The sequence below is a fragment of the Cynocephalus volans genome, chromosome 17, assembly GCF_027409185.1.
Source record: "Cynocephalus volans isolate mCynVol1 chromosome 17, mCynVol1.pri, whole genome shotgun sequence".
NCBI lineage: Eukaryota > Metazoa > Chordata > Mammalia > Dermoptera > Cynocephalidae > Cynocephalus > Cynocephalus volans.
In genome coordinates this window covers 3101019-3170975 of record NC_084476.1, presented here as the reverse complement: position 1 = coordinate 3170975, position 69957 = coordinate 3101019, and the positions used below count along the sequence as shown (strand labels likewise).

The 69957-nt window shown below is 55.0% G+C and overlaps 1 protein-coding gene across 2 annotated transcripts; it reads left to right on the top strand.

Moving 5' to 3' along the window:
• Positions 1 to 13756: 13756 nt before the first annotated feature.
• OLFM1 (olfactomedin 1) lies at positions 13757 to 56688 on the top strand. 2 transcript variants are annotated; one of them, XM_063082141.1, is made up of 6 exons: positions 13757 to 13924; positions 29188 to 29337; positions 34294 to 34449; positions 36450 to 36669; positions 44768 to 44874; positions 55029 to 56688. In XM_063082141.1, the coding sequence occupies exons 1-6, from the start codon at positions 13859 to 13861 to the stop codon at positions 55701 to 55703; spliced, it is 1374 nt and encodes a 457-aa protein (XP_062938211.1). In that variant the 5' UTR covers positions 13757 to 13858; the 3' UTR covers positions 55704 to 56688. The 2 variants fall into 2 exon arrangements, with proteins under 2 accessions (XP_062938211.1, XP_062938210.1); XM_063082140.1 differs by lacking the exon at positions 13757 to 13924 and adding an exon at positions 26960 to 27198.
• Positions 56689 to 69957: the final 13269 nt, after the last annotated feature.

Genomic DNA, 69957 nt, shown 5'->3' with positions numbered 1-69957 from the left:
GTGATTACCCACTAATCCTCAGACGACTGAGAAATCAGGGAGTGTATATCATAATCCCTAGAATAACCCCTAAAACGATAACGAAAGACGTAGGACTAAAAATCGAGAGGTAAGTTATAATGGAATTCTAAACATTGGTTAAATAACCCAAAAGAAGATAGGGAAGTAGGAAAGGGAAATAAATAAGGGAAAGCAAAACAAATAATAAAACAATAGACCAGAATGATTTGTCTTTTTTAAAAAAGCAATACCCAATTATATACTGTCTACAAGAGAAGCACTTTAAATATAAAATGGATGAGAAAACATTTAAAATGGATGAGAAAACATTTATAGCATCCAAACAGTGAGACCGAGAAGTAGAGCAGTTTTATTAGTATCAGATAAAATAGGCTTCAAGACAAAAAGTCTTGCCAAGGTAAAGACAGACATTTTATAAAAGATAAAAGAGTCAATTCATCAGGAAGATCAAAACAATCATAAATGTATGTATCTAATAACAGGGCCTCAAAATACGTGAAAAAAAATATTGACAGAGCTAAAGGAAGACACAGGTAACTCCACAGTCTTGCAAAAGATTTTTACACCCGTCTCCCAGCAACCGATGGAAGAACTGGACGGAAAAAGTCAGCACAACGCAGAGGATGTGAACACTGCTGTCAATTAACACTAACATAATTGGTATGTATTAAACGCTACATCCAACAGCTACAAATAGACATTTTTTTTTAAAGTGCACATTGTCTGCTTAACCAAGAGAGACCATATTCCAAATCACAAAACAAACATAATAAATTTACAAGAATTGAAGTCATACAGAGTATATTCTCTGACCACAATGGACTTAATTAATGAAAATGCATGGGGTGCAGTTAAAGTAGTGCTTAGAGGGAAGTTGATAGCTTTAAAATGCTTGAGTAGAAAGGTCAAAAATTAATAACCTTAAGTTCTACCTCAAGAACTAAAAAATGAGCAAAGTCAACCCAGAGCAAGGAGAAGGAAGAAAATAATAAAGATTAGAAAAGAATTCAAACGAATAGAAAACCAACAAAATATAGAGAAAATTAACAGAACCAAAATCTGATTCTTGGAAAAGATTAGCCAATTGACAAAAGCCCAGGTAAACTAAGAAAAAACTGAAAGAGAACACAAATCGTCAATATCGGGAATAAAAGAATTGTTATTTCAGATCTTACAGACATCAAACAATATGCCAACAAATTCAACAGCAGCAGAAAGATAACAAGAGAATACAATGAATAACTTTATGCCAACTAATCTGACAACTTCGATAAAAAGGACAAATTCCTTGAAATATACAATTTACTAAAAATTATGCTATATAAAAAAATCTGAATATATCTATGGCTATTTTTTTAAATGATTTTTGATTTTTTAAATAAAAACAAACCTTCCCATTAAGAAAATTCCAGGCCCAGGTGGTTTCACTGGTGAACTCAATCAAACGTTCCAAGAAGAAACAACACCAAATTTAAACAAACCCTTTCAGAAAACGTAGGAGAAGAGAAAACCTCCCAACTTGTTTTATGAGGCCAGCATAGCCCTAATACCAAAACACACAAAGACGTCACAAGGCAAAAAACTCTGCAAAGGAATATCCTTCAGGACCATAAACACAAAAATCCTTAACAAAATATTAGCAACTCAGGATATCTAGCAACATATAAAAAGGATAATCTGTAATAACCAAGTGGGGTTTATCTCAGAACGCAAGGTGGGTTCAACATTTGAAAATCAATCAAGGTAATTCACTATATTAACAGAATAAAGGAGAAAAGCCACATGATCATTTCAATAAATACAGAAAATGCATTTGACAAGATTAACTATCCAATCATGATAAACTCCTAGAGAGCCAAGAATGGGTGGGTAGCAGTGTAAAATCTGTAGCTAACGTCACACTTAGTGGTGTCAAATGTTTTCCCCGCTCCTCTCCCAGCTTCTATTCAACACTTACTGGAGCTTCTAGTCATTGCAAGAGGAAGACAGAGAATAAAAACATGCAGATCTGCAAAGAAGTAAACCAGTCTCTATTTGTGGGTGAAATAACTGTATAAAAAATGCTAAGAAGTCTACAAAACAACTACTGGCACTGGCAAGTGAGTTTATCAAGGTTGCAGGATACAAGGATACAGGAATCAATTGCATTTTAACATAGGAGGGTTCTTCACAAAGTTTATGGGAAGATTTGTGTAATCTTTTAATTCCATTTTTCCGTGAGCTTTTTGAAGTACCCTCATGCTAGCAAACAATTAGAAGATGAAAGTTAAAAAATTTGTTACCATAGCACTAAAATCCATAGAAAGAATGAATTTAACAAAAAAAGCATGATTCCTCCTCATTGAAAACCATGAAACACTGATGAGAGAAATAAAAGGCGACCTAAGTCAAAGGAAAATAGACCCTGCATTTATATCAGAAGAGTCCAGCATCGTCAAGAGGCCAGTTCTCTCCAAATTGATCTATAGATTTAGTGCAAGTCAAGCCAAATTCCAGGAGCCATTTTTGAGATACCGGCGCCAGCCACGACGTGAACCATCGTCTATGAAACCCAACCCGTGCACTCCGACTTCAGTCGAAGTCCCTGCCCCTGCACGCCACAGCCACGCAAGTTCCAGCCGAGCATTCCAAGAGAAACACGGACTTAGAAAGGGCTTGGGACTAGGCAACGCCCGCTTCATTTCCAGGCGCTGGCATCACCAGGAAGGCCCTTCGCCATGTTTCCTCACTAGCAAGTTTTTCCAAACAGTCCCCATTTCTGTGCTAACTTTCTTTGGTTGTTGCTGACAAAATGCTAGCCAGAGACACCATGGAAATTGATGCGTCTCATTCCACTTTGCTTTTTTCCTAAGCCAATGACCGTCACTAGCGCATTCCATAGCTTTTGGTTTTCTTCAGCTGTTCTCAAGCTGCACCCTGGGGAACCGAGCAGGTGGACTTCAGACCACTGGGAGCGGCTGTCTCTGCAGACGTGTGTTGGGGGGCCGAGTGAGACCCCATCTAGAGGAGAGGGCTGCTGTGGGCCGGGGACATCCTAGCTCTGGATCCTGAGGATCCTGGACTTGAGGCAGCCTCTGCCACTTCCCAGCCCTATAACCATGAGGCAGCAATTCCCCTAATCTCTGCCTCAGTTTCCTGAGCACCCATCCCACGTGGCGAGGAAGGAGAAAATTACCCCTGCGAAGAGTGTCGCTCAGGAACTGGCACAAGTTCTTTGCTCATCAAGTGGCAGCTTGCTCAGGAGCTGTGTATGTCCCCTGATGGCTTCTGGCTACAAGCGTCGAATTCAGAAGCAGGTCTCCAGCCCTGGGAGGGGACAACAAGATGAAAGCTGAGCCTAATCATCGCCGGGCACCGTACTGTATAGGAAAGAGTGCGGGAAACCGACAGGACTGTTCTTTGCCACCACCTGGGGCAGGGACTCAGCGCTTCTGAGACTCGGCATCCTGGCTCGAAGGAGGTAGAAGTGGTGCAGCTTAAACACAGATGCAGTGAGATTACACTCTGTGCACACGCAAACATGAAAGCACGCACACAGTCCCCAGCCCCGGATCAGCGTTGGTAGACACAAGTTTCCTTCTCTCCTTCTAGCAGGAGGACACTCGGTGCTATGGTTTGAATGTGTCCCCCAGAACGCATGTGCTGGAACTTAATTGCCATTGGAACGATATTAAGAGGTGGGGCTTTTAAGAGGTGATTAGCCATGAGGGCTCTGCCCTCGCGAAGGTATTAGGCTGTTATCATGGGAGTGGGTTGGTTGTCGTGAGAGTGGGTTAGTTATCGTGGGAGTGGGTTAGTTATCGTGGGAGTGGGTTGGTTATCATGGGAGTGGGTTAGTTATTGTGAGAGTGGGTTTGGTTATCATGGGAGTGGGTTGGTTATCATGGGAGTGGGTTACTTATCATGGGAGTGGGTTGGTTGTCGTGAGAGTGGGTTAGTTATCGTGGGAGTGGGTTGGTTGTCGTGTGAGTGGGTTGGTTATCATGGGAGTGGGTTAGTTATTGTGAGAGTGGGTTTGGTTATCATGGGAGTGGGTTGGTTATCATGGGAGTGGGTTACTTATCATGGGAGTGGGTTAGTTATTGTGAGAGTGGGTTTGGTTATCATGTGAGTGGGTTGGTTATCATGGGAGTGGGTTAGTTAACATGTGAGTGGGTTGGTTATCATGGGAGTGGGTTAGTTAACATGTGAGTGGGTTGGTTATCATGGGAGTGGGTTAGTTATCATGGGAGTGAGTTGGTTATCATGGGAGTGGGTTGGTTATCATGGGAGTGGGTTAGTTATTGTGAGAGTGGGTTTGGTTATCATGGGAGTGGGTTACTTATCATGGGAGTGGGTTAGTTATTGTGAGAGTGGGTTTGGTTATCATGTGAGTGGGTTGGTTATCATGGGAGTGGGTTAGTTAACATGTGAGTGGGTTGGTTATCATGGGAGTGGGTTGGTTATCATGGGAGTGGGTTGGTTTTCATGGGAGTGGGTTAGTTATCATGGGAGTAGGTTGGTTATCATGGGAGTGGGTTAGTTATCATGGGAGTGGGTTGGTTTTCATGGGAGTGGGTTGGTTATCATGGGAGTGGGTTAGTTATCGTGGAAGTGGGTTAGTTATCATGGGAGTGGGTTGGTTATCATGGGAGTGGGTTACTTATCATGGGAGTGGGTTAGTTATCATGGGAGTGGGTTGGTTATCGTGGGAGTGGGTTGGTTATCGTGGGAGTGGGTTAGTTATCGTGGGAGTGGGTTGGTTATCATGGAAGTGGGTTAGTTATCATGGGAGTGGGTTAGTTATCATGGGAGTGGGTTGGTTATCATGGGAGTGGGTTGGTTATCGTGGGAGTGGGTTGGTTGTTGTGGAAGTGGGCTCCTGATGAAAGTGCACATTTGGCCCGATTTCCTCTCTCTGTCTCCCCTGCTCACTTGCCCTCCCACCATGGGATAACACAGCATGAAGACCCTCACAAGATGCTGCTGCCACCACACTCTCAGACTTCTCAACCTCCAGAACTGTAAGCCAATAAACTTCTTTTCTTTATAAATCACCTAGTCTATGGGAATCTCACCACCAGAACCTGCCAGGCCTTCTGGTTGAGGACCTGGGGTGGGCCCTCCAACAAGAAGTGGGGGGCACTGGGTTGGGATCCAGTCTCACTATGGCAACTTGACAGTGTGCCCTGGCCCAGGATTGGGCAGCAAGGGCCTCCCATTGGGGTCCACACTGGTTCTGAATAGCGGGAGACCAGGCCATTGCCTGGGACCCAGGGCCCCCTCCCAGCCTGCTGGACACCAGGCCAACCCAGGGGAGCCTAACAAGAATGTCCAAGTGACGTCAGCATCAATTGTTTGCAGGGCTGCTTCCTGTGCCATGACTTGCCCCACAACCCTGGACTTGGGGCTGGGCTCTGCAGAGGCCACCCTCTGCCCTTCAGTTCCCATGTCCACATCCTGCTTCTCCTTCCATCCACATCACCAGGCTCTGTAGGGCACCTTGTGCCCATGGGCATCCTTGCTAGGGAAGCCCATGTGGTCCTGTGGGCGCTGATCAGTGTTCCACCTCCACCTGTGGCTGTGCCCCTGGGCTGCGGGCGGCCCTGTCCAGCCTCCTACTTGGCATCTCTCCTAGAGTCTCCTCCAGGGCTCTCACACCTACGATGCCCCACACTGACTCTTGACCTTTCTCCCCTTAACCCGCTTCTGTCTCTGTCTTTCCTCATGCCCCGTTACCCACCTAGAGCCCCAAACCAAATGTATCTAGACCAGCCTTGATTCCCTCTCCCTTCAGCTCCCACCCAGCCAGCAGCACATCCTGTCCTGCTCTGTCTCTAAACAAGATACTCCACGCTGTTCAATTTCTCCATGGGCTCCGCCACCCCTAAGCCAAGCCATACCATCCCTCATGTGACCCCTGCCCAACAGCCCCAGGACAACAGCCTGCCCTCCCGTGGCCCCACTGTGATGCCCCCCCAGTCCATTCTCCACAGAGAGGCAGAGACAGAGTTTCCAAAATGCAGTCAGACCTTGTCATTTCCCTACTTAAATCCCCAGTGGCTGCCTTTTTATGAGGACAGAATCTAAAGCTCTTTCTGCAGCTGGTGAGGCCCTACCAGCTCTGCCCACTTTTCCCCAAAAGTCACCAATCTAGTCCCAACTTCCCAAGACCTCTTCATGGGATGCTCTCTCCTGCTTTGCAGGTCACCTTCCCAAAATGCCCCATCCAGTGTGACTCTCAGTCCCAGCGTCCTATTTATCGGCTTCTCAGCACTTAACCCCAGTCGATATTTACCTAGTTCTTTTATCTGCTTGCTTGTTTATTTTCTGTCTGTCCCCGCGCTAGTGTGAAATCAGCCTTCCAAAAGACATCCACGTTCTCATCCCTGGACCTGGACCTCATATGGAAAAAGCATTTTCACAGATGAGAGCAAGTTAAGGATCTTGAGAGCAACCTGGCTTAGCCACATGGACCCCAAATGCCATTGCAAGTGTCCATATAAGAGGAACGGAGAGAGATCTGACACACGCAGAAGGAAAGGTGACCCAAAGATGGGGCACAGAGAGCTTGAAGATGCTGCCTTGAAGACTGCAGGGATGTGGGCATGCACTGGAGAACACCTGCAGTCACCAGAGGCTGGGGAGGCAGGAAGTACGCTCCCCTGGAACCGCGGAGGGAGCAGGGCCCTGCGACAGCTTGATCTTGGACTCCTGGCCTCCAGTGCTCGGAGAGAATAAATCCCGGTTGTTTAAAACCTCCCAGTTTGTGGATCTTGTTACCGGGGGCGCAGGACACTAATGCGATCCCACAGGGCATGGACCTTTTTGCTTTACCTTGCCTTCAGGGAGCTCTAGCAGGGGAGAGAGAGAGACAGAAAACAAACAAGTAAATACATATCACATCAGATGGTAAGAAGAGCTGAGAAGAAAAATAAAGCAGAGTCAAGGGCCAGAGAAAGAGGGGCTGGGCAGAGGTGCCCTCTGCACAGGGTCTGGGAAGGCCCCTGGCAAGATGACATCTGAGCTGAGGCCTGAGTGAAGCCAGGGTGGGAGCCACACAGCGTCTGGGACAAGAGGTTCCCAGCTGGAGCAGTAGATAAGTAGGGTGCAGGGTAAGGGAGGCAGCAGGGAGACCATGAGATGCGATGGAGCAGGTGACCATGGTGGGGGCGGGTGCTGGACGATTTGGAAGATTGGCCCAATAGGTTGGCTGGTGGATTGGATGTGAGGCTTGAAAGAAACCAGGGAGCCAGGCATGACTCCTGGAATTTTGGCCTGAGCACAGGGAGGGCAGCGTTGCTGTGCACCAGAAGGGGAGGAAAGGGGCAGGACTGGCTGGGTTTGGGGTGGGTGTACACAGCTGCACTGCGGACATGCTGGGTACGGATTATCAGACAGTGCATTCGACCGTTCCTGTCGCTTATAACAGAAATACCAGAAACTGGGTACTTCGTAAAGGAACAATATTTACTGCTTACAGTTTCAGAGGCTGGGAAGTCCAAAGTCCAGGGAGCACATCTGGTGAGGGCCTTGGTAGTGGTGACTCTTCCCAGAGATGCAGGGTGTCACATGGTGGATGGCTTGAGCAGAGAGAGAAAGAGCTTCTCGCTTCCTCTCCTTTTAAAGCCCTCAGAACCACACCCATGACCACCTTTAAACCATTAATGGATTAATCCATTCACTACTGCACGGTCCTACAATTCAATCACCTCTTCAAGGCCCCACCTTACAATAACCATAATAGGATTTCCCACCCTCTTAACATTGTCACAGTGGGGGTTAAGTTTATAATACATCAAACTTTGGGGGACACAATTCCACCCCTGGCAGAGAGCAAGGGGAGCTTTCAGGCTGGAGGTTGGATCTGGGCCTGGAGTTCATGGAAGAGGTTGTGCCAGCCGAGATGTGAATGGGCAGCTAATGACGTGGACTGAGTGAGGGAGCACCTGGCAGAGGGACACGAGGACTGAGCTCAGCATCACCCCAGCTTTAGAGGGCGGGAGATGGTGAGGCCCAGCAAGGAGCCCGAGAAGGAGCTGTGGGCAGGGCTGAGGGCACGCCGAGAGTGTGGCGTGCAGGGTCCAGACGGAGTGAGAGCTCCAGGGAGGCGCCCATTGCAGCAGACGCTGCAGATCTGCTCAAGTAAGAGGAAGTCACATGTTTTGACTATTGGGTTTGGCAATGTGGATGTCACCAATGAGCTTGGCTAGAGCAATTGAGGGGCAGCTCTTGAGAGACCGGGAGGTGAGGATGTGGACACAGTGGTGAAGACACTGATCTCTGCCAAGGGAGCTGGGGGTGGTCAGGGCTGCAGGGCGTGAAGGGAAAGAGGTTTGCTTTGTGGGCTGGTGGGAAGGGTCATGCGGAGGAGGGAGAGCAGGTGTGGGGTGCTAAGCAGGGAGGGGGGCTCCAGGGCCCATGGGGATGATGGTCCGACAGTGAGCAGAGAGGACTTGCCATGGAGCAATGGGGCAGGGCCATGATCTTGTGACAGGACCCAAGCCCTGGGAGCGTGGCCTTCCCAGGGCAGGAAGAATCACGCTGCCTGCAGGGGTTGAGGTGTGGGGAGGAGTTGGGGAGAATGTGTGTGGGTACATCTAGGAGAGTGGGGCTGGAGCAGGGGAAGCAGGATTTCTGGGAGCACCAGAGCACCCTGGAGCTGGGAGGTGCCCGATTCCAAGTGGGACCAGCCTACATGGTGGCGTGATGTCTCCAGCCCTGCTCAGCTGGCTGGGAGCAGGGGAGGGTAGACAGGGAGTTGGGTTTACTGCAGTTGGGTGTAGCAAGGAGGGACTCCAAGGCCGCTTCATGGAATCCCTGCTGGAGACAGGAAATGAGGCGGTGGAGGGAGAGGGAAGAGGGGTGGGACCTCGGGGAGTGGGGGTCTCGGGGCTGCCGGCTCTGGAAGAGCATCTGCAAATGCACCAGCAACTCCCGTGAGCAGCATGTGCTCCGAGGATTAATGAGAACACCCATAAACCCATAGCGCACGCCCAGCCTGCCGTACGGCCAAGGATTCCAAATGGCCCAAGTGGTTCCGGAGCTGTGGGGTCTCACACGTGCCCAGGAGTGGAGCGGCCACCCTTTCCTTCCTCGACGGCTCCCAAATGCAAGAAGCAGGCCATGTGCACAAGTCCACAGGGCTGATGAGGAGAGGCAGCCTGAGTCCTTAGCGGGAGCCCATTGTCATCACCCAGGGGCCCAGTGTCCCCAGGAGGAGGCTGCCTGTCTCTGTCCTGCCCGGCCAGAGAGCAGCACTTGGTAAATAGTAGGTTCTTAATAAACATCTGTCATTTGAGATCCAGTTTAACAAGGACAGTGAGAGGAGAGAGGCCCCACTGGGGAGGCTGTGTGGGGCACTCAGCTCAGCAGGACCCGGAGAGGGTGAAGCCAGCATCCCGAAGGCTCGGAGCACAGGCGCCGGACCACTGGCCTGGGCTACAGGCCCCATTTACTAGGAAATTCAAAGACAGAAGGGAGAGTTTGTGCTGTTGCCTTGGCGACGCTCTGTCACATCTTAAGGAGGCTCGGCGGTAGAAGCAGGCTTGTCTTGCAGGAAGCATATCGACTGGCCGGTGTCCTGAGGCGCCGCAGCAGGAAGGCGGCTGCTTCTGCAGGTGCTGGCTGAACCTGGCGCCACCAGGAAGACAGCGGGAGGGGCGGGCTGTGTGCCTGGGACCTGCTGTGCCCGCCAAGAGCATGGAATGCCCGATGGCTCCATGCCCACTGGCCCTCCGCCCAGGACAGCTCGGGGCTTCAGGGCTGGCATAGAAGAGGTCGGTGGTTGCCCCAGACTGGCCGGAGCCCATGGTCCTGGGCCCTGCACCTGCCTCTACGTGGAGCCACTGCTCTAAGTCGCTTCATGGTTTTCCAGATGGGAAAGAGGCGGGATGGGAGGAAATATCAGTATCCAGATCAGTCCACAGCGAGGTGGGCGGTGTCGTAGACAGGGCCCCCGACCCCGGACCTCAGCCACCCCTGGGCGGTGGATCCAAAGAGGAACTTGTGAGAAGCCAGCTGGTGGGATGGGAGTGGACACCAGATCCCCCTAAATCTGGAACTAGGGCCAAACAGTGAGGGGTTTGGGTATCATAAATTCTGACAACGTAGAAATCATGTAAGCAATTCACGTGCAGGGAAGGGCCAGCGGAGGCCAGACGAGAGGAGGTGAAAATCGCCTGGCCTTTCAGAAAAGAATTGGCCAATGTGGTCAGACGCGGGCACGTGGGACAGAGGCCAACTCCAGACACTTAACAGCCTGCAGGGCTCTCCCTTCTCAGTCTTCGAGGCCCTCCAGGAGGTGATGGCTCACGTGCTGGAGGGAGACGAGCTCGAAGTCAGCACTCCCTTCCGTTTTACTTTGGTGTCCAACCTTCTTCAAATTCAAGGACAGCCCCCTATTTCTGAGTTGCAGAGCACGTGTGGGATGGTCCCATTCTGTTATATCGTGGTGGCTCTGCCATCCTGTTTGTCCCCAGCCACTGCTGCCAGCCGGGGCGACTCTGGCATTTTCTCCACCGCAGCTCCCTTGCTGCACTCAGCCGGGTGCAGGGGGCTGCCACCATCTGCCGTGTTGCATGGAGGCGATCGGGGACAGAGAGGCTGATTTGCCAGGCAGGGGTCACAGCCGCTCCTGAGGGGCAGGGTCCTGACTGGAACCCAAGCCATGTTGTTTCAGAGGCCACTGTCTCACACCTGTACATGTTACTTGATCTGACCACGTGCACGGAGCAATGTCTGCATTGTGACCACCAGTGGTCATTCTGGGCAGTGGGCGTTTGTTGTCGTGACGTTCTTCTTTTTATTTTATTTTTTTAAAAGCAATACAATAAAGAGTCTATTTTTAAAAAAACAACTTTATTAAGGTAGAATTCCCATACAATGCAATTCACCCATTTAATGTGTACAATTCTATGGTTTTTGGTATATTACATTATATTTTTTAACTGTGGTAAAATATACATGGAAAACGTAAAATTTACCATTTTAACTATTTTTAAGTGTACAATTCAGTGGCATTAATTACATTCACCATACTGTGCGACCCTCACCACCATCAAAACTTTTTCATCGCTCCAAACATAAACTTCTCCCCACTGGCAATCACTGCCCGCTCTGCCCCCCTCAGCCCCTGCCGGCCTCTATCCCCTTCCTGTCTGTGGATCTGACTGTTCTGGAGACCTCGGGTACGTGGAGTCCTACAGCATGTGTCCTTTTGTGAGTGGCTTATTTCACTTAGCGTAATGTCTTCCAGGTTCATCCACGCTGTAGCAGGTGTCAGAATCTTCTTTCTTTTCATGGCTGAGTGATGCTTCATGGTATGACTAGACCACACTTATCCATTATCAATGGACATCTGGGTTAGGCCACTTTTTGGCTATTGTGAACAATGCTGCTATGAGCACGGGTGTACAAATATCTGTTCCAGTCCCAGCTTTCAATGCCCTTGGGATATACCCAGAAGTGGAATTTCTGGGTCATACGGTTGTATAATTTTAAAAATAAAAACAATTCTTGCTAAAATTGGATCTTAGATCTCAGTCCCCTTGAGGAAATCAATGCAGTTTTCCTCCCCATAAAAACAAAACCCCAAAGACCAGGCTTCACAGCCCAGACCCGTGGCCCGGGTTGTGCCTCTTCCCGAGCCTGCTTCCTCTCCTGTCCGTGGCGGGCATTGACTGCCACACGGAAGACCCTGGGCTGAGCGCCTGGTGTGCTGAAGGTGCTCAGTGCGCTCTCAGAACCTTCCTTAGTGCTCTTATGATTTTATCAGATATTTTTACCTATGCCAGTATTTGATCTTCTCAGCAGTCCGTGAGGCACGCATCATTCATTCCCATTCCACAGAGGTGGAAACTGAGGCTAAGAGAGCCACTACCCTTAAGAGTCAGGACAAGATGCCAGCCCCTCATACTCCAATGGAGTGTCCTGTCCAACCCCTGCTGTCCCCCTCAGCGATCATGGCAAGGCCAAGGGGCTTACAAGCAGTTTTCTTTCATTAGACGAAAATGAGAGTACTTGGGTTAAATTTTAAAAAGGAGGGGGCAGAGAGAAAAAGAACTCCCCACAGCTCCACCCCGTGTTTTCTCCCGGTGCTGTCTCATCTCAGAATCTCAGGGCCATCCCACCTGCCTCTGTGCCACCAGAACTCACTCTGCTTAAACACCTCCGGGGTGAGTAGCACGCTCCCCACCAAAAAGCCAGCACGTCCTTGCTTGCCCTGGTTGGAGTTCTGCCCTCTGGGGCTCAGAGGACTCAGAGAGCGAATGCACCCCCCACCCCCGTATTCTCTTCTCATGGTGCCCCTTCACCAATGCCCAGAGGACGACTCCCCAGGTGCCAGGCAGCACAGTGGCAGGGCAGGAGGTGGCATCTAGTCCTTGCTCGGCAGCTCCCTGGGTGACCCGGGTAATTCTGCCCTCCCCACAAGATGTTTCCATCTGTGACATAGGGGGCTGGACCACAGCATGCTCACAGATCTGCCTTCTGTGGCGACCGGGTCTGGAGCCTCTCACTGTTAGGTATTTGCAGAGTTCATTTTCTAGTGACTAAAGACTAAATGATGGGAAACAGACAAGAGAGAGGCTTCTAAATACCTACCACAATCTTATCTTCTCAGAAAACAGAGATACTTGGGGACTCCTCCCCTAAAATAATTTGAATGGAACATGTGGCCCCCAGGCCAAGCTTCTTGGTGTCCAAGGCTTTGAGCACATGCAAAAGGAGGGTGGACAGTGAGGGGACCATCGAGGGAGGGAAGAGGGAGGCGCATCTCCATCTCTGCTGGAGGGTGGTCTCCAGGGCCAGGGGTTCTGGAAGCCCTCGTGGAAAAATGCTTCTGCTAGCCTCCTGGATCAGGCAAGGCATCAGGGGCAGACAGACCCAATGCACCATGGAGGGACCATTACAGGCGCGTGGGCACCCACCCCCACGAGGACACACACACACCATGAACACAAGGACAGGTCCCCACCCACATGCCGTGCCTGCGGACACTTCAGCGCCCTTGCTGACACCACCGGGACAGGGGAAAGGCCCATCTGCCTGCCGGATGCCCCGGTTCTAGCCCGGCCTTCCTGCCGTGACTCTTGCTCCCGGAACCATTCTCCCTGACGCCGATCCTCAGTTTACCCCCCTTGAAAGCGACCCGTAAGGACCTGTGAAGCCCTTCTCTTCTGTACTCCTGCAGACGTCAGTGCTTCCCTCCTAGTCCCTCCCCCCTGAGCTGCCCCCAGCTGCCACTCCCGCCTCCCCGCGGGTCCCCAGCGCTGGCCGCCCCTCCCACCCGGCCGCAGGCGCCCGGGGCGGGCTCGGGCTGCCCAGGATGGAGTTTTCCGTCCCCGTTCAATTTCCCCCGCCACGCTGATGTCACATCCTGTCCCGGCCTGCTTCCCCGCTGGCCGCCGCCACCCACCCTGCCCCCCGCGTCAGCGAGGCGCGCGGGTCCCTCTGCGCCACCCCCGCCCCCGCGCTTTCGCGAGCAAACTTTCGGCACCCGCCGCCTCCGGAGCGCGCGGCCGATCCGCAGGGCGCCCCCTGCCCGCCCCCGCCGGGCGCGCGTGGAGACGCCCGAGGCCGGGGAGAGCGCGGCGCCCCCCGCCCCGCCCCGCCCCGCCCCGCCCGGGAGGCAGCGCCCGAGCCGGGACGCGATAAATATGCAGAGCCGGGGCCCCGCGCAGCGCAGCTCCGCCCGCGCGCCGCCGGCTCCGGGTGCCGAAGCCTGAAGCCAGGCGCCGCCGCCCGCCGTCCGCCGCCCACCGCCGGGCCGGAGCCCGAGCCCGAGCCCGCCCCACGCAGCCGCCGGCCGGCCAGCACAGGGCCCTGCGTGCCGGGTGGTTGGAGGTGGCCGCGAGACATGCACCCGGCCCGGAAGCTCCTCAGCCTCCTCGTCCTCGTCCTCATGGGCACCGAACTCACTCAAGTACGTGCGGCGTCCAACGCCATTTTCCTCCTGCCGGGGTGGGGGGTGGGCGGCCCCGGGGGGCCCGCCAAGTCGGCAGCGGCTCCGCGCCCCGCGCCCCCCGCGCCCCCGGCCCCGGGGGTGGGGAGGGGACCAGGTGCCTGGTCAGACCTGGACAGAGGGAGGGGTGCAGGCTGCCCCGACCGACACCGGTGTCCCCCAGCCCTGGCCCACGGGGGCTGCACGGCTGCCCCCCTGTCTCCCCCGCACCCCGCTCCCTGCTGAGAAGTTCAAAGGGCGGCATGAGGGGTCCTTTGGCGGCTATTGTCATCGGCGGGGAGAGCTAGCGGGATTAGCCAAGCCCCGCCAGGCATCTTCAGAGATAGAGGGACCTAACTCCAGCCCCCAACACGCACCCCTCCAGCGGGTGGCCCGTCCCTCCCTCTGGGCATACCGCTGCCCTTGGGGGCACCCTACACAGATGGGGGGATTGTGCAGTGACACCTGGAAGTGCGGGCAGCGAGTGTGGGCTGGGGGCATTGTTGGCTTAATGTGGAGGACTTGGGGGGCCCTGGCCACATGCGCGGCATGAGGTGTGAGTGACAAGCCATGGTGTGCTGTGCGGGGACCGCTGGGCATTTCAAGCGGGCTTGTCATCCCTGGAACAATGTATCCACAGAGAGTGTGTCTCTGGTTGGTATTCTCCATTTTAAAAATGCATCTCGGAGCTGGCAGGTCTGGGAGGAGAAGGACTGTCTGTGAGCGCTGAGCTGGGAGGGTGGCTTTGGCACCGGGGTGCTGGGAAGAGCCTGCCAGCTTCAGGAGCCCGGCTGCTTGGGAGTGACATTAAAATGCCCTTTTGATGGTGCCACTGTGCCACAGTCTGAGCTGAGAGACTCTGGCCCTTTAGAGTTGCAAGTCTAGGAAGCAGATGGGCAGCCAGCACCCTGGCCCCACTGCAGCTGCCCTGGCCCTCTCTCCCTTCCTCCCTGCACCCCCCCTTCTCAGAATAAAAGAGGAAACAAAGGCAAGAAGGGAGGGTGAGAGAGTGAAAGGAAGACCACAAGAGAGAAGACTCTGGAACGAGCTTCCCTTGTTTTGCCTGGAAGCCTTTGCAGGCTGAGCCCAGGGAGTGCAGTCCAACCCCGACCCAACAGTGGGGTTTTGTCATCTCATTTACCCTCAGAGTTCCCTGCCCTGGGGTGGCCCAGACCTCAGCCAGTCCAGCAGAGAGGTTCTGCATGGCCTCCAGGAGAGAAGTTTTCTTGGGTCTGGGAAAGGCCTGGCGGGGTGGGGTGGGGTGGGTGCAGCTGTGCACTGTGGAAGGACAGATACATGAATGCACGTGTGTGCACACACACACACGAGCACACGTGCAGAAAAGAGCCAAGCAGGTTCCGATTAGCAGCAAGCTGCCCTGCAGGTCTATGCCTGTGCCTTACTGAGACATCTTGGCAAAGAGATGGCTGGTGCCAGGTGTCTCTGGAAGTGGCTACCTCAAGGGCCCTCCGGGCCTTAATGGCTTTCTTACTTCCAGGCACCCCTGAGCCTCCATTCCCAGACTATAAGTTCTCCTGTTCCTGTCTTTTTAAAGAGCCCCTGCTCTGGGGAGAAACTTTTGGTTCGACTTCAATTAGCAGCTTTGTCTTGGTGAGAGTGTTTGCCCATCCACACTAATGGTGCTGGCCATGGAACCAGAGGCCAGCGGGCTGCCTTCAGAACCCTGGTCAGCTCCCCAGGCCCGCAGCCTCCCCTGGGTCAGGAAGGGGAGGGATGTTGTTTTCTTTGTCTTGTCTGCCTGGGAGGCTCCGGTCTCTGAGGCTGAGCCTCTGGATCTCTCAGGGGAATGTGTCCCTCCGCTTAGCCAGGAGGCACCTCCCACCCTCGTGCTATGGTGCTATGGCCTTACCCTCCCTGGGCCGGCCTCTGAAGTCACGCATTTGGAATCATGCATTGGAGGCCTATCATCCTTAATTGTGATCGGATTTTAGAACAAAGCCTCACTAGCTAAAATCACTCCAACCATTTTGAGTCTATGAAGGAGTCAGAGAGTGGCTGGCTTGGTGGCCAGCTCCTGAGATCCTGGCTTCCCTGGTCCTGCCTGGGTGTGCCCCATCAGGGTTGGCCCAGGTGACTCACCTTTAGCAGTGACCTCTAAGGTAGAATCTGGGACTGGGTGTGGGTGTGGGCTGGGCTGGGGTGCTTTGAATCTGAGAGATGCTTGAGGACATCCATATCCAGAAATCTTGCTTTCTTGATCCCAAGATTCGGGTGCCTCGAGCAATGCTACTGACCTTTGTGAATGAGCGAAACACCTTTGGGCTTCAGGAAAGGGTGATTGGGCTGCCTGGTATCTGTCTCCCACTCCCACTCTAGGTAAATTGCTCCCCACAACCACACCCTTGCTTTTAGATCCTTTCAAGGGATGTGAACACAAGATTCCCGGGCCACTGTGTTTACAGATTCACATCCGTCCAAGTGGGAACAAGTCAGAAATGTATGGATTTTACCTGCACTTCATAAACACAGCTGGAAGGATCCGGGCAGACAGGCAGGGGAGCAGAGCACATGGCTGGGCCATCTGTTCTTCCAACAGCTCATTCAATCAAACGCCAACTATTGACTGATGGCCTAAGACGCATAAGGCTGTGGACACAGATGAACTTTGTCCTCAGACAGAAAGACTTTCACATGGTCTTCTGTGATTTTCAATATAAGGCGGGCATCTCGTGCTCCTCTAGCAGTAGGATAAAGTGGCATCCTGACGGGCTTCTCAGCAGGAGTGCAGAAGAAGATCTCTCGGTCCTGGGGGAGGTGGGACAGGGCTGGGACTCCCCGAGCTCCAGGCTCACCCCCAGCCTACTTCAGCCTTCCATTCAGATGGAAGTGTGTCCCCTGTATATGATGGTGTGAAAGGGGCTGGGAAGCTCTGTGGCAACGACCTTGAACCCAGGTGTCCTTACTCTTACCCAATTCCCACCAGGCACTGGCTGGGTAACCTTGAGAATGGCTCTTAATCTCTCTGAGCCTGAATTTTCACTTTTTTAAAGCAAGGGGGATTAAACCGGATGACCCTCCAGGATACCTCCCTGCGACAAACCCCGATGCTACTCTTTCCTTCTCTCACTCATCCTCTCCTTTAACGAGACTTTCTTGGATACCAGCTGGTTGGCTATAACTCCATCAAATCTGGGTTTACAAAGCTGAGTGAGTCCAAACCTTGTCATCTGGCATCGAGGGCTGGTCCCAGGCTCTGCCGTAGTCATTTGTCTACATGGCACCAAGTGCTCCGGGATCTGAGTGGAGGCGTGAGTTCTGTCTCGGGAGCTGGAGAGAGCTCTGTGGAAGCGGTGACAGTGGAGCTGGGGAGGTGACTCGTGAGCCCAGGGCAGGACAATGGGGAAAGAAGAGGCAGAAAGGGGCACTGCAGACGGAGGCTGCCGAAGCCATGACTCTTGTATCCAGTGCTCAGTCAATGCATGTGGAGGGTGTTTGATTTATTTTCAGACTGAAGTGGAGCTCTTCTCATTGGCCACGCACACCCCAGGCCAGGCACGCCCTGTCTTAAGGACATGGGTCCCGGAGGCCCCTGCTGGCTGTAAGTGGATGTAAAGCATCCTCGAGTGCCAACTGTATTGTGGTTGCTGTTCGCCTGCAGGCTTTACTGAATGGCTACTGTATGCTTGGTCCTGGAGTTTGGTGAGTTGTTTGCTGGTCTAGGTGCCTGTGTGGAGATGTGCACACGCCCTGGACTCCACTTGGGAGGCGTGGGTTGGTGCCATGTGTGGACAAGGCAGGTGGGAGAGGCAAGAGGAGGTGACTTGGCTCCCAGAATCGCAGCGAGGCCCATCACTCCCCGTCTGTCCTCTCATCCTCTCATTTAGCTTGTCCTCAACCCACGCCCCTGAGCACATGGAATGAGGTCCCACCGCCATCCTGTCCATCTGCCCGGCACCCCCATCCCCAGTTTCTGGCCTGCATCTGCCTTGGACATGCTGAGGGACAGAGCATCTATAGAATGGGGTGACGGGGGCAGAGGTCAGGTAAAAGTGGGGTCTTTTTCTAAACCACTTATTTCAAAAGGCATGGGATTTATTCAGCTTGCACTGAAGTTGGCCACTGCCTCGGGGGCTGGCCATGCCTCTGGACACACAGATGCTGGTGCGTGGGAGAGGAGCACTCCTATTTCCTGAGCCCGCCTCCCTGGGTAGGGGGCTCCCAGACACCGGGGGGCACTGAGCTATAAATACTCCACATGGGGCAGCTGCTTCATGCCCAGAGCAATTTCCTTCTCATTCCACTGACTTCAAGTTTCCCCAATCAAAAGCAAGGTAATTTTCTGCCTTGGGTTGTATTTATTACTAAAATTATCAGGCCCTGTAATCAGTATTAACATCACCTTGTAAAGTAATACAAAACTAATTACTAGATAAACCGAATGAGATACATGGCAAGCGTGAGCCTGGCTGCCGGGAAGAGGAGCCGACTTTCAGCTCTGAAAGATGCGCTGTGGATTCTGTTCATGAGGCCATGACCGCAGGCAGGGCCACCTCCAGCTGTCGCTGCTGCCTGATGGGCATTGCAGGTGGGACTGAGGTACAGGGAGGGGAAAACAGAACATGAACACACCTCTCTTTATTTTTTCAGATTTACACATACAAAAAACCCACCGGGAGTGTAAGGCACTAGAGATATAATCCATAATGAGGGTTAATTTTTTTCACTGTTACCATGTGTCAGACTCTATATGCCAAAAGCTTAATCCTAATAGTCCCAGCAATCCTAGGTTAAGTCACCTGCCTAGTGCCCCAGCGAGTGACGACTCTAGAGGCAGTCCCAGGTCTGCCTGACACCTGAGACACCTGCATTCAGATACTTGTTAAGACAGAGAAAAAGACAAAGTAGAGAAAACAACTGAATATCACTGAGCACCAGTAAAAAAGGAGGTGCCTGGTGCTGTCACACTGGGTCCTCCTGACCTCTACAGAGGCACACAGGAGAGCCAGTGAGCTGGTTTCTCTGACCATGTGGCCAAATACGCTGCCCACTGCTGACGTGGAAAACTGACTTCCAAAGTGGGCAAAGCAGAGCGGGCAAGTGTGTTGTAGTTTCCTTCCTACCACTGAGGCTCGGTGACTTCCCCACGTCCCTTACCCCCTTGGAGATAGAGGGCCCCTGACATCGCCTGCTTAGGTTCCTCACCTGAGGGGTTACATGGGGATCCCTGCCCCTCCTCAAATGTCCCAGCAGTTGCTTGATGACTTGAGATCCAAGAGGTAAGAAATAGGACACAGACCGACTACGCAAATGCAGCCTCTTGCTAGATCTCCAAACTGCCTGCACAACCGCGGTGCCAGTGACATCATGTGTCCTATTCACACAATCCCAGGGAGACAGTGCGGCCGCAGTGAGGGGAATGTGCCGCTGTGCATATGTGACACGTCCTCGTCTGTGGCTTGTCTGGGGCAGGTTTTTGCTCACACCATCCCCTTCTGCTGTTCCAGGGAAATCTCATAACCACTGTCCAGGTTACAGCTGGTGGCAGTGGCTTCTTTGGTCTCAAACAGTGCTGATAAGACATGGGCTAACCTACCTGCTTGTTCCACAAAGATGACAGGGCTCTGGCTTGTACATTCCTTATGCATAGTTAAAGGACATTTAGAATCTGACAAAAGAGTAAGTGGCTACAAAGAGTGGAGACTGGGAAGATGCCCCATCCCCAGCCATTGTCCACTTGCAGATTAGCAGATTAACAGTGCTGACCCTGGAGATTGTCACCAAAGCAATTCCATCCAGTAGTTTTTGCATACAAGTTGCCTTCGAGGTGTTAAACCCTGCAGCAGAGATCTCCCTGGTATGCAAAATGGCTCTCAGGAGCGGTTCTAAGAAACTAACTCCCACTTGCTTCAGGTGATGCTGTGGGCGTGAGGATCAAGGACACAGGGTTTTAGAAATAACTTTACCCAGTGCACCCCCAGGGCGTGGGCTGTATTTAGACAGCATAGCGAATGGGCGGGGGGCGAGGGGGGGCAGCCATTTGTCAACGATTCTACTTTCAGAACATGACTCCCTGGGCCCCTGCCTCCACCCGACACACGCACACACCCATGCTCCCACTACTGGGCGCCCAGCCTTGGAATCTTGTCTTCACGATGGAACCAGCTGAATGTGCTGAGAGTGGTAACAGGGGCAGGGCACTGGCTGAGCCGGGGTCCCACAAACAATGCAAGTGACTGTAAAACAGGAGACTTCTCCAGGGACAGCACCCGTCTTTGGTAGAGGCTAAGAAAGTTTCTGAGGCTAAGTCTAGGCTCCACAGGAAGGGGGCCTGGTCAGCAGAGGGCGTGTGCTCCGGCGGCCAGCAAGGGTAGAAGCCGTGTGTCCTCTGGGTGCAACGAACTCAGTCTCCAGCACTGAAGTCCTCGGCTCTCAGCGAATGTGCGTCCGAGGCTGTGTCTCCATCCCCTGCTGGAGCCTGGGGGTGACTCTAGGATGTTCTTATAATGACGCCACCTTTTAATTCATGTCTGGATCAATTACTTATTCCACGGAAACCACACTGTCCTTCTCAATTAGTTACGGTGAGTTCTCTCACCTGGAAAGGAGGAAACCATGTTTGTGGGGTCCCCGAAAACCACGAGTTCAGCCCTGAGGGTGATGTGTCTGCTGAGTTACCTAGATGTTCTTCAAAGTGTCAGCCCTAGTTGGACCCATTTCTGTCGGACAACTAAGAGAGCACAGAGCTGTGACCTCCCACGGTCTGGCTGCGGCCAGTCTGCGGGAACACTGGCGAGGGCAGCGTGGGACTTGCTGGAGAGGGACTGGGGGGTGCATATGGGGGTCCAGCGTGGGGAGGAGCTGGGGACAGTCAGCTCTCTAGATGGAAGGAGAACCTGGGGCGACTGACAGCTGGAGACGGGGCGGATCATGCCTCATTGGAAAAAACAGTCTCCCAGTGACAGCTGGAGGTCAGCCGAGTGCTTTACCTGGGAGGAAGGGACTCTGGTCATGGGGGGGTTGGAATAGCTTGAAACCGAGTGGACGGAGAGAGGACAAGACCTCAGAGGACGCTGAGGACCCTGGACTCGCCAGCTCTTGCTAGCTGTGCCAACAAACCCCAAAGGCAGCGCTGACCACAGCCGCGATGAGTTTCTCTTTCTCGTGCGTGGTATGGGCTGCCCCCGGCAGGTTGGTGCAGTTCTGTCCGCGGGAGGAGAACCCCTCTCTGGACACACTAACTCATGCTGGAGGCAGAGAGTGAGGGCATGGCCGAGACGTGGCTCAGCCGCGGCCCCGTCCCCTCTCCTTTCACTGGCCAATGTGGCAGGTCCCACAGTCAAGCCCAACGTCAGTGGGCATGCCCTCGGCCCATGGGAGGTGCTGCAAAGGCCGGGATGAAAACCCTCTTTCGGAAAGAGAGTGAGGTGCTGTGTCCCTGTCTGCCTGCTTGTAAACCCAGAGGCCATGGAGGAGGTGGACCGAAGGGGACACTTGGCTTGGACTGGACATGGTGGTCTTCTGTAGCTGCTGGGAGTGTTCAGGTGACCTGGGGCTCCCCCACAGCTGCCCTGCTCCAGGCCAGGCCCTTTCCTTGACCCAAAAATATTCCTTCTCCAGCAGAAAACATGGACAGAAAGGCAAGAAGGAACAGATGTAGCTCTGTGTGCGGCTGTCTGTCTGTCTGTCTCTCTCTGTCTCTGTCTCTCCTTCCATCTCTTTCTGCCATCCTCTCTTCTCTTTCTTTCTCTCTCTCTCTCTCTCTCTCCCAGTCCCCCACATTTTTTCTCTCCCCTCTCTCCTCTCAAACAATTTGCAAACAGCTTGAGGACAATATGCATATTTTAAACAGAAAAAGGGCATTCACACTTTGTCCCTTGGGGTGTCCCTTTGCCAAGGAGCATCGGGGAGTGGCCCGGAGACCTGCTTCTGGCAGAGCGTCCGCTCCTGGCTCTGGGACCTGAGCGAGTCTCACCCTGTGGACCTCCACATTACTGTGAGGCAGCCACAGTCGACGTGTCCTCCCAGCTCACCACCCAGCTGTCATGGGCCTTCACTGCTGCCTCTCTTACACCTCACATGCGTTTGTCCCTTGCAAGCACTACGGAACTTTAGGCGAGAGCGTCCTTTCACAGTGGCCCAGTGTTAGCCCCTGTTTTCAGAGCTGCGCTGTCCAGGGCCGTGCGGGTTGGTATTCTTGTTTCTATGTGTGTTGATGGAGGTGTGCAGAGTCCACCAAGGCCAAGACCTACAAAGGGGCTGACATGAGGACAGAGACCTGGCCGCTCTAACTCATCGTGACAGGTGACCCAGCACCGCAGGCCTGTGACAGGAATTGTAGAGGGAGAGCCACCCCAGGTCCTTCACACGGGCTTAGTGGGCAAGGGCCTTGGAATGCTCTGACAGGAATGTCTTCTGGCAGGCCTCCATGTGGAATAGTGCAGGGCTTCTGTGGCCTTGCAGATCATGCCACTTCTGGGACACATGAGATTTGATGGTGGCTGCGATGGCTGAGAGCAGGGATGCTACCATGGTTATGGGCTTGGCCAGGAAATAGGCAGTCTCACCACATGAACTTGGACAGGTCTTGTCATCTGTCCAAGCCTGAGGCTCTTCACCTGTACAGTGGAGTCAACAATAGCACTGCCCCCTGTGCTTCTATGAGGATTAAGTGATGTCATGCATTGCAAATCCCCAGTGCTGTCTGGGGCCCAGTGCCTGCTCGGTCATATTATTATGATTATTCAGAGTTGCAGATGTAAGCGAGCCCTTGCTTCAAGGGAAGTCAAGTGGAAAGTGAAATTTAAATTCCTCTCTAGGAACACTTGGTGTTGACTGACGCCATGGATCCTTTAATCCAAATTCTTTTATTCTTCAGCAATCCATAGTTTGCTTTCGGAAATGCTGTGTGGCCTTCTACATCTAATCACACTCACTTGAGGCTGCTCTGATGGTCCTTTCAAAAGCATTGAAAGCATTTGTCATTCCCCTGAATCATAGATCTCGGAAACTGGACAGGACTTCGGTTTCACATTAGAAGAGTTGGAGTGACTTAACTCCAACCTCCCAGCATGCTAGAACAGCTCAGCTGCACGTTAGAGCAGTTGGGGTGCAGGTTGGAGCAATACAGCTGCAGGTTAGAGCTCCACAGATGCAGATTACAGCAGCACAGGTAAAGGTTAGAGCAGCACAGCTGTGGGATGTAATAGCACAGCTATAAGTTAGAGCAGCTCAGGAGCAGGTTAGAGCAGCACAGGTGTGAATTACAAACAACAGCACAGGTGTAGGTTACAACAGCATAGGTGTGGGTTGGAATACCACAGGTATAGGTTGGAGCAGCTCGAGTGCAGGTTGAAGCAGTTCAGGTGCAGGTTAGAGCAGCTGGTATGCAGGTTGGAACAGCTCAGGTGCAGGTTGGAGGAGTTCGGGTGCAAGTTAGAGCAGCTGAGATGCAGGTTGGAGCCCCTCAGGTGCAACTTGGAACAGCTGAGGTGCAGGTTGGAGCCGCTCAGGTGCAGGTTAGAGCAGCTGGGATGCAGGCTGGAGCAGCTGGGATGCAGGCTGGAGCAGCTGGGGTGCAGGTTGGAACACCTGGGGTGCAGGTTGGAGCAACTGGGATGCAGGTTGGAGCAGCTCAGGTGCAGGTTGGAGAAGCTGGGGTGCAGATTGGAGAAGCTGGGGTGCAGTTTGGAGCAGCTCAGGTGCAGGGTGGAGAAGCTGGGGTGCAGGTTAGAGCAGTGTAGGTGCAGGCTCCCAGGTGGAAGTCTAGTGCCATATTCACTGCACACCCCTGTGCTATTCACACATCCCACACAGGGTGGGTGAGAGCTACACGTCTATTCAGTTCTTTATAAACATGGGCAAACAGGGAAGAGATGATGACTAGGATTTAAAGGTGTCAGGGATGGTGGGGGTCAGTTTTTCCTTCCATCACTCTCAAATCCTTTAGTCTCCTGGGATCAGCTTAGTTCCTAGGGATCTTCGGAATTTCAAGGCCCAGTTTATAATTGGCAAGTTCAATGTGAGTAACCCAAAACGGCATTTTTAAAAGAGTACTTGTCAGCCATGCCTTAGGGGAGCCATACACCCTCTGGCTCCCAACATGACAGTGAGCTCGGAGAGATATGATAATGGGTTTCAAATCTCTAGGCAGTGCCCTAATTGCCTGTCCCTAAGAAGGTGGGAAAGAGTCCCTGGGCCAGTGGGACTGAAGACAACTCATCAATTCCCGGGTCTTCCTGCCTCCAGCAGTTCTGTGGAGGAGCACTTGACTTCTTCATTGCAAACCACCTGGATTTCCTTTCCTCTGTTCAGTAGCCCAGCCAAGTTGGCTCTCTTCAAATTTAGAGTACCAATTGTAAATCCTTATGGGACATTACTAACATAAAAGCAAATCAGAAGTTCTTCAAAATCAGGACAGGACTGATTTTTTGTTTGTTTGTTAAATTCTTATTTTTTCTATCTGTCCATCTGGGATTGAAGCTTCCTAGAATGTAGCTCTGGTTATTGGGGGTTATTTTCATATCCAACAATACCTCCTCCATGTTTGTACATCTCTTGTCGATGGTCTTTAGCCAATAGCATCTCTAAAGAGAGGTGGCAGAGGTTCTGGGGTCATCAAACCTTATTTTGTATCTCAGTTCTGACACCCCTTAAGCACAGGCTGCTCAGCTGAGGTCCTCTTTGAGCCTGTTTTGTCTCTGTAAAGTATAATGACAATGATTATCACCTTTATTAGGTGCCAAGCTTGTTCCTGTACCAGCTCATTTTGTGCTCATAGAACTCCAGTTACTGCTATTATAAAAAAGCAAAGTTACTGCTATTATACCTATTTTACAGATGGGGAAACTGAGGCACAGATAAGTTAATTAACTGGGCCAAGGTCAAACAGCCAGTTGATGGCAGAGCCAGCACCTGAACCCAGACGATTCCAGAGTCTGTACGTGGCGTGAACATTCTGAGATGCCCCACTTCCAGCAAAAGCATCTACTGGTTAGGTTGCAGAGAAGTTTTAGTGCCCAGGAATGCATTATCGCCTTGGTGATGCTTATGTTCTGGGGTTTACAGCATGCTATACCCCACATCCTGCACTTAGTAGGTGTTAAATAAATATCTGTGGCTTCTGGGATGACCAGAGAGTTTTGTGGATTGGATCGGGTTAGGTTTGAAGTTGTTCCAATAAAATAAGTGGTCTTTGTCCTTCTGCAGTGGGAAGGGGCTGTGCATGATTTGGAAAGATGTGGCTTGTGGCCCTGAATCTGTGTTAACTATGCATGGCACTTGATGAATGCTGACTCCAACACGCCAGCCTGGTGTGACTTGGTGTGGTTTAGACCCCGCTGGTTCTGTGAGCAGAGCCTGCAGTACTGGCTTGCACTGGGAGATGGCGCCATCCCCCAACAGTTGGAATTTTCTGGTATCCAACCCAGATCCGCTGCCTGGGATCCCGTGCTGCTAATCAGAAAAACACATCAGAGGGACTCCTTCAGCCAGCAGGTCTCACACCCCACACTCAGGCCAGGATCATCTTGGCTGCAGCTGAAGTCCTCTCTACACACGGGGCCTGAGCACACAAAGAGAAAAGCTCCAGAAAGGCGTGTTCTTTGGCGGATGCCAGGGAGGCTGGCTCCTTCAGTTCCAGAATCCGTCTTTCAAATCCCTTTCCAGGAAGGGAGATTAATTTTCACCCAGGCAGAAAGGAGTGTAGTGAGTGATCTGGGGGATTCTTTTCCTCCCAAATGGCTGGGGAAGCTTAAGGGAAGGCCTGGACGAAGCGGCTTTCATCTCCGATTAGAAGCCCTCTGCAAATGCAAAAGCCCTATTAAGGTGTTTGACCCAGTCAGGCCTGCGCTTCTGATGAGACTTACACGTGTCCTGGTGCTGATGCTGCGGAGGGCAGGGAGGAGGTGGCAGCTGTGCCAACATGCCCTGCCCGCTGTGCTGGGCACCTGGACTCCAGCCCCATCCTTGACAGGGACATGGGGAGCCAGTGAAGGCCCCCACCCACCCACGCCCCTCAACCACACACCCCTACATCCCCCACATGGCACCCATGTCTGAGCCCCAGACCTACGCACAGCTTCTGCCTGTGTGCAGAGCCCCCTGCACCCCTGTGCAAGCACAGCCGGGCGCGCTAGCCCCCTCCTGCTCAGACCTGCCTCCAGAAACCCTCGGTGGCTGGGGCCAGGAGTTCCAGTTGGCCCTCCCTCCGAGGCCTTAGGACACCGCGGCTGCAGGGGTGGGAGGAGGGGAGGAGGCGGGGCTGGCAGGGGAGCCTTTCACTTTGCACCAACCACCCCGCACCCCCGACCCCCGCGCTGGCGATGGAGACCCTCCCCCGGAGCCAGCCACGAGCTCCCCCTCCTGGCTGGGTTTCAGGCGGCGGCGGCGGCCCCAGGCTGGCGGGGACCTTCGAACCATCCGCGAAGAAGGGTCCCAGCAGCCGCGGTGGAGCGGTCCCTCATCGTCAACCCTTGTTCCCAAAGCTGGCCCTGGGCGGGGGTGGGGTGCCTGAGAGGGGTGTCGGGGCCTCGCTGCGACCGGGCCGTGAGCGCGGGAGAGCGCGCGGGGCAGGAGGGAGCGACCGTGCGCCCTGCCAGGGCTGCCGCGCCGCCGCCAGACTTTTCATGATTTGGGGGCGGTGGCGTGTCTGTCCTCCCGGGTCACCCCTGATCCCAACTCCTGGGCGGACCGGGGTTTGCAGACCTCGCTGCCAGCAGCCAGGGGGCGGCGGGGAGCCGGAGCCGAGAGGAAAAATCCACCCATTTCCTGGGCGGATTGCGTCGGCCGCCGCCCGGCCGTGTCCCCGCCTCCCGGCCGCGGCCCCCGCGCGCAGCCCGCGCCGCGCTCAGAGCCGGGCGGCCCTCGCTGGCGGCGGAGCGCGGAGACGCGGCGGGGCGCGGGGCGAGCAGCGCGCGGCGGGCAGCGGCCACCGGGCCACCACCTTCCCTGGCGCCCGGGGGCGGCGCGGCGATGGCCGGGGCGCGCGGGGCGGCGGCGGCGGCGGCGGGCGGGCGGCGGCGGGCGGAGGGGGCGCGGGGACACAGCCGGGCGCCCCTGGCCGCCGCGGTGCCCGCCGCCTGAAGGCTGCCCGGGGCGCGGGAGCCGGCGCCAGCGCGGCGCGGGCGCAGCAGGCGACTCGAGGCGCGATGTCGGTGCCGCTGCTCAAGATCGGGGTTGTGCTGAGCACCATGGCCATGGTCACCAACTGGATGTCCCAGACGCTGCCCTCGCTGGTGGGCCTCAACACCACCAAGCTCTCGGCGGCCAGCGGCGGGACGCTCGACCGCAGCACCGGCGTAAGTGCGCCCGCCGCCCGCCTTCGCGCGGCCCCCTCACCCCCTCCTCCGTCCTCAGTCCCCAGCCCCTGGGGACCGAGTCGCCCGGAAGGCGGCGGGGTGCAGGGCAAGGGCAGGGGGTTCGAGCCGGCTTCTCCGCGCTACGGGGGTGACCCTGCTCCCCGACTCCCAGCCTCAGCCGCTCCTGCCGCGGCCCCCACCCGCACCCGGGCACGCCTGGGGCGACACTTTCTTCACCTGGTCCCCTCGCGGGGCTGGGGGAACCTGCTCAGGGCCTCAGAGGCCTGGAGTTCTCGTTCACTGATAAGTCTCTCATCGAAAAGGCTAGGAAACTGAGGCTGGAGACTTGGGGACTTGTCCAAGGTCACTCAGCAAGTAAGGGGTGGAGACTTCTAGACCCCAGTCTGGGCTGGGTGCAGCCAGGACTTTGAGCCCGCCGCGCTTTGTAAAAGCCGGACTGGACTCCACCCGGCCCTGGAGTGGGGTTCCAGGCCCAGGTGGGCTCAGGAGCTCCTGCCCTCACCTGCATTCCCAGAGTCCCAGGAGCTCTCCTCTCCTCATCCCCATGCAAAAGTCCTTCGGGGTCCCCTGGGCGGAGGGTGCAGAAGGGCTGGGGAGGGCCCCTAGGAACCGCCAGCTTCCAGCGAGCCCCCTGGCCTTGGACTTCTGTGTCCCTCCCTCCTTGCCTCTGAACTCCTCCCTTCTGGAGCCTAGAGGTAGGGGGAGCAGTGGTCAGGGCAGCTTCTGGGCAGGGCTGACTTGGTGGCTGAGCAGAGGCTGAGCTGGAACCACCGAACAGCGAGGGGCCAGGCCAGTTCCCCTCTAGGCTGAAAGGAGAGGCGAAGGACACAAGTCTCTCCAGCTCCCTTTTTGCTGCCAAAGCCGCAGGGCTCTGGGAGAGGGTCTCTGTGGTGTGACCCCCTCCTGAAACCCTTATTATGGCCACCTCACTTGCTGTTTCCAGAATTGCAGTGTTTTCTTCTTAATGACTATTCCTGCCTCTGGGTCTTGAGCTTCTGGTGTTGGAAATGAATGAAATTAAAACATATTGCTACTATAGGTTCTCCCCGCCCAACGTCTCCTCCCCGTCCCCACGCTAAAGGTAGCAGGGAGGTGGCTGATGACACTAGAGGGGAACTGCTTGGAGACAGTGGCAGGCTGCAGGCCAGCAGGAGGGCACAGGGTACACGTTCAGGGAGTGTTTGGGCTTGGTGCCGCCCTGTGTACCAGGTGGTCAGGACCACCTGGGCTGGGCTGCACAGTGAGAGAGAAAACCATGGGTAGCTCTGGTTTCTCGGTGGTCTTTGGGCAAACTTCAGGAATGAGGTTGGCGGTGACCCCCCTGCAAAACATGTCACCAGCCATTTGGTGACATCCATCAAATGGCTGGTGGGTGGGAGCCGCATGGAGTTGGAAGCCCGGTGTTTTCTCGGGCCAGTCTTCTCTGGGCTGCCAGCAGGAAGGTTGCCGTAGCTCAGGCCGTTGCAGCGCTGGGCTAATAGGCTGCTGGATCCGGGGCCATTACCATCAGTGTTTCATCTCCAGTGTCAGGTGGTGGCGGAGCGAGGCTCGGCTGCACCAGCCACTCCTGCTGGCCTAGCAGGGAGGATATCTTATTTCTGAGTTCCGTGCCTGCTGTGAGTCACCCGGCCACTCACTTTCCCGCCTAGTGGCCTCTAGTCACCCCTCCCATCTACCCAGCATATCAGTTTGGTCAGATGCCATAACTCCAGACAGCTTTTGGGTGGAACTTAAATTTAAACAAATGAAGAGTCGTGTCTCTTTGGCATTCTTCCAGCCCTCTGGGCACCATAATGGGAGACTTGTGCCTCTGTTCCCAGGGGTCCCTTTCCCTCCTTGGGCCATCTCCTTGTGCCCTTCCCCCAGGATGGCTGTGGACAGTCTCCCCTGGTTGTTGCCTCTGATGCGCCACCTTACGGTTTCACGTTCTCTCTTTCCCCTGCCTTGTCTCCCCTGCCCCCTCTCCAGGTGCTGCCCACCAACCCTGAGGAGAGCTGGCAGGTGTACAGCTCTGCCCAGGACAGCGAGGGCAGGTGCATCTGCACGGTGGTCGCCCCCCAGCAGACCATGTGTTCACGGGATGCCCGCACGAAACAGCTGAGGCAGCTGCTGGAGAAGGTGAGCTTGTCCACGCAGGTTGTGTGTGTGCGTGTGTGTGTGTGTGTGTGTGTGCGCGCATGTGTGTGTGTGCATGTGTGTGTGCGCATGTGCTCACACCAGCACCAAAGCTTGGCTAGCTTGCCTGGTCCATCCCAGCTCTTTCCTGTCTTACCTCCACTCAAAATATTTGTGAATGAATGAATGGGTGGATGGATGGATGGACAGATGCCTGGGTGGATGGAGACGCCTGCCTCCTGGTCTGTGGGCATAGCAAGATGGACATAGGGCTCCTGTCCCACACTGCCATCTCTCTGAGTGATGCTCAGGATCTGTAGTGCAGTGGGCTCGGAGCTGTCACCGAGCAGCCACCAGAGAGAGCTCCTTTGAACTCAGGAGTGCAGGGCATTTGGATTTTATGTGCCTTTGAGTGGTTGGACCAACCCCCGTGGATGCCATTCTTGTGCAGAAGCAGCTACGTTGTCACCTTTGTAACCTGTACGGGGACAGCAGTGTGTAATGTGCAGACACATTTTGAATCCATTGTTTCTCTTAATCTTCACAAGAACATATGAGGCTGGTGGTATTTTTCACTCTATTTCAAGAAGGGGAAATTTGGGTCCTGATAGGTGGACTGATGTGTCCCAAGCCAAACATCTAGTTAGCAGGGGAGGGGCACTCAGACACATATGGATCAGCTCCCCACCTGGCTGCGTGTGCCTCCCCCATGCCTTCTCCTGACCAGCACAGCCCATAGGCTCCTGGCACATCCCACCTCCAGGACTCTGTATTTTCTGGTTAATTAATGTGCATGGGTCGCCTGGGAGTTACTCAGGGAAGAAAGAGAAATGGGTGGGCCTTTCTCTCCTGCTCATCTTCCTCCTCAGGGAAAGGGGGTGTTTATATGTAGTATTTACAGGCCAGGGACCCTCCCACCCTGGGGTCACACCGCACACACACACGCACACACACATACACTCACTATTAAAGATGTGACTTTTCCTGCAAATTGGCCTTGGACTTTCTAAAATGGGCATTAGTTTAGGAGTATAAGAGGAGGTCTGTGTGGAGTCAGGGGCTCTGTGACTTGGGGACAGGCCCTGAGCTGTGAGTAGAGACGCTCCTCTTGCTGCCCGTGCCGAGGAAGGTGGACGCAGCTGGGTGGGAGGACAGCACGGCCCCAGCTGGGTCAAAGTTCTTCAGTTCGAGGCCAGCTCAGCCACAGACCCTCGCAGAGCTGCGGGCAAAGGGCCCCTTTTTCGGACTCAGTTTCTTCAACTGTCAATGGAGAGGGTGGGCTAGAGATTGCAGAGGGTCCTCGCAGCTCTGCCAGGCTCCGAAGGCTCCAGTTGCTGCCTGTTCCTGTGCTCCAGGGCCCGTCTGGAAGGGGCAAGAAGGAAGCATCTGACGCCCAGGGCCTGCTTAGAGCCTACTCCCTCGAAGTAGAGTGGATTTTTTTTCCTGTCATCTTTAACCAATCTGAGTAAATCATTTTAAAAGAATTAAAGTGAAATGCATTTGACAGATTCCACAAACATTTATTAACACCAAACTAGAGCAGAGCCTAACTGAGCCTTTAATTATTCAGGATTGTAGACGACGGGGCAGAGCGTGGAGAGGCCTGAGGGACTGCTGCAGGCATGGGGGCGGAGGGCGGCCCTGCAGAGCAGGACCTGGGAGCCCTTGCGGGGGGGCGCTTGGTGGGAAGGCACATGGGTTGGAAATCGGTTCCAGAAACCTCTATGAGCCCCTGGGAGTACAGGCCTTGGGCTTCCCTTTCTGTCTGTACACGCCACACAGCATTACTGCTTACAGATGTAAAGCCCTATTTCACTCCACAGCGGGCCTTCTGTGTTCAGAGGGCACAAGCCATCGGTCGTGAGAGAGGGCTGCCCTCTCTAATGCTCTCTGCACGGTGTTTTTAAGCCGGGCGGGCCGTTCCTTCCCTGGCTCCTCTCCTGCCTTGGTCTACGTGATGCTTCCTTTCTTTCCTCCTCCTCTTTTCTCCTCTCGCCTGTGCATGTGCATGTGCGTGCGTGTGAATGTGAGTGCGTGTGCATGCGTGGAGGTGGGGTGGGCGGGGCGAGGCACAGACAGGGCACCACCATCCTGAGACGGGAGCAGGGGAGGATGCTCCGGAAACCGCAGGTCGTGTGCCTTAGAGCATATTCCAACTGGTCCTGGGTTTCTCCAGCCTGGCTTCTTGTTAAAACCCAGCTGCAGAGACTGTAAAAGTCTGGAGTCCCAGGGCCCCCACCCCAGAGGCTGTGATAATCACTCATAGGCTGGAGTCCCTGGGTCAGGTCTGGGTGTCAAGATGCTGTGGAAGCTCTGCTGGGGTCTGGAGTGCAGCTGGGGCTGAGAACCACAGGACCGGGGCGGGGCTCGGGCTCTGTTCTCGCTGAGGAAGCGCATGGCTCTCCGTTGAAGCGTGGAGTCTTTGGAATCAGTTGAGCCTCGAACTGGCTGCCCTGGTTCTGTGACAGTAGGCATGTTCCTTAACTTCTCTGACCCTTGGTCTCTATATGTGTAAAATGGGACTCAAAACTATTCGCCTCCCGGGGTTTTGTAAAGATCAAAGATAAATAACATAACAGGCTCAGCATAGTGTCTGGAACATTGAAAATGTTCAATAGATTTTAGCAATTAGCCATTCTCCTGAGGCCAGGTGTGTCTGTTGTGTGTTCTGATGTCCCTCCCCCACTTCTTAGCACCTGCTGCCACATTGGGCAGGGCATGGGGTGGATTGTGCTAATGAGTAGCTTTGTGACCTTGAGCATGCCGGTTGGCTTCTTGGACACACATCCTGCAGGTAAGAGGATGCATGTGCTTGGAGAAGGGCGCTGTGGACAGTGATCTTCTTGCAGATGGAGGATTGGGGACAGTGACTGTGACCCTAGACACCATTATCGGTCACAGGCTTACCAGTGCCTGCGCCTTGTAATAGTCCAGAAAGGAAAGTGCACGTTCAGGGTTAGCAGAGCCATAGGATGGTATTTATTTTGTTTTAAGGCAGCTGAGTAGCTTGGCATCTTTAAAATTTATCTTTTAAATTTAAAGCCTAATCTTTAAAATTTAAAACTTGTTAAAAGCATTTTTTCTCTGGGGAGCAACATGCTGTGCGTGTGGTCTTCCGACTGCAGCCAGCATGAGCTCAGCAGCTTCTCCGTGGCACATTTTAGTCCTCACTGCTGTGGACTTTGCTGTCAGGAATCATATCCCCGAACTGTATCCCCTCTGGGGCGAGTGGGAGGAGGGGTCCTTCCTGGAGCTTCCATATAGGTCATTTCTTCCTCCAGTCCTGTGGCTGCAGGGGCCCTTCCTGGACTTTGTGTGGGGTTACAGGTGTGGATAAGGCCCAGTCTCCCTCCCTGCGTGTGTTTCTTGTCCAACAAGGTAGATGAGACAGGTATGTGGCCTACAGGCATTGTGCCAACAAAGTGGTGATGTGGTTTCCAAATAGTATGCAGCCATTCTGGCTTAGCTCATCAGGGAAGCCTCCCTGGAGGAGGTGGTATTCGGTGGGGCCTTGAAGGATGAATAAAACCAAACTTTACAACTGTTCTCAAAAGATGTGCTGCAGTTATTCAAAGTGATGGAATAAGACAGGTGAGGGGAAGCAGAGAGAGAAAAGGAAAAAGAGCAAATAAATGCATTTGTTTCCCACAGGATGTCTAAAGAGAAGGGATCAGAGTCAAAGTCACCCCCGTAATGTGTTTTACAAACTTAAATTTTAAAATAAATTTGTGTGTATTACTTTCAAATAACAAGTCATAAAATTCCATGCATCTTTAAGTGCTGAGATAAGCAGTAGTGGCCTTCCTCTTACTGAGAAGGCTTTTGGTTGCTGTCTTATTTTATCTTATTTGCTGGGGTGCAGGATGCACAGTAAGGGGTGGAAACCACACTGTTCCCTCTTCTTATCACTGACCAGGCAAACCTAAGCCTCATACCCATACGATTCTGTTCCTAGAAGGGAGAGTATTTTCAAATTATGCAAAAAATCAGAAATGAAGATTTGCTGTTATGGAGGTATCTTCCTCCCTAGTAATTGGATTAGGTTCTGAGAAAATGACCCCAACACCACACGGCAATCCTCAGTTGCATTCCACTTGCTCATGGCCCCGAGTGCATTTATACAGAAGCGCAAGCCAGTTCCTGAAAATGAGATGCGCTGGCAGGTGGCTGCACTAAAGCTGTTTTTCTTTTAAGCTCTCTGGAATCCTGTTGAATATTAAACTTGCATCTTGAGGCTAGACTCAATTCAGATCTGCCTGTAAAGATGTAAAACAGCAATTCTTCATTTGCCGGGTGATTGATTCCTGACTCTATGTTCTGAATGTGCATGTTTGCAGAGCAGTCATCTACCTATGATATTGTGGGGTGTGATGGATGGCCTGTGAGATGGGAAAGCAGGCTGGATGCAGAATCAGGGAGCGGGCTTCCCTTATTCCTTCATTCTGCACTTAAGCAATCAACCTTCCCAGCAAGACACAGCGAGATTTAGGGGGAAGGAGGATTTATACCTGGGGGTGGGGCAGCCCAGCAGTGCTGTTCATCTCTGTTGGTATTTATGCCTGCCTGACTATTTTCATCCTGCAACACAAAGAGACTAGAAACAATCCCCTCACCCCCAAAAAGAGAAAAAGGCAAATCACCCAAGGTCCTGTGCCTGGAGCTATAACAAGTGAGGAACTGGAGACACCTGCACACCTGATTTGCATTCCTGATTGTAAGAACACGTTTGGAAGATGGCAGAGGAAAGGTTACTGAACCAGTTTGCTCTGTTTGGGGAGTTGCTGGGTTGCTGGTCCTAATAGTCTTTGGTGCTGGTGATTAGTCAATAGTGCACGGGCCACTTCCAGTTCCCAGTGTGCAGCTGTGCGGGAGAGGTCAGTGTCAGGCACGAGCAGTGTGGGGCAGGATCCTCTGGCACCTGCCACAGCTCTTTCCCTGAACCTGTTGCCCTTTTGACAGGTGCAAAACATGTCTCAATCCATAGAGGTCTTGGATAGGCGGACTCAGAGGGACTTGCAGTATGTGGAGAAGATGGAGAACCAAATGAAAGGACTGGAGTCCAAGTTCAAACAGGTGGAGGAGAGTCATAAGCAACACCTGGCCAGGCAGTTCAAGGTATGTATGCTCCCTCCTTCCCCTCTTCCCCCTCCTCCTTCCCGCCCCCTTCCTCTTCCGAGGCTGGGCTTGTTTCCCCTTCTAGCTTTCCCTTTACCGACAGAAATAGTGACTTGGGGCTGGGAGGAGCACAGGAAGGATTGCTTTTTGCCCTGCAAAGGACTGCTGCCCTTGGAAGCAGAGAGGCAACCCAGCCCAAACCTGGTTTGGAAAAAGACACCTTGAATGAGGCAGGCCGGAGCAGCAGTTTCAGCCCACATTAGCTCCTAAGCCCCCATCAGTCTGGTTTGGAAGCCAGGGGCCCCAGATCCCATTCTTCTCTGGCCAGGTTGCACATTAGCTGGGAAGGGACATCATTATTGGCCCTTGTCATTTCACAGCTGCTGCAGGTAAATCACATTAGCCAAGGATTAGCTTAATTGATTAGAGACGTTTCCGAACAGGGATCACTCCGGGCAGTTTTTCACATCTGACCTAATTTAGCTATGACAAGGCATGCTGTAGACTTGCAGGGAAAAGAGAGAGAGACACCAGCGTCTTTCTCAGCTTGTCCTAAGTGTCCTGCTTCTCCGGGTAACTCTGGATGTTAAAGCCGGAGTTTGTTGGACCTAAAATTATATATACATATGGTCAGATATGTATATATAACTGTATGTATATATGATTGTACACCTATGGTGTACTCAGCTTCAAAACGATTAGAATGAGAAATTATAGGCCACCTTAATTAAGGTATACATGCATGTTAATTAGAAATATAGCCCAGATGTAGGGGGAGAGGTCAAATTACACAGCCTTGCTTGGCTGAAAACTGCTGATGTGCTCTGTCTCTGTCTTCCCGTCCTTTTTATGCTAATGTTTTTCTTTGATGTGCTCCCTGCATGAAGCAAGAACTAATTCTCTTTTAAAAGCAATATATTAGATAGACGAAATGGCAAGCTAATGAAGTTCTAAATCTGTATTATAAATAAAATAATAGTGGGCCTGATCCCGTTGAGGTGAAAAGGAGCTGATTGCTCTGGTTGGAGGCAAGTGGACGTTTTGTCCTTGCTCCTGACATGCCATCATGAATTATCTTGAAGAGAGATTGTGACTTGTCTGACCAAACAGAGTCGGTGTCTCTCCTTGAAGGGCCAGCACTGCCTTCTCTGTGGTGGACAGATTCTGGAGACAGGGTGTGTTCAGTAGCTGTGAGGCAGCTCCCCCTGCAAGCATTGCCCACACACACATCTCTGAGTCCCAAAATTCGGGGTCACTAGCTCTGGGGGAGGAAAAGCCAGCCCTTGCCATTCACCTTGCTTTCACCACATTAAAAAATTCCAGGAGAAACTGTTGTGAGAATCTGTTAAAGCAGTTTGTTTTGACTAACTCTAGCATTAAAGTGTGACTTTTTTTAAGTGACCATGAAAGTATTTGTCTATTAATGGCTATCTGTTTAAGGCAGGCTAGTGAGCTAGTTCCTCAACAGTATTTCATTTTCTTGCTTGCAGGGCTAACTTAAAAGAGTTTTTTCAATGCTGCAGTGACTGAAGAAGCAGTCCACTCCCTGTAACCATGAAAGAGAGCCAGAGAGCTTTTTGCACCATGCATTTTTACTATTATTTTCCAATCCTTAGCACCATATCACTAAGGAACCTTGAATACAACCAGGATCCTCCTTTGCATGCGACTGTAGATGCATTTCATGAATAGTTTGAACCCTTGTCAATGCATTTTTTGAAAAAGAAAGAAAAAAAAAAAAGAACTTTGTGTATGTGACTTAAAGCATGTAACCTTCAGATGTTGCATTCTAAACTGACAATAAAGACCTTTCCCAAATATGTTGGTGTTCTGAGGACTGTTTAATACGCTCTTCCAACTCATTTGGACCAGAATAAATAACTCTATAAATAAAGCAGGCGTATGCACATCTTCCCTCGAATAGGGAGAAGCCAGGCCGAGGCAGGGTGTTACGAGTTCTTGCATGCATAGCACTGAACCAGCTTATTTTAACCTTGCAGGCGATAAAAGCGAAAATGGATGAACTTAGGCCTTTGATACCTGTGTTGGAAGAGTACAAGGCCGATGCCAAATTGGTATTGCAGTTTAAAGAGGAGGTCCAGAATCTGACGTCAGTGCTTAACGAGCTGCAAGAGGAAATTGGCGCCTATGACTACGATGAACTTCAGAGCAGAGTGTCCAATCTTGAAGAGAGGCTCCGTGCATGCATGCAAAAACTAGGTAGGCCCGGAACCCTGCGGGGACGTGGCGCTGCACGGCCCACCTCCTGCACACGCACAGGCTTAGGGAGTGGTGCCGACGCGGACAGCGCCCGCCCGGCTTCAGCGAGGTGACGGCTGGATTAGGGCTCCTGGGTAGGGTTCCCTGGAGAGACAGTAAAGGAGAAGTGTAGGCAGCACCCATCCTAGGGCTGGTCCCTGTCCATGCCCCTTGCGAAGGCCAGTCCACAGACCCCAGTGAGTTGTACATCTGGAAAAAATAGGGTGATGTTAGATGCTGCATACCATCTGATGTGTGTATGTGCATGCGTGTGTGCACGTGTGTGCGTGCCAGACGTGTGTAGTGTTTAAGACACAAGCTTAATAGGGCTGGAAACATACGTCTCAGATTCCTCCAGGTTGAGAATGAGGGCTGATGATGCTTGTTGAGATACTGACTCATATGCAATTTGAATAAAAAAGAAAAAAATTCAGTGACATCACAGTAGAAGATTTGCCCTTCATAGCAAGTAAAGGACTCCCCCCAAACGGCGTGGAAGGAGGGGACCTCTGAGCAAGTGAGGTCCTCGCCCATGTTCACGTGTTCTGAGAAGGACCCCCAGTGGGGGCTGATTCCTATTCGTGATTGATTACCCATTTACCCCATCAACTTCCGGGTTAATTACTTCACAAATCTTAATGTGTTAGTGTCCGAGTCTACTTTTAAATAGCACATTTCAAATCCCAGTCCCATTTTTAGGTTTTCTTAATAAAGATTAGCCAGCCCACCTCGCCAACTGTTTTATAACACAAAGGTTGTTCATTTTTATATCGTATACTTTTTACGGTAATTTAGCCTTAAGAAGTTTTCTTTAGGCTTTATCTGATGTTCTCACTGGGTTCCCCTTATACACCCACCCAGCCCCCGACACACACTCCAAATGCCTTATGATAAACTTAAAACATCGAAAAAGAGCAAACACTTTAAAAAATCTCTAGTGTTGTCAGGTGAAAGAGAAAGAACATGTGAAGGGAAAGAAAATAGTGCCAGCCCGATATTGTTGTTTTAGCAGGTTCCTGCTTCTCGATGGTTTTTAAACGCTGCATCCTCAGTAAGGACGTAGAGTTTTAAGTTCCCCAGTCCTGAACAGACGACAGCAGGATACGTTGGGAGTTTGGGAACTACTGTGTTTTGATGTGTACACTCTCGCGATGTCACACGAGGGGTTCTCTGCAGTGTTGTGCCATAAGCGTGACGGGCTGGGTGACTTCAGGAGGGGCCTGGGCTGAGTGGTCCCTACCACCTCTTTCCAATTTGACATTTTAGGAGTTGGCGCGAGTGTTGAAATGTTAGTGATTTGGGCTCTATTAATGATCATGGGGCTATATGATCATCTCCGTTGGGTACAGTCTTTGGGTGTCTACCCATAATGACCCTGAGTTCACATCGCCTGTCGCTCCAGGCCGCCCATACCCTTCCCCTTAGGGGTCTCCCTTGGCTTCTGAAGTATCCAGCAGTGGGTTTTTTGGCTGGTTGGTTTGTTATTTATTTCCCCACAAGCAGTGTCTTTCCTCCCTGGTGTGCAGACTGGGTATACCAGGGAAAAACCAAGAGAACCCCCCCACATTTCCCAATCAAGGGAGCGAAATGGGGATTTGGGGTGAAATGTACCAAACGGTCAGACGTGCGGGGACTTTCCGAGCAGCACCGCCCCTCCCGGGAGCGCCAGCCTTCCCTTCTGTGCTCGGCCTTTTCTTAGTGGCTGGGCGAGTTTACCTGATGGCTTAAGATCTTGGGTCTTTTACACGGTCACCCTTGGGTGGCTAAAACCATTGGTTTGGGTGTAAGGAGAGGATTCACAGCTCCCCGGAGGTCCTGCTCTTTCCCTACCGGGAGTGTAGGCAGCCCTGCTGAATCAGAGCGTCTGCAGGTGGGGCTGGGGCGGCATAGCCAGCACCCCGCTGATTCTGACGCATAGCAGACTGTGTGCACCCTGGTCTCAGGGAGGCCATTGTAGTAAGTGCCACCCGATAGCTGTGCAGCTCACCCAGGGCGTTTGTCGTCATGCATTTCAGCTGCTGCCTCACCTCTACAAAGGAGGGTGCAGGCAGTTCTGCACCCTGGGGCCACTGTGAGAATTCCCAGAAGTCATTCATACCACAGGCCAGCACTGTGCCCACCATGAGGAGGTGGTGGTAGGTAGGTCGGCAGGTGGGTAGATGATGGAGATAGATGTTAGATGATTGATGGATTGAGAGCTGATTGACGGACAGATAGATAGATAGATTTAGCAGCAGCTGCTCCTCCTGCCACCTCTTCCCAGGCTTTTGTTCAAGCTCAGTAACTTAAGGACCAAATGACTATCCTGTAGCTGCTTAATTTAGACTTATTTTAGCCTTGCAAATAGGCACCCAGTCACCTCAGGCACCCATCCTAGCCGTCTGCTTCCTTGCTGGGAAATGCCGAGGAAGCAGCCCCGGCACCGAGGGGCCGCTCATGCCACGAGCCATCCTGGGCGGGGGCACTTCTGCGAGATGCGGCATCTCTGTAGCACGGGGTTTCTTCCTCGTCCCCTCGACTGCTTGGCTCCTGGTCACCTGCTGCACCTGCTGGTGTGAAGTCTGCCTGTAGGCCCCGTGGTCTAGCGAACAGTCCCGGTTACCTTCCTGGGGTGGTGAAGGAGGAGGGGGTCTCCCTGCGCTTCTCCCAGAGTCCTCTTAATCAGTTCTTCCTTGTGCCACCTCTCTTCCTGTCAATACTGCTGACAATTCCTGACCCCAGAGCGTACACAGAAACAAGCAAATCAAACAAGGACCAGGGTTCCGGTTGCTTTCTGTCTCCGTTTCTAAAGATCCCTCTTCCATAGGATGGTGTGTTTGTCTCTGTGGCCCAGCCAGACACTTGAATCTGAAACTTATTTCTAGAACTGGAGGTTGCCCAGCATCTCCCAGGCTTTCTCTGGAACGGAGGCAGTTTCGCCCCATCCCGCAGGAGCAAGTCTTCTTCCCAGGCAAGGGGAGGGGCAGGGCTGCCCATCGACCTCACCCTCGTCCCCCTGAACTGGGACGTGAGATTGTTCCTCCAAGGAGACCCTGCAGAGTCAGATGCTCCAGCTGCCAAACTGAGCGAAACCAGAAACATGAGGCCCGATGCCCAGTGCCTCCGAGTGCCTGTACCTGTCTATGCCTGGTAGCTCCATACCTCACTGGTCCTCTCTGCAAAATGATGGGACTTGCTGACTTTTAGGTCTTTTCCCAGTTAGACTATTCTGGTGCTCAGATGCTAAAGGCTTTCTCAGCTTCTTTTATTTAACAGGGTGGGAAGGAAGCCGCAGACACCCAAAACCACGAGTAGAACCCTGGCTGCAGGGCGAGTCGGGGTCTTTTTGTTTCACCGAGAACACATCTTAACAAAGCCTGTGGCTGCATCCTAGAATTTTCTGCCAGCCTAGGGAGCTGGGCCCACCTGGCATCCATACTGATGAATGTCCCACTGCAGGCTCCTGTCCTAGAGGAGACAAGTCCCGAAGCCTCTTTCTTGTTCTCTAACCCTGGAGGCGTCAGGAAGGATCAACCAGAGAGAGAGGTTGACTCTCCCCTCCCGCCCAGGGCCCTGGAGCGGGTCGAGCAAGCCGTGCGTGTGGGCCTTGGACAAAGCCATCATGCAGACTGGCGCATTTGGTCAAGGGTTGAGAGAGGAGAGCTTGGGGTGCCTCCGTCTGAAAAAGAACCCACTAGAATGACAGGGAAGAAATGAACCCCAACCTAAAATGCCACTCGTAAGCACCGACTTAAGTGGGATCCCGGCACGGCTAAGCCTTCCTTTCTGGCTCCTTCCAGGAAGTTCTAGGGGTTGCGTGTGGCGAGGTCTCCTGGGGGCCCTGCTCCCCTCCCACGTGAGGAGAAGAAAGGAGTGTCCAGGTGGCCCCTTTCCCTGGTGGCCCCCACTGCAGGCTCTGGTCTGAGCATGAGGCCTGGCTGGGGAGCTGCCTGCTCCCAGCCTCTGTCCTCTGCATCTTGGACACGTGTTGTCCACACTCCCCGCTGGCAAAGTTCGTCTGGCTTAACTTCTCTCAGGTGGGGCGTAAGAGCTGGGACCAAGGAGGAGGGACCCGAGGCCTGGTGACAGGGCAGCCGGCCCTCCTTGCCTGGCCTCTGTGGTTGCCCAGCGACTCCTGTCTCTGGCCCGAGCTCCTTGATGGCCTGCTCTGTGAGATCGCCCAGGCTGCTTTTCAGAAGTGGCCTCCTCCTAGGAGAAGCAAGAGGCAGGTTGTTGCAGCCGTGGTGGCTTGTCCACGCTCCCAGCTTTGCAAGCTGTCCTCCCTTCTGAGACCTGTCCTGGGCCCTCAGGATGGCCAGGCCCTCCCAACCGGGTGTGCTGTCCCTCTGAGACAGAACCTGTGAGACGTGGGAGCGCAGCCAGCCCTCTCTGCTCCCTCCCCTCGCCTCCCCTCCCCTCCCCTCCCCTCGCCTCCCCTCCCCTCCCCTCCCCTCGCCTCCCCTCCCCTCGCCTCCCCTCCCCTCGCCGCCCCGCCTCTCCCCTCCCCCCCCTCCCCTCGCCCCCTCCCCTCGCCCCCCCCTCGCCCCCCCTCCCCTCCCCTCGCCTCCCCTCCCCTCCCCTCGCCTCCCCTCCCCTCCCCTCCCCTCGCCTCCCCTCCCCTCGCCTCCCCTCGCCTCCCCTCCCCTCGCCTCCCCTCCCCTCGCCTCGCCTCCCCTCCCCTCCCCTCGCCTCCCCTCCCCTCGCCTCCCCTCCCCTCCCCTCGCCTCCCCTCCCCTCGCCTCCCCTCCCCTCCCCTCGCCTCCCCTCCCCTCCCCTCGCCTCCCCTCCCCTCCCCTCGCCTCCCCTCCCCTCGCCTCCCCTCCCCTCCCCTCGCCTCCCCTCCCCTCCCCTCGACTCCCCTCCCCTCCCCTCGACTCCCCTCCCCTCCCCTCGCCTCCCCTCCCCTCCTCTCGCCTCCCCTCCCCTCGCCTCCCCTCCCCTCCCCTCGCCTCCCCTCGCCTCCCCTCCCCCTCCCCTCGCCTCGCCTCCCCTCCCCTCGCCTCCCCTCCCCTCCCCTCGCCTCCCCTCCCCTCCCCTCGCCTCCCCTCCCCTCCCCTCGCCTCCCTCCCCTCCCCTCCCTCCCCTCGCCTCCCCTCCCCTCCCCTCGCCTCCCCTCCCCCTCCCCTCGCCTCCCCTCCCCTCCCCTCCCCCTTCCCCTCCCACCTCCTGCGTGCACCCTGAGCGCTCGCTCGTGACTAGAGAGGGTTGCTTTCCTGAACTGGATGTGCCAAGATTCCACCGAGGCTTTGCTGTGGGCTTTTTTAGATCCTGTCAGTTCCCGAGGTCTTGGCAGAACCAGCCTGGACAGAGAACCAAAAATAACTCCCTGCCTGGAGGAGGCGGGGCAGCCTCCACCGCGTGGGCCCCAGGAGCCGTGCCCGCAGCCGGCAGTGGACGAGCAGGGTGCACGGGCCAGCTGCACCCTCCCTGCCCTCTCTAAGCCAAGTGCGACTTTTGCATCTAAGTCGCAGGTTTAGGTCAGTAGGGACAAAATGGGGTGGAGTTCAGAGCAGGATGTCTTTAGGGAAGAGGGTCAAGCCGGTGAAGACGGTGGGGAGGGGAGGGCTGGCATTCCAGGTGGAGGAGGCGGCAGGGAGAGCTGGGCTGACCGGGGCATCGACCTGTCTTCTTCACCGTCTGCGTGTGACCTGGGGGACAGGTGTCTGATCTCCTTTGGGGGAGGTCGTCCAGCCAGGACAGGGCCTGCGTGGGCTTGGGACAGAGGTTTAGTGTGAGTCCACGTCAGGGAAGGCCCATCATGCTGACCGAGGACTGTGAAGTGGCGGGAACCCCAGGGTGCTGTTGGATGGAAAGCCAGCGGCCTTCCACCTGAGCTCCCCAACGGTGACACCTGTGGGGGGTGGTGGTTCCTTTGGACTTTAGACAACTAACCAACCACCGTCCCCTGGCTCTGTGGTGGGGAGCCCTTCCGTGGGAAGCTCGCAGGGGCAATAGTGTCTTAGTGGACGCTGGCCTCTCGGGGTGGCAGGGAGGACCTGGGAGGAGGGTGTTGCTGGGAGGAGGGTGTTGCTGGGAGGAGGGTGTTGCTGGGAGGAGGGTGTTGCTGGGTTTCTCCTGGTTCCCACCCAGTTCTGAGGGGGCTGCAGTCTCCTCAGGCAGCCTGGGACCCCCACACCCCCAGGTCAGTAGGCACAAAGGAAGAACCGGCCTGAGGGTGAGGGGTGGGGTCTGGCCTCAGGCTCCCACTTCCCCAGGCTCTCCACTCCTCCAGATGAAGCCTTTGCGAACCCCCAGCCCGAATCCCCAGGAGGCATGTGGGGTGAAAAGTTGGTCACAGGCTCTCATGGGAAAGGCATCTCTCATGGAATTTTCCAGAACCCACCCAGGGTCTCTGACTCCTAGTCCCTGTAGGCGCTGGTCATCTCATCCGTCACCTCTCTGTCTCCTTCTGCTCTCCTTTCCTCCCACTGATGGGGCACCTGGTCAGGACGGGGGGCTGGTGCACAGCGTCCGAGCAAGCTTGCCTGAGGCCGCGATCACCAGGCACTTTCTTGCCCGGCCTGCTGCTGCCAGGAAGCCTCGAGCCCTGAGGGAACAGTGTCCTGTGGGGGGAAGGACACAGTTCCTCCTTAAAGTGGGCCCATGGGAGTAACTGCGGAGAAGAGACAGGAGGGTACCAGTAGCTGTGGAATTCCTTTCTTCAATCTGGGCCAGAGGCGGCAGCCCTGGGAGCCGGGCCTCTGGGACTTTGGGGCAGGGCAGTGGACTTGATGGTAATCTGGGTGCAAAGCCGGTCTTGCTTCTCCTTGCAGTGGGCCCTCAAAGCTTCAAAGCCTCCTGTTGCCCAGACGTGCTGTCCCACCAACAGGAAGAAAAGCCTTGGCTCTGGGCTGGGTCGGCAGGTTTCCTCTTTCCAGTTTTGTAGGATGCTGCTAATGGGCACACTCACCCCACTTTAAGTTTGGGGGCAGCGTGGGGGGCAGCCCTGCTTGCTTTGCAGGATTGCCCTGGCTAACCCATGGTCCCTGGGTTAAGTCACGGATAGTCTTCCATGAGCGCCTAGATCTTCTCTGCACTTTGCAGACTGCTGTGTACATATGTGAATGTGGTGGCACTTTAGGGGTGCCACGCAGACCTAGGAGGTCACACACATGTCTAGCCTGGAGGGAAAGGGAGGCGTCCTGGAGGGGGCCCTTTATCTGCGGGTCTCGGGGAATCCAGCTCCTGGGGCTTGGAGGTTGGTTAGATTCACGTATTCTGGAGGAGCTGTGTGGCCGTGCAAACAGGTCGGCTCCCAGGTGGGAGGCGTGGGATTTCTGCACAGGGTGGTAGCCACCCTGGGCCGGGGGGCTGTGGGCTCCAGCTCAGCCCTGACTGAATGAGGGTCGGCCAGGGTGAACACGACCCTCGCTCCCCGTCCCTGGCCACCATCTGTGAGATGGGAGGGCTGCTGAGCTCACTCCAGGCTCCCGTCCATTCTAGTGTTCAAAGTCCCAGCCCCCCAGCCCGGGGCTCCTCCTCCAGGCAGAAGAGACGCTCTCACCCTTGCAGGGAAAAGCTCGCAGGCTCTCCAGGCAGGAAGGCAGCCAGGCCTTTCTCCTGGGCACTGAGGAGTGAGTGCGCTCTCCTGCAGTGAGGCGGGGTCCTGGGCTGCCTGCGTCACATTGTGCTTCACGGAGGAATCCCGCCTTGGGGCAGCACCTCATTGCGAGCCTGCTGCGCCCAGTGCTGGCCGGTGTCCCACTGCATGGTCTCTGACGGCCTTGGGAAGTCGAGCTTCTGCTGTCGCGTTGCCCAGGGAAGAAAACTGAGTCCTGGCGAGGCTGGTCCCCCCTTGCAGAGGTGCCACTCTGCTCTGCACTCCTGTCCCCAGGCGCATGAGGAAGGGTGAGACCCTGGAGAGAGGCCCCTCCTTGTTCTGCCCTTCCTGTCCTGGCCTCAGTCTCTCTCTGTTTTGGGGAGGGGGTGGCTTCTCTTGCCTCTGGGGCGAGGGGTGTTGCCTGTGAGGGCACCGTGTGACAGCTGTCCTGCAGCACCTTCCCTGGGCAGTTGGGGTGCCGGCCTCTGTGGGGTGCGGGCCAGGCCCTCACTTTCCTGAACCTTGCGTGCTCTTTTCCAGCTTGTGGCAAGTTGACGGGCATAAGTGACCCCGTGACCATCAAGACCTCCGGCTCAAGGTTTGGGTCCTGGATGACAGACCCTCTGGCCCCAGAAGGTGATAACAGGGTAAGTGTCCCTTTATCTTACAAGGAGGTCATTGGACAAGGGGGTTCTGATGGGACATGGCAGGCCCTGGTCTCCCCGTCTTCCTGGCCCACCTGCCAAGCAGACCACTCCAGGGGCCATGGGCTGGGCAGAGCTGGATGTCCCTGGGGGGTTTGTTCCTAGAGAGACTTGGGGGAGGGGCCCTCTGCTAACCCAAAGTCACAGACCGTGGGGGGAGATGACATGAGGATGGTGGCGGCAAATGACCGAGCTGGCAGACCCCTTCTGTGCCCCTTCCCAGGCCTGGCTTCACCCCAGACCTCTCCCAGCCGGCCTCTGCTGCAGGGGAGTCCTGTTAGACCTTTCCTGTTTCAATGAGCCTCATTAGTGTTTCATTTACCGTTCTTTTCATGGCTGATAGAAACCTGTGTTCCTCTTTGATTTAGGAAACAGTCCATGTTCTTTTTTCCTAGGCTTTTCCCCCCGGGTAAAACCTCAGCAGAGGAGAGAGAAACAAGCCCTACATCTGCCTTGATCTGGGGGCCTGGCTTTCTTCGTTTGCACCCGTTGGGGCGACAGGGAGGTGAGGGGTGGCTGCCTGAGAGGGCAGCGCCGGGCCCGCTTGGCCCCCGGACTGAGTCCTGTGCTGCACGTTTGGACAGCATTGGTCCGGAGCCCTCGCGGAGGGTCTCAGGAGGAGAGAAGCTGCTGGGGCTTTTGCTGTCCTGGCGGCTCCCCCGCGGGGCACAGCCCAGAGGCCCGGAGTGTCTCTCGCCCAGCACTCTTCCTGCAGGGGTTTGCAGGACCTTTAGAAACAAACACTTAAACCACTCTACTCTTCCTCTGGGCCGATTGAGGAAGAGAGTCTGAAATGTGAGACCCTCTCCGCCTTATGGGGAGCGTTTTTAATGGACGTGTCTGGATCGTGTCCTCTCTCCGGAGGTTTCTGATCTTTGTCTCCCGCTTCGCCATCTCCAGCATTTAGAAGGGGGATAGGGCGTGATCTCTTACATTTGAATCAGGACGTGGCATGGTGCTTCCGGCACCCTCTCTCCTGCAAAGACGGGGTGGGGAGGACGAGCTGGCTGTCCGTGAGCCTGTGTCCTACTAACAGCCCCGTGGGCGAGGCTGCGCCGTCCCACCAGCCACACGCCCAGACCCCGTCCCAGTGTTTGCTGCTGGACAGTGCTGGAGGGGCCGGCCCGACTGCAAACCTGGGATACGTTTGGGGAGGGGTGTTTGTGGGGGGAGAGGTTGTTTTTGTCCTGTTTTCCGAATTGTGGCAGCTGTTGCTTGGGAGTTTTCTAACTCTTTGTCTGTTGCTCTGACTGTCCTTCTATCCCTCACCCCACCTGGGAAACCTCACCTCTGTTTGGAGTTGGGTTGGAAACTTCCACGTGCAGCAGATGTTAATAATAATATATGGTAATGATGATGATAGTAGTTATTATCATTATTAAAATGATGATGGTAATAATACAGAAATAAAGACAGATGACGGTGGCAGACACTTAGAAGGCAGGTCCTGTGTGCCTGGGCTGGGCTGGGCACTTTGCGTCTGTACGTTAATTCCATTTGTATCAGAGAAAGTGACAGTGGCCGTGGTGCGGCCACACTGTGTGCTTTATCTGGAGCATTCTGCATGCCCTTCTTGGTCTGGTCCTCTCAGTGACCCTCCAGTGTTGAGATCACCTTTGTCTCTGCTGAGTTGATGAGAAGACACAGTGTCCTCACCCCAGGGGTATCACATGCTGTGCCCAAGGACACTGACAGGCTGGTTGGCAGTGTCGCTGAACTCCCAGCTACAGTAGGCACTGACGTTCCTCGCACAGGCTCCCGAAACCTCCCACGTGCAGTCCCGCCCACCCTGTTACACAGAGCAGGACAGCCACCCCACAAGCCCATGTGCACTGAGCTGGGATTTGTGAGCAGGAACTGGTTGCCTGTGGGGGACACCCAAATCTGGAGTATTCTGCCTGTTTCTAATACTGCAGATGTGCCTCCTGGCTCCTGTTTTGATACTGGTCTCCTTTGTCCTAGAGAGCACTAGTCAAATTATCTTTTTTCCAGACACCAAGTGTCCGGGGCTCCTGGAGGCCCGGGCTGTTTGCTCCGTATGCTGCAGTGAGGGTGTGTCTGGCAAAGCTGCCGAATGCTCATGGGTGCTTGTGATCATTAGACATCTATTCTCTGTATGACGACTCAATTGCTCTCCAGGAGAGGAAGGGGGGGACTTTGTGGGGAGCCGATGGCTCAGGAAGGGAGGAGACGGGGTGCCGGGTGGGCAGAGGCTTCACGGGCGCCTGCTCTGAGCGCCGGGCTCTGGTCTTTCCTCCCCGTGCGCTCAGCACGGCCGCCCGCATCTCCCAGACTGCTAAGTGACTTGTCCTCAGGTCCTGCCATTGATCTGCACCAGTGTTGTGTTTTGTTTTGATCTTTTCCAATCTCCCATCTGATTCTGATCACACACACAGGAGGCCAATAACTCGATCTAAAACAAAAAACAAAAAGGAAAAAAATTGATGTTGGCTTCAGTGCAGCTGCCACGAAGGGCATTGTAAGAAGGGCATGGCCAAGGGGGGAGGGGAGAATTGCAGGGACCCCCTTGCGGAGGCCCCCTCTGGGGGACCTGCAGTTGTGCCCATGAGAGCATGGGAGGGACTGTCCTGAGCCGGCCTCCGTGTCCCTGCTTCCTTTGCACTGAGCTGTCAGAGCGAGGTTCTCTGGGAATGCTTTAGCATGGGTCCTTCCTCGGCTCATTGATTAAGCACCACTGTGTGCCAGGCACTCTGCTGGGCACCGAGGCGCTCCCACCGTTCTCTCAGCCCCTCCTCTCCCTCCCGCGGCCAGGGCCTGCCCCATCTCACCAGCCGTGGAGGAGGGGAGGGCTTCACGGGGTCGGCCGGGCTCTCAGGCGTGAATCCACTGCCAGGTTGGGCCCACCCCCCAGGAGACCCCTGGAGCTCCAGGGACCCCATTCCCTGTCATCAGACATTAGAACAGGACCAGCACTACCCTGTCAACACCCCCAGGAAGTTCATGTTCAGAGGGGTGGTGTAATTCCTGAAGCGATTAGTGTGCTTAGCTAAGTGCTTAAAAGTCTCTTTCTGTCATCTAAGCAGTGTCAAAGCCATCCAGATATTTTATAAGGATCCTACAGAATCTCTTTTCCTGAAGGTCAAATTATCCAGAATGCACTAGACTATGTGGGTGGGGTCAGCACAGGACCTGCAGCTCAATAAACATGAACGTCCCTTCAGATCTTTTCTCTGCAGGAGCGGGGACATTCGCGATCTCTCCCTGCTCCTTTTCAACCTGTCCTGCCCCAGTGGAGCTTCTGGCTGAAACCACCAGCGTCTTCCACCTCCCTGTCTCCTCCCACTCAGCTAACGGCTCCCTTCAGAGCATTTTCTCTAGTGGCCCAGGCTCCTTGATCTTAGCAATTCTAACAGGAGGACGTGTGACAGGTGCTCACCAAGCCACTTAGCCAGGGCCCTTTAAATAGCACCCCACTCTTGACCTCCGGTGGCTGTGTCACATGTGTTTCAAAAGGTGGCGCCGGATTGAATGCCGAGACAGACGCCCCTCGCCCTGTTTGCCCTGGACCGGGATGGCCCTCTCCGCTGAAAAGCAGATGAACATAATCGGCACAATTAGGAAAGTCCCATGTTCTCAGTAAACTCAACCACGTGGAACTGAAACGCAGTCGCGATGTGGGGGCACCCAGTTTCTCTTCCACGGGGAGCAGCGCTGGGCATCCTGTCTCAGAGAAGCCCTGTCCCCTGAGAGCACAGCGTTTCCAGACGCACACGTGCTCACGTGAGCAGGAAGAATCGGTCCTTTGCTTTGTTTTATCTTTCCTGGTGAAGGGACCCTCCTGGGTGGGGGAGGGGATTTGGGCAGGGACTTGGGACCAGCCCCTGAGGCAGGCAGGGGCAAGGAGCAGAATGTCACAGCTTTCAGAAGTTGTCCTCTGTCAACTTTTCAGAAGACAAGAGTCGCTGTGAGGGGCGGGGAGTTCTCAGGGCCCCGCAGCCTGTGCTGCAGAGTTAGGAGAGGCTCTGGTTGGGACACGGCTGGCCTCACTCACCGGAGGCCCTCGGGGGATGTGTAGCATGTGGCCCTCTGCCCACTGGACTAGAGAAGGACGACTGATACAGAGACCCCACGGCCTGTCAGGAGGCCTGGGTCCAGGGTGGACCTTGGGGGCCAGCAATCTTGGTCCTTTCCTGCCCTGTTGTGGGGAGATAAGTCATGGGGCCATCGGGGACATCCCATGGGTCTCACCAGTGGGCACCTGCACAGGGTCCCTGTGGGCAGTGTGGCCCAGAGCCCAACACCAAGGTTTTGGAGCCTCTTAGAACTGGAGTCTGGATCTCCCTGCTGCCCTCACCAGCTCTGTGACCTTCAGGACGTTCTTAACTTTCTGTACCTCACGGTCACGTCCAGGGGTGCTGGTACATCCAGGATGGTGGGCACTGAGCATACAGATGCCGTGGGGCCGGCCACCAGTGCCCCACCACCCACGGGCAGCCCGTCTAGCTGGTAATGAAGAGTGACTCAGCTGGCCTCTCCTGCGCACTGAGAGAGGGACGCACACGGGCCACTGACTTGTCAAGAGGGCTCGAGGAACACATGGCCCCCTGCAGGCCCTGCCCCTCGCCCTGTGGGACTCTCAGGTGGGAGAGGCTCTGCCTCCTGCTGCCCTGTCCCATGGGCTGCACTGTTCTTGCCTCCAGAATGTTCTCTCAGATCTTCCTGTCCTATGCCTGTGGACCCTAAGATTGTTCCAGCAGGAGGATTTGTGCATGGAGTTACGGCCCGTGGGGAGCTCTGACCTGAGGTCATGTGCTTTTGGAGCATAGAGACTGTGTCCCCAGTACCTGGAAGAAGGGAGCTGCATGATGCACATTGGTTGAGCTGATTGGAAACCTCAAGAAGGTCGGCTGCCTGAGTCATCCTGAGCCAGCTTGTGCCCACCGGGTCCTCTGTGAGACTCAGGCCTGGGGGGCTGTGGCTCTGGGGCTCCACTTAACCAAGGCCCAGAGCAAGCAGCAGGCTGGCCGTGCATGCCCGGCTCACAGGTACTTCTCTCCCCACGGAGGGTGATCCTTCAACCCAGCCCGCACAGGGCCGCTGTGGACATGCCTCATGCTGGAGGAGCCCAGCCACAAGGCCTCATGTGGATGCCACACTGCCCTTGAAGGACGCCGGCTGGAGGGCTTGCTTTCTGCAGGGGCGCAGACAGGGGCCACCATACAAGGTTTGGGACAAGGTCCCTGAGGGGCGAAGGAAGGGGGATGAGACCACTGCCTGGAAGAGGCCATGGCTGGAGGACATGGGCACTGGTGGTGACATCTGGGAGTGACTGGGTGGGAGAGTCGCTGTCTCTGAACAGACCGGCTCTGTGGGGCAGAGGGCGGCCTCGGGCGTTTGGAGCCAGGGCAGCTGGCGGCATAGGTAGGCGTGGACGCGCCATATGCGAGATGCAGACAGGTGGACGTGCTTTCTGGTGAGCAGAGAGGGTGGCAGCTGTGACTGTGTTGACCGTGTGATCCCCAGAGAGACCGTCCTTCTCTCTGGGCCTCTCCGAATGGGGGATTTACAAGCCCTGGTCACAGGGATCCTGGTCTTCCCTGGGCCTCTGTGATTTTGTGGAGGCACGGGTGTCGTGATGGTGTGTTGTGGACGTCCTGGGCTGGTCCCCAGGCTGAGCTCACTGTGGTCTTAATTTTCAGAGAAGCTGGACCCTCCTGCCACATGCCCACAGGTGGTCCTAGAACTCCTTCTTTCAGCAGTGCCCTCAGGGGCCACTCCTCCTGCCCCAGGCTAAAGACAGAAATGAGAATGCTTGGCATTTATGGAGCAGTGGCAGGTGGTAGGTCCTCACATGGTGTGTGTTGCAGCCAGGGGAACTGAGGCGCAGAGAGGGGCAGCAGCTCTCCTGCTGTCACACAGCTGCAGTGGTCGGGCCCGGATCCCAGCAGGCTGGCTGTGGAGGTGCATCTTGCTGCCAGGTTGGCACGAGCGCCCCAGCCACAGGGAAGCCCCTCACCCCCTGGCATCGATGGAGCGGGTCCTTCATTGACAGACCACAAACATGAAGTGAGCCATGCCGGGGCAGGTGCTGGGGCCACAGTGATGCCAGGAGGTGGCCCCTGTGTCGAGCAGGAGAGGCAGATGGGAATACCCCAGTGACAGCGATCATGATGTGTGGGTGTGGAGGTCTAGGGTACATTTGTGTCCTGGGGCCGCTGTGACAGATGACCACAGACCAGGGGCTCAAAAGAATAGGAATGGATTCTCTCCCAGTTCTGGAGGGCAGAAGTCTGAAACCAAGGTGTCGGCCTGATGGCGCTCTCTCTCTGGACGCTCTGTGGAGGATCCTTCCTGCCTCTTCTGGAAGCTCTGGGTGATCCTTAGCTTGTGGCCACATCACTCCAGTCTCTGCCTCTGTCTTTACACAGCCTCTTCTCCCTGTCTGTGTCTTCTCTTCTGTCTCTTTTAAGGACACTTGTCAGTAGATTTAGGGCCTACCCTAATCTAGGATGATCTCATCTCGAGGTCATTAATTTACTTCTGCAAAGACCTTTTTTCCAAATAAGGTCCCATTCACAGGTTCCAGGATGTGGACATATCTTTCGGGGGCCACTATTCAGTCCACTGCAAGGGTTGACACCTGCCTAGAGGACACGGGCTTAGGGAATGCCTCCCAAGGAGGTGAGCCTGAGCTGGGGGCGTGCAGGAGGGCCCGGGCTCATCCAGGGGCAAAGAGCATGGGACAGGCATCTGAGAGTACACGGCGTGGCCTGGTGGGAACAGGACTGTGTGGCAGGTGGGGGTGCGGGGTACTGACTGTGCTGGGCAGAGGAGTTTGGAGTTGTGGAGTTAGGAAGGGTTTATGTAGGGGAGTGACAGGTTGGATTGGGGTTCTAGAAGGTTCATGTGGGCTACACTATGGCTGTGGGGCCAGTGAGGGGACTAGTGGCGTAACTGATGGTGGGGGAGCCTGGAACCAGGTCCTGGACTCAGATTAGTCACTGCTTGAGTGGAACAGCATGCTTTGAAAGCTTGTGGTGCCACCTGTGAGCCTCCGACACAGGAAGCAGGTGAAGAGCCGGGGTGACGTCGTCCCAGCCCCATCTGTGAAGGGTAAACTGAGGCCAAGTGGGAGCAGCAGACGTCTTCCTGAAAATGGGCTCACTTCTGTTTGGGACGTTCGCTCCATTGGGGTTGGACATGCACGGATTCTTTCCTCAAGACTGCTAGGGCCGAAAAAGGTCAAGGGTGCGCTTCTTTCTAAATTCAGTCCTGCCCTGGGAAAGAAATGTCCTCTCGTGGCTCTCAAGCGGGAGCCGGAGATCTTCAGGCCCGTGGGCCGTCTTACACCTGCCTATAAATACATCACTCGGGTCTGCAGCCTCCAAGCCAGGCCTTCGCACCCTCACGTCCACCTGCGGCTGCCTCTGAGGGCCTTTTACCAGGAAAAGAGAGGAAGTTGGATGAAGCCTCACATGACCAGGCTGTCTGTCCCCGAATGCCAGGGTGCCATTGCTTGCCTGCTGCTAGGGGCTGGGGGCGCCGGACACTCAGGATGCAGGCCGGGCATGGTGTGTGACATGGGAACAGCTTTGCCCTCCAGGGGAACAGGGAGCAGAAACGGTAAGTGGGCTGCGGGACGCTAGCCGCTTGGCTGGCAAGTTCATGGAGTGGACGGCAGAGCACGGAGGCTTTCCCGCCTCACCCCGTTGACACCTGAGACCTGCACATCTTCTATCGTGGGGCTGTCCTGTGTATTGTAGGGTGTGTACAGCACCCTGGCCTTTGCCCACCAGATGCCAGCAGCACACCCCACCCCACCCCCGAGCCCTGACAACCCACACTGTCTCCAGACATGGCCAGTGTTCCCTGGGGGCATAATGACCCCTGATTGGAACCCCTGGCCAGAGCAGGTTTCAAGCACAGGATTTGAGTCACCTCCTGGCTCTGTCCACTGCAGTCAGCACACCACCCTGGCCTCAGTTTTTTAGTCTGAAAATGGGGCGGTAACAGCTCCCTTGGTGCATGGGCTCCTGTGAGGACTGAAGGCAAGAGACAAAACCAGTGTCTGGCACAGCAAAAGCCCCCCAAAATGACACATAGCTGCCCAGGCATCCAGACAGCCCAGCTGTGCCGTGGCCTTTAGCTGACGCCCGTGGGTCTTGCTGAAAGCATGGGTGTAAAATCACCCCAAAACCAGCACTGTCTCCAGGGCCACCTCCCCAGACACAAATCCAGACGGCGCTGACGGGATTAGATCTGAGCCTTGGGACGTGGGTAGGACGGGAGAAAAAGGCATTCCAAATGAGGAGGTCATTGTGAATGCACTCGGGACGGGCCCCTAAAAACAGGGCTCCTGTCACCAGGACCTGCGGACTTCTCATGACGGCCTCTCTGTGGCCTCCCGTGGCTTCCCATGGGGTGACAGCTCAGCCACAGTGGGAATATTTACTCCATGGAAACTGGCAGTTGTCCAAAGCCACCTCCCTGGTGCTGCCCCAGGCCCCAGACCTGGTTGTTTGTTGTTTAGCACCTGTGCTGATTTTCCTTCCCCACCGCAGTTGCGTTTTCGGAAAGCATTGTGTCCTGTGTTCAATTTGCCAGTGTACAGGAGGGAAAGGTGATGTAGAAATCCTTAGTAATTTGATGCCGATGTCACCCAGTTCTGCCACAGGAAGGAGGCTCTGGACACTGTGGGTCGAGGGAGGGATTATTCTGGGTCCCACTTGCTGGGAAGGCTGGTGTGTGAACATATGCAAAGATGTTCTCCATAGCAAGACAGGAAGAGGCGATTCCTTTAGAGGTGGGTCAGGAGAGGGTTCATGGAGAGATGTCTCTTGAATTGAGTCTGAAAAGCAGAGTGAGCGCCCTGCCTCAGAAAATAGCCAGGCGGAGGCGGAGGCAGAGGCGGGAGGCAGAGGTGGGCGGCTCTTCAGTAATTCGACCAAGGGAGTCAGTACCCTCAATGCCCGTCCTGTCCTAATCTGTGACCCACATCCTTGAGGGCAGTCTGTGGGAGACTAAGGATGGTAACAGCCTCCAATGAGACCCAGTTTTAAAAAAAAAAGTCTCGTTAAAACAAAAAGTGCATCTGCCTTTTTAAGCACCCAAATGGATGTCTCAGGAACAAGGTTATGATTTTCTTTTTTAAAATTTTTAACGCATGTGTAATGCCAAGTCTGAAAGCTCCCGCATCCTTAATCTCTCCTGCAGCTACCGGAGCCTGTGATGGATCAGGCAGCTGTCTTATTGTCAGACAGATGCACGGGCAAGGGCATTAGCCTGCCAGATTTTCATCTGCCTAACTGCATTGCTTTCTAATTTGCTCCCATATTGGTTGAAAATGACTAAAGCATTTTGTACCAAGTCTAGACAGTTCTCAAGTCGACTGGCATTTAAGCAATCATCCAAAATCTCTCCTTCTGTAACCCCAAACTTGAGCCTCTACTGGGTTTGTTATCTTGGTTGATTTCAACAGCCAGAACCTTCTGAGAAGCCCACGTTGTTCTCGGGGAGGCACTTACCCCCGATTGGGTGTGACAAGGAGTGAGTATAGTCACAGTGTCCCAAATGCCATGAGTAATGTTCCACCTGCAGATAGGATGACTCAACCTGTGCTGTGATGACAGACGGGCAGGGTGGAGAGGCCTGACACTGGCATACAAAGGTGGCCCTTTCAGGTGGCCTTGACAGCAGTGGTCACAGCAGACAAGAACCACCAGTACGGTGAACATTTGAACTCGTACAGGGCCCATCTCACTGCTGCTGGGATGCTCATGCTGATGGGGTCCCTTTCTTCCATACATGTGGCCGAGCAGCGAGCTCGCCAGTGTGGCATCCCAAGCAGAAGGCTCGGTGTGGGGCCTGCCCTGGTTGTATGAACTGTGTAAGCTCCACAGCCCAGGCACTGGGGAGACTGCCGTGCTGTCCCTTTCCACGGCTGCCTTCCCATGGTGTCCTCCCTCCAAACTGGATGATTCCTTCTCTGGCAGTGACACAGTCCTGTCCCCTTCTAAAAAGTGCACTCTGGGTTTGGAGGAAGGTCATGACACCCATTAGTCTTAATTACTCTTTCCTGGTTCTTTCGAGAGCCCTACCTGTCCTGGGAAGTGCTAATGGGTCCGCTCTCTCTGCAGGTGTGGTACATGGACGGCTACCACAACAACCGCTTTGTCCGCGAGTACAAGTCCATGACTGACTTTATGAACACGGACAATTTCACCTCGCACCGCCTGCCCCACCCCTGGTCCGGCACGGGGCAGGTGGTCTACAACGGCTCCATCTACTTCAACAAGTTCCAGAGTCACATCATTATCAGGTTCGACTTGAAGACGGAGACAATCCTTAAGACGCGCAGCCTGGACTACGCAGGCTACAACAACATGTACCACTATGCCTGGGGTGGCCACTCGGACATCGACCTCATGGTGGACGAGAACGGGCTGTGGGCTGTCTATGCCACCAACCAGAACGCGGGCAACATCGTCATCAGCAAGCTGGACCCCATCTCGCTGCAGATCCTGCAGACCTGGAACACCAGCTACCCCAAGCGCAGTGCTGGAGAGGCCTTTATCATCTGCGGGACCCTCTACGTCACCAACGGCTACTCGGGGGGCACCAAGGTCCACTACGCATACCAGACCAACGCCTCCACCTACGAGTACATCGACATCCCCTTCCAGAACAAATACTCCCACATCTCCATGTTGGACTACAACCCCAAGGACCGGGCGCTGTATGCCTGGAACAATGGCCACCAGATCCTCTACAACGTCACACTCTTCCACGTCATTCGCTCTGACGAGTTGTAGCTCTCTCTGCCCAGAAGCCATGGTCCAAGTCCTCGTCCACAAGGAAACTCCTGTGAAACAGCTGCCAAAATGGTACTCATCATACTAATTTGGAAAATCATCAGCAATGCGGATCCTGACGTTGAGGGATGGCATTACCTCCTGTCTCTCCCACTCGTGCCGGCGGGCCACAGATGTCCTAAGAAACCCCTGTACTTGCAGCTGGAACTGCAGCCCATGGCACCCCGGTTCTGCCCCGTCCGTCCTCTCTGGTCACAGAACATACTAAAGAAGCAAGGTAGTGACTGTTGGCCAATTCTCGCCCAGGAACGGCCCACCATTAGGGTGGCACGGACGTTTCCTCAGTCGTGGTCGGCTCCGATGGCTGTGATCGCCTTGTCTCCTCAAGAGCCCCGGGCTGCGCTCGGCGCAGGCTCGTGTAGCTCCCGTCCCATCGCAGCTGCTGTTTCTTGACTGTGTCGTTGTCTCTTAGATCAACCGCGCTGAGGCTCCAGCAGCACGCAGACCTGTGTCCAGTACTTGCTAAAGCGATGGTCAGAGAGCATAGAGTGAAGTCGCTGTACCCACGTTGTCTGAACTTGTGTACCCCGTAGATGCTCGTGCGGTGTCCGTCTGTTCCCCCTTGAGGTGGTGACCCTGTTTGTTCAGTTTATGCAGTGGATGTTGTAAATGCAATGCCGTAGTTTGGATTAATAAGTGGATGGTTTTTGTTTCTAAAAAGAAAAAAAAAAAATCAGTGTTCACCCTTATAGAGACATAGTCAAGTTCATGTTGATAATAATCAAAGGAATCCCTCTCTTCCTGTTCAATTATCTAAGTCATGTAACCGCAGATGGGAAGGCTTGTCAGGGAAACTTCAGTTTCCAATGGGAAAGGGATGTCAAGAGGGCAACAGTGTGTGGAAAGAACATTTTTTAGGTAAAAAAACGAGGAAAACTTTGTACCTTCCAGTTATCTGAGGAAAATAAAAACATTAGGAGATGTTTTTGCTTCACTTGTCATTTCTGGGGGTTTTAAAAACGATCAAGACTTCCAGATCTCTTTTCAGAAAAGGGAGGAAGGTCCCTCCTTTCAGAAGAGAGCAAAGGACACATCCCCCACTGGGTCCCTAACTACAAATCCCCCCAAAAGTCAGAGCCCAGGGAACCAGCTTGCAGTTTCCCTCCCGCTAAAGGGATCCGAGGTGCTGTGCACGCTCGCAGGCTGCGCTGCCGGGGACCCCACCCCCCACCCTGTCTCCACCCTCTGGCCTCCTCCAAGGGCACAGCTGGGAGGAGTCTGGGGACGGGCGTCCACGTTGGACGGCCCTGACGCGGTAGGTGGCTGCCACAGCCCCTGCTGAAAAGTCAGTAAAGGAAAACACCTTTTCTGTCCAGTTCACTCACCAAGGGCTGTGGCAGGTTCAGGAGGTGAGTGGCCGTCCCCCTCTGGGACCCAGATCCCTGGGCCTTGGAGATGCTGGGCAACGTGCTTCCCTTGGTGACCCCAAGGAGCCAGGCCAGTGCAGGGCAATGTCCACAGGAGCCGATTGGGCCCCTGCCTCTAAGCAAGCCCTGCAGTCTCTGCTGGACAAGACACATGTCAATGTCCACAGCTTTTCTGGAGTGCCCTGGGGTTCCATGCTGGCCAGAGAAGGAGCAGTGTCAAAGTGACGCTCCCTACACGAGATGATGTTCCTGGCCCCAGCCTAGTGGAAGAGGGCTGCTCAGCTGGTCCCAGGGTGTGGTATGGGGTGTGGGAACCACCTCTGCCTCACCTCCCCATGCTGTCGGGTGGCTGGCATGCTGGGCAGGGTGGTGGCAGGGTAGTGACGTGGGGCACTGGGGAGAGCCAGGCAGCCGGCAAGCCTAGTCTGCCTGGCACCGTGCTCCAACCAGTGAGCACATGTGCTTCCTGAGTGTCTGTCGTTGGTCATGGAACAGCAGCTGGGCCGATGCCAGGCAGGGCTGTTGATGGCACTTAGATGGGACAAAGCTGATGTCTGTCATGCTTGGGACGCTGAAGAGTCAAGAATTGGAGAACATCTAAGAATGTACACCGCTGGTCCCTGTACCCAGGAGCTGCAGAGATGGTGAAGTGGTCGGGGAAGGAGGCGGTCTGGAGCACTTGGGGACCACATCCAGCTTGGTCACAGTAGGCACCCCTGTCACCTGGCCCTGGGCAACAGTTGGGAAAATATGGGATGATAAATAGGGCGAAGGTGGGCCCTGAACCACCGGGAGTGGAGGGAGGGGGGCACGAGAGGACTCTGGGGGTGTGCTGGGGAATTGTGGACCAACGGGGCCCGACTTCCACTTGGCATGGCCATCGGCCACTCTGTCCCGGGTCACTTCCTCGCCCCGCCGCTAGGGCCACGTCTCTACAATGGCTTGGACCAGTGGCACCCTTGACACAAACGGCCTAGAACCCCCTGCAGGGGGACGGTGCCCCCTTTCACCCTGCCCCCGCCCGCTCTCAACCTGCCACCTCCCGCTGGGCCTCTAGACCGCCCCAGACACGGAGCCCCTGGAGCCCTCCCTGCACGCCCTGCTGCGTCACCTCCTCGCCTCCCCCTGGGGCCCAGCTCAAAGGTTTGGGAGCATCTCCGTCCCCATCTCCGAGGAGACTCATTGCTCCCGCACTCCGTGGCCCCGAGTCTCTCCATTCCCCGTCCTCTCATCCGCCCTTTCTCCCAGCACCTGTGATTCGCTTCCACCCGACATATTCTTTGGGATATTGGAGGGGGGTTGGATATCCAAAATAGGTGACTATCCAAACCCAAGACAAAAAATCCTTTCTCGCTTTCTCGTCACTGCTGGCATCTACATGTCTTTGGCGGAAAAACCCAAAGCATCCACCGAAACGTGGCGTGAAAGACGGCGGGTGGCGGGGGGATGCCCAACCCTCAGTCAGAACCTCGTTAGCTGGAGGTTGCTCCTTGAGCCAGACGGACTCATGCACCAGCCCAGGACAAGCTTCCAGTTCAAACTTAAAAGAAGAGGCATTTTCATACTTTCCTGTTTAAAAACCATCTCGGAGGTAGATGGCATACAAAACGCCCCTGTGAGACAGAGGAGCTGCTCATTGGTGTAAAAGCCCTGGGTTTTAATAAAGCCATAACTCAGCCTACGAGGCCACTGACTTTATTCCTGATGTGACAGAAACCTGTCCAAGCATAATCAGGCAGGAATTGTTCTGTAATTACAGGTTGCAATTACGGGCTGATTTCTTCGCAATTCCCCTTAATGACATAGAAAAAAACAAACGCACAAATACCTGTTCCATGAATCACCAGAAGACAAAATAATGACCTGATAGGTCCAGAATGGATTTGCTGTCTCAAACCGAGAATTTGCTACAGAAAATATTCCTCCAGGATATTAAATACACAAGAAAAATGGTTCCATCCAGAAAGCAAATAAAACAACCAACCTGCCTCTAAATCTCCCAGTTTCCAATAACTAAATATATTGGCTGATGGTGGAACATCTATGGATGAATTTTCTTTATTAAAAGTTTGGCCTGGAATCAAAACCCAGCAGTTCTTCAGAATACTCAGAGACCAGAGCATGAAGCACGCAGTTTGTCTGTAGCTGGGTCTGGAATTTTTTAAAATTTCCACAGCGTTCCTTTTCCTGCAGGTAGCCTGTGACTGGTGACCCCAGCAGGTGCCCCCAGAATTCTCCTCTGGCTCCTATAGGTCACAGAATGCTCATGGAGAATTTATGGAAGGCACGTGGGGCAGACAGGTTTGCTCCCTGTCCCAGCTCTACAAAGAGTGGGAAGGAGGCAGCCTCTGGGTGGGACAGTCCAGTCCATCTCTGGGGCTCTCAGGCGGTGCAGGGTGGACAACCAGGCACCAGGCTCCGTCCTTGCGATGGATCCAGAAATGAAAGGCACAGTTATGTCAAATAGCTGAACATGCTAAAATAGCCAGCAGTCAGCAGGACAGGTGACACTGGAGGACGTCCTGAGGATAAGTGGTGGTGTTGTCTCAGCCTGAGGGACTCTCGAGGCTGGAAAAGCTGAGGGTTCACAGTCTGTGAAGTCCTGGAGTATGAAAACGGTGTGTTTTTATTGGACATTTCACTTCATTCTGCTCGAAGGTAACAAGTGGCAGCTCAGGCACACGTGACACCTAGAAGCGGCTGCTACCAACCATGCCCATGCGCCCCTCTGACCTCACACGCCTGCAGAAGAGGTGCCAGGCCCCGTCCTACTCGTGGACAGACTGAGGCTCTCCGGGCAGCCCAGCTTCTGACCCATGAAAGAGCATCCACAAGATGGACATGGGCCAAAGGGAGAAGGATCTAAAACATCTCTGGGTCGCTGGAGGTCAAAGGATGCTCAGGAGTGAGCTGAGCCCGAGATTTCGGACAACAAACAGTGCTCACCAGGAAATGAATCCCCCGAGGGCAGCTTCCAGCATCTGGGACGGGGATGGGGAGGCAGAGGGACTTGGGGATCCTCGTCCAGCCACTTGTCAAGGCCTGGCTGGTGGATGTGACCTCTGTCTACACTCTCTAGGCTGTAGGAGGTATGGCGACACCGCTGCTTGGTGCGGAAGGGGCTGGGACGCGGCCGTCTAGGGTAGGGGGAGGACTCAACGGGCCATCTGGGCAACGTTTCCCGTGAACGTTCCACTCACATCTCTGCTCGTTTTTTCCATTCTGCTGTTGGTTCCTCTTTCTGAAGTTTCGGGAGCTCTTCATACGTGTGAGGTTAGCCTTCGTGAGTCCGGGCTGTGGGCTGCAGGTGCCTGCTCTGTCGATCGTCCTTTGAGTTTGGTGGTAGTGTTGGGTTTTGTTTTTTTGCTGTAGTCAAAACATCTCCGTCATGCTTTTGATGCATTTTGGCTTCTGAATCACAGGACTGTCTTCCCTACTCTCAGGTTATAGAGAATTCGTCGTGTTTTCTTCTGTCCTTGCACACTCTTCCTTCTTATGCTGAGACCGCCAGTGCCTCTGGGGTCCGCAGCGGGAAGCGCAGAGCAAGGTGTGCTTTGTCCGAAGGCTGTCCGCTTGTCACAGTACTGCTCGTGACCCTCTTCTTACCGCGTCTGTGCTTGACGCTGTCCCTGCAAGTGCCGCCATTCACACAGACCGGGCAGGTTTTGTTCCTGTAGGTGATGTAGATAATCTCCATGATGTAAGCAGTCACTTCAGTGCTTCTTAGGGTGATCTTCAAAAAGGCGTATGTACAGTGCAGCCCAACCCCTGCGACGTGGAGTCTCATCCAGGAATAGCTACAAAACCCCAGCAGGAGTTCTGCCATCGTGCTTTCTTGGGCCAGCACGATGGAGCGGTGTGGGATGGCGCATCTCGGCGCCACATGTTTTGTCATCCTCAACCAAGTGCCTGATTCCAGAGACTTCGCCAGGATCCTGAGGCACAGTGAGGTTCTGTCCTCCGGAGGATCTTTCAGGGAAATCCCTTGCCCCGCGCAGTGTGGCATCATCTCCATTTCACAGAAATAGACACAAGGAGATTGAGCAGCAGCCCAGAGCCCGGCCGACGAGTGCAAGGCAGGCCACAAACGTGGGGCTGCAGAGCCCTGGGCTCTTTCCTTGCCCATGATGCATCCTCCAGCTGGCGCATGGCCGGCCGCTGATACATCACACAGCAGGCAGCGGGAGGTGCCAGAACGGGGCACCCGGCAAGGATCTGGGCTTGTCCTGCAGCCCCCGGTGCTGGTGAGTCACCGCTGCAGGGCGCTGAGCGGGGCCGTGGAGGGGGCGAGTCCTGGCCGAGGGACCACTGGCTGCTCTGGCTCTGCCCTCCCTGAGGGATGCCAGCAAGTCGGGGAGCGGGCATCTCCTCTGTGTGCTCCCCACCCCACGGCCCCACCCCACGCACACGCACGTGTGCACACTCACCAGCACCCTGGGAGAAGCACAGCAGCTGCAGATTAGCCGGCAGGCCATGGAACCTCACTTCACCCCCCGCGAGCTTTAGGCCCCCCCAGTAAGGTGGGAGCAGTAATTGCACCTGGCCTGCTTCTGGGGAGGCTTCGGCTCTCACGGCCTTGTCCCACCTGCCCTGGCGCCCAGGCCTTCCAGTCCAGGTGTGCGAGCGCGGCGAGGGAGGGCCGTGGGGTCACCCGGACCTGGCTCAGCCCTGCCTCCACCACACACCCTGCTCTGAGCCTCAAGTTTCCTCGCCCGGCACCTGGGGATGCCAACATCGGCTTCGCGGTAGGTGTTGGGAAGCATGAAATCTGGTGCTAGGAGACCATCCGTTCATGGGGGTGGCAGCCACGGCTCTCGTGACTTCTCCACCCAGGCTGGTGCAAGCACCAGGCATCACGTCAAATGACTTCAGGGGTCGCTTGCTTGCTCTAACTGGAAAATGCTTTAAAGTCAGGCTCTTCCTGGCCTTGAGGCATAGGACGCTTTGTGCTGGTCAGACGTCCCTCTCGTGCCCTGAAGCTGTCCCTCCTCAGACGATGCTGTGGCCCTTTGCTCTGCCTCTGAGACACAGTTATCCCCACTAGGCAGGGAGAGGCATTGAGGCCCAGAGAGACTAGTTAACGCCCATTGAAGTTGGCACAGCTAGTTAGCGACAGACCCAAGATGGGATCCAAGTCCCCGGACCTCCAGCCTTGGGCTCTTGCCAAGGAGCCACGCTTGGGGAAATCGGTGGATGTCACACAGCTGTCTCTAATTGGCCAAAGTTTCCGGAATTGGTGGGGGACAGAAGCCCCCTCCCCTGCGGCCCCGCACAGGAGGCTCCCGCCGCTGGCACTGTGAAAAGAAATGGTAATTTCCTCATCGATCCTTTCCTTCCCACTAAGGGCTTGAAAATAAGGTCGCCAAGACGGCTGCTGCAGCCGCACACTCCTCCTTGCTTCAGTTTTGCTTATTGGATTCTCAGGTTATTCCCGGAGGACCCCCACCCCCACTGCCCACAACAGCTTCTCGCGCCCAGCACGTTGGTGGCAGCTCGGGCCTCCTGAAGAGCGCCTTCCTGGGCTGGTGCCCCCAGCCCGGACCCCTCTGCCATCCTGCTGTGCAGAGGCTGTGTGAGCACCCCTGCCCCCAGCCCCTCGTCCCTGCTGCCGCCTCCTTTAATTAGCAGGCGGGTGCTCCTCTCAGGTCCGGGCTGCTTGTCTCACTAGGCTGGTGCCACCATCGTCCCTGTCAAATTGGCGGTGGCAGGCACAATAAAGAAGAAAAACAGTGGCTGCATCAGTTCGTTCTGAGGAGCCGACGTTACCTCAGGAAGGGCCGGGGAAGGAGAGATTCAATTAAACTTTTACTGCAGCTCAGCAGCTCCTGGCCTGGCCTGCGGCTCAGAGTGACTGAGGGCCCGACATGCTTGCTGAGGGCCCACCTCCCAAAGCCTGTCAGTCTGTGCTGGTCCCTGAAGGCTGGAAAGAGAGCGGCCCTGGGGGTGACCCACAGCACAGCTCTGCAGAGCTCCGTGCCAAAGGTCCAACAGGACACCTGGCGTCGAGGGGCACTCAGTCTGGCAGAGGAGAGACGGGCAATTCCAGAAGTTCTTGGGTATTAAACTGGCTACTAATTTCCCCCCCTAAAAATGCAATAAAATAACAGACAAATTTAGGCGGTCTCTTCGGGCACTTCACTATTCTATAAATACAGGGGGAGAGTGACGTGAAAGGTGGTTTCCTGGGAAAGAGACGTCCCATTCTACCTCCTCCTGCTCCTTCACCAGTGCAGGCCTTCGGGGGAGCAATTTTCCACAGAAGGAGCAAAAACGAACATGAAGAAATCTTGCACCGAGAGTCTCTGTGGGCATTGTTGGAGCGGTAAATGCTGGGGTCAGTGAGACCTCGCCAGAATCCCCACGGTGGCACTGGACACTGTGTGACCCTGGGCACTCCACTGACCTGCCCGGGATTAGGTTTCCAATCTGTCAGATGGGATCGATGTAGGACCCCCCTGCCTCTGCCCCATGGACCACCCTGAGGGGGACCTGAGCCAACCCTTGGAAACAAGTAAGGTGAAGGGAGCAACAGGTGGGTGCCAGGGCTCGGGGCGGTGGGGCGGGGATGGCAAGGGCCAGGGACAGTCGCTGACATTGCTGTTTGCGGAGCACCGTGCCCTGGTCCTGCAATGAGCCTTGCCTTCATTCATCACGGCCATCCCCGTTTCTCAGATTGGAAAACTAAGGCTGGCAGCAGTCAGGTGACTTCTACCGGGCCTCGAGGGGCAGGTTGGCTGTGTCTAACCACCTTAGGGACGAGGTTGTGTCCACATCCCAGACTGTTGGCCAGAGTCACAACCCCGTCGCAGAGCCATGAGGAAACCACTCATGTTGGATCTGCTGGGCTGGCTGTTCCCCTGGCCTGGCAGGCTTTTGCGGGTGTTCGTGGGGCCAGCTGCTGCTCTGCCTACAGGGGAATGCAGGTCCCGTCCTGAGCACCCCGTGGACAGGAGTCTGCTGCCCGTCCCCGTCACCCGTCTGTCCACCTATCTGTGAGTGTTCGCCTGTCCTGACCCTGCAGGATGACTCCACAGGACACCCAAACAGCAGTGCTCACCTGCCCTCATCCCGGGCCCAGCCGTGGGCCTGGCCCTCAGCAGGTGCTCAGTAACGGTGCATAGAATAAAGCAAAGCAGGGGCCCTGTTCCAGTCGGGAACGGGCCTTCGAGTGTAAATCAAAATCTAGCGGTAGTCAGAGCTTGGCTTCCAGCACCTTCCACTCTTCATTCCAATTTAACAACTATTTCCTGCACTCCGTGGAGCTGCCCGCAGCGTGCTGGGCATGGGAATGTGAAGAGCTTGTCTGCCTCCCTCATGACAGGGCCTGGCTGGTTCTGGCTCTTGCCCTCCCTGGACAGGGGCTGCTCAGCGTCCTGGGGCGTTCTGCTGGGCCCTGCGAGGAGTCACAGGACGCGCTGTCTTTGTATCTCCTGTCTGCTTCTCAGGACTGAGCGCTGGGTCATGACAAGGAGAAGCGTCCAGGAAGCCCCTGCTCCTGCCGCAGATGCCAGGCCCACAGCCTCTTGGCTCTCGCTTTGTTTTGAAATCGCCCACGGCCCCTGCTCAGGGAGGGGGACAGGAGGGACAAGGAGCAATTTGGTGTGTGTGAATTATTCAGAGCAGCTGAGATGAAATGGAGATTTGCGGCAACGTGTGTAGACCCCAAGAGCCAGAAAATAGATCCCGACTTGAAAGAATTCCAAAAGTTCATCTCGAAAACAAATTAGCAGTGAGTTACAGAAAACATTATTTGATTAAATGCAGCCCGTCGTTTCAAGAACAATACTCGTACATTGTTCTTCTGCAAATAGGTTTACTCGGCGCTGCTTGGCAGGCTTCTCGGTACCATCTGTGACGCCCACCTCCTCACCACCCCGCTTGACCACGTGACTCCAGGAGGGCAGCCGCCCTGCAGACCTCGTCACCTTCCAGTCCCCAGTCCCTCAGACAGCGCCGGCAGTCAATTGCCGTGGAATGAACTAAGTCGTATTTCCAGATTTCTTGCATGAGCACCTCACATTCACCCCAATCCCAGCCCCAGACCCCGGAAAAGCCTGGGCCGTGGCCCCCACCTGCCCAATCAGGCCCCCGCCCCAAAGTGCATTACTGGAACCATGCACACCCATCATTGAACAAATATCCTGAGGCTGGTGCTGCTGGCTTGGGGTCTGTAGCCCCTTGAAGCCGTCCCCAAACACACTGCTTGAAGGCTCATGTTTGCTCCGGAGGCGCACTGCCTGCGGGAAATGTGGCCACAGAGCTGTGACACAGAGATCAAAACTGTCATATAACAAGCACAGGCAAGGCCTCAGGGGTCTGGAACTCGCCACCGCAAGCAGGCGGGGTGGCAGAGGACTGGGGACGTGGCCGGTGGTGCGGCTCGTCAAGGCGGCCCAGAGACAGGATGCGCCCCGTGATGGGGAGAATCTTTCAGAGACTCCTCAGCACACGAGTGAGAGATGAGGGACGGGAGCTGAACGAGTGGGCCGGGGTCACCTACCTCAGCCAGGACCACCGAGCCTGGGGTGGGGGACCCGTGCCTCCTTCAACCTGGCTTTCCCTTCTGGGCAACTGGAACATGTCGCTCAGGGACCTAAGGCCCTTCTACTCTGACATTCTGAGTCTCATTCACGGAAGGCCCCAGGCCAGAGCCGTGGGCACCACACACCTCCAAACCCAGCCCAGGGACGAATGAGCTCCTGGCCATGGAAATGGCTGGAGGATGCAGTGATTCTACGGCAGCTGTGACAGGCTAATGGACTGGTTGGTCAGGGACACAAGCATCTGCTCTTCAGCTCCGTTAACCAGATAACTGCATTCACCATCTCCTGTGTCAGGCTCTGGGAACACAGAGGTGACACAGACAGCAGGGCCTCCTCCCCGGGACCTAACATATGGCAGGGGAATTAGGAACGAGGAAGGTAGTTGACAGTACCAGAAATGCCAGGGAAGCTCAGGTGCAGGAAGAGGGGACAGTTTCAGGAGAAACATCCTCAGGATGTTGAGAGGGGACGGCTCCGGGGAAAGCCGGCCTCAGGGAGGAGCAGGGTGCGTGCCCTGGGACTCGCAGGGGGCAGGCAGGTGTGGGAGGTGGCGCTCGCGGAGTGGGAGGGGCGCCTTCCACCTGCTCCCACTTTCTCGGTGAAGTACAAGTCAAGGTCAAGATAGGGTGAGGGGACTGGGTTGGGGTGTAGGGGGATTTTGGAGGGAGGAGGTGTAAGGGCGTTGGTTTGAAGGGTGGGGAAGAGACGCCCTAGGGCTGCACGGGGGTCTGGCCAGCAGTGCTGGGCACCCATGTGAGATCTGTGGCCAGGATTAATAGGAGACTCAGCAGCGGTCAGGCGCACTTTCCCCAGGAATGGTTGGCTGTTCACACAGGCAGATTGCTGGGGGGTCCCAGGAGATCAGATGTCAGAGAGATTGTGCTGGGCGAGGGGGAGTGGCGGGCACTGCCACGTGGGCCATGGAAACCCGGTAGAGGGAGGCAGAGGTGAGGGGCCAGAGGGTGTTAATAGTGGGAACGTGGCTGCACCGAAGCATGTGAGGTCTGGACACAGCCTGGAAGACTAAGTCAGGTGAGCTGGAGAGAGAGGGCTCAGAACCAGGGTTCAGGAGGAGCAGCTGCCACCAGAAGTGACAGGATCAAGGACGTGACCCACAGGGAGGGTGGCCCAAATGGGGGCAAGCAGGTCACTGTGGCTGAGGAGCTGAGAGGCCACAGTGGGATCAGGATGCTTGACAGGGCCATGGGTGAGGGAGCTGACCTGCTGGTGCTGTGACAGGTGCCTCAGAGGAGGTGACTTCAGAGTTGGGGCTTTACAGAAGGGGGTTGACAGCATGGAGAAAGAAGGACCCACACAGGTGGTGGGGAAATATAGGTTCCACTTGAAAGGCTGCAGGGATCGAGGTCCCACCTGGGACAGCCAGGTGTCCAAGCAGGAGGGTAGAGAAGTTCCAGGGAGGGCAGGAAAGTCTGTGGATGGCAGACTTGGGCAGGGGAGCTTCGCAGCAGGATGCAGGGAGAGCAGGGGGTCCACGCACAGCGGACTTAGGTGGAGGGGCTTTGCTGTGGGATGTGGGGAGCAGTGTGTGCGTGGGCAGAGCTCTCGTGCAGACCGGAGGCAGAGCAGGTGGGGGTGGGTATGCGGTGTGATGAGCTGGGGGAGACACAAGCCACAGGCCCATCTGCCCAGTCTGGGCATAAGTAGCTCTACCCTCTGCATCTCCTGGTGGTGTGCAGGTGAAGGGGCCAGAGGAGCCCCCCCCGGGGCAGGAGCACTGAGAGTGGTGTGACCAAGCTGCCGCAGGCTGGGGCAGGAGGACAGGAGCTGCTCCCTCTTCCCGGTGCTGGCACAGTGCGTGGTCTGCTGGAAGGCGAGGGGATGACGGGCAGGCCCAGCCATGCCTGGACCACCTCCCCATGCACCGCTCTGCCTGCTGCACCCTCAATGGCTGGGCTTAGCTTAGGAAGATGAACTGCGTCTTCAACTCACTCGCCGTCTGTCCATTCCCTCCCTCACCTATCCGGCGTGTCCTCAGAGTGTGGCGTGTGCCAGGGAGCACAGAGCCTATGGACCAGGAACTTGGTTTAGTCTCAGACACACATCCACACACCACACACCCGTGTACATGCATGCATGCTCACACACAACTATCATAGAAGCATAAAGCAACCAGTCTTCGTGAGAAGTGCAGAAAGAGCGGCAGGAGCCAGAATGGAAGAACCCCACCCCCACATGAAACACGAGAAGGCTTCCTGGAGGAGGCAGCGTCTCCTGCAAGGAAGGGTGCATTAAGGATGATCGGTACAGCCTGGGAAGAGGTGCTGAGAGGAAACGCTATTGTCCAGCAGCAAAGGGCTCACATAAGTGCAGCTTCCTGAATCAGGACCTTTCCTTCACTCCCTTGTTTAGAGAATGGGGGACCAGCTGGGCTGTACACTGTGGGGGCTACAGCTGCAGGGGGCAAGCATTCAGATGTGCAGGCCTCAGAGCCGGGCGGAGGCAAGAGAAGCCCAGTCAGAACAAGAAAAGGGAAGGAGGGGAGGGAACGGAGTAAGCAGAAGCTGGGAGGAAGGCCAGGGCAGGGCAAATGCAGAGTCAGAAGCTGGCCTGCCTGGGAAAGGGGCCCAAGGCACAGGCCTGGGATCAGGAGGAGGCATCAGGAGGCAGCTGAGACCAATGTCCTGCCAAGACAGGCCCCCCAGGAGGCGCTGGGCTGCCCCCACTGCTTGGTCTCAGTCTCAGCCTCCACTCTGCAGAGGCAGGATTAGTCTTACTCCACCAGCCTCAGGACGTGCAGGCACCGAGGAGGAAGGCACAGGAAGGAGGTATCCCCCAGTGGTGAGCCTCCCATCGCTGGTGGTATGCAAGCCGAGGCAAGGAAATCACTCGGTGGGCATTGAGAGGATTTGCGCGTTGTATGAAGGGAGGGGCTGATTGGATGTCCTCCGGCCCCTCCCAGCCCCCGTGGTGTGTACATCTGTGTCCCTCAGCAGCCTCTGCCTACTGAGTTTCATTCAAGGGCAGTCTGCGAGGCTGCGGCTGCCCCGGGGAGCGGGTGCCGGTAGCTGAGTTGGGGTGATTTCCCAGGCACTGCTCGGAGAGGCAGCGGCCCCAGCCCTGGGCCATCTGTTTCTGCACAGTGCCAGATCGTTTTTCAATACATCAGCAGCACGGCCCAGAGATCTCTCCAGCTCCGGACTGCCCTGCCTGTTTCTCCATAGAGTGCACACCCCCAAGATGACATTTCAGCCTCCTTCTCAAAGTCAGCAGAATATGATTTTATTGATTGGGGACACGGGGCTTGTCAATTTTCCTACGTGTGGAAAAGCATGCATTTTCCTGTCACTCTCTTAAACAAGTCCTAAAATGGACTGTGCATCTAAAAGGGCAACATAAAACACTGGCCACAGCGAGTTTCTTGGAATTCGCTGACTTTATAAATCAGGAAGATGAGTTTCGGAGAAGCCTTGTTCTCCCTTTCTGGATATAAAATGGTTGACTTCTAAATTGGTAGAGAAGTCAGCCCAAATGTCCCCAAGGCTGCCAGAGGGCACGGGACAGAAGCCCTGGGAGGGGAGATTGGGTTTTCTAGAAGGCACCTGCTGTGGAAAAGGCAAAGACTGACAGCCCGGGTTGGTCCCAAGCCTCAGTGTCCGGGGAGATTTCCACCTCTGACGGGGAAGCAGCAGGGCCTGGTGGTGGCCTTCCACCTTCAGTCACAGCCACCCACCTTCCAGACACTCACCACTTCCAGGGACCACCTGTGCTGCCATTTACTCAAAAGTTTTAGAAAGACAGCCCACTTTGTAGCCTCAGTATCTCTGACCCCATGGTTTGATGGGTAGGCTATAATTTTTCAGACATTTTTTCAGGTACTTTACAATGAATGTCAGCAGATTAATAATGCTCCCTGGTCTCCTCCTCTCCTCTCGCTTCCATGTGGTGCAGCAGGAATCCAGGCATCTCCATCTGCAGCCTCCAGGGCCTTCCCAGGAGGGGAAGGCTCTGTCTGCGTTTCATTGGCTGGAGTCGTAAGTAACCCCGGCCTGATTGCAAGGGGGGCTGGGAGATTGTGGTTTCCTGGACACTGAGGAAGCAGGACATGGGAAATGACATGCCACAGTTATTAAAATAAGAAACACACCTCTGCGTACTTTGGGCCATACCTGGGAAACACTGGCTTTGGCCTCAGAGAGGTCAGGTGTAATGCTGGGTGACCTTGGGAAGGTGACTTACCTTCTCTGAGCTCCAGTCTTTGTTAACCAAATAGAGAGGCTCGCCTAGGTCTGCAGGGCTACAAGGATCAGATCGCTGCCCGATGTG

Bases quoted from the DNA above. Each gene is read 5' to 3' on its own strand.
- OLFM1 (XM_063082140.1), top strand. From the start codon at position 27,049: ATGTCGGTGCCGCTGCTCAAGATCGGGGTTGTGCTGAGCACCATGGCC. The intron at 29,338-34,293 runs GTGAGCTTGTCC...CCCTTTTGACAG, and splicing joins TGAGGCAGCTGCTGGAGAAG to GTGCAAAACATGTCTCAATC. The intron at 44,875-55,028 runs GTAAGTGTCCCT...CTCTCTCTGCAG, and splicing joins CCCCAGAAGGTGATAACAGG to GTGTGGTACATGGACGGCTA.